At 40.2% G+C, this 72,089-nt stretch overlaps 1 long non-coding RNA gene across 1 annotated transcript; it reads left to right on the forward strand.

The window, feature by feature from the left end:
- The first annotated feature begins 24,478 nt into the window (after positions 1 to 24,478).
- LOC110302782 (uncharacterized) lies at positions 24,479 to 29,050 on the forward strand. The gene is made up of 3 exons (XR_003837763.2): positions 24,479 to 24,719; positions 25,991 to 26,165; positions 28,964 to 29,050. It is a non-coding gene; the product is annotated as an uncharacterized LOC110302782 (long non-coding RNA).
- The last annotated feature ends 43,039 nt before the right edge of the window (positions 29,051 to 72,089 follow it).

Consider the following 72,089-nt stretch of genomic DNA (forward strand, 5'->3'; position numbering starts at 1 on the left):
CTATGTAGCAAAGATTGATAGATCTCCGTGAAAGAGTCCCATTCTCTTGGGGACTATTATTTACCTACTTCCTGCCTGGCCCTTGCCTTACAGTTGCTCAGCTATTCTGTTAAGTACACTTAAAAAGGGTAAGTAACGGTGAGGGAGGCAGCTATAGGACGAGGCTGGTATACGCGCAGATGCCTGGGCCCTGGAGGGAGTGGCTCGGAACACCACTCTGGAGCCAAAATATGGAGGACCTCTGAGCAAAAAGAGCAGTTTCAGTGGTAAGTGGACTGTAAACTCTTGGTGGGAGGAGAGATGTCTTCACAGATTCATCTGAGTTCAGATCTGTTGAGATTGCAAAGGTAGCAGGTAGAGTTAAAGAGGAATGTTTGAGCCAGAGACAGGCAAGTGACTTGACTAGCTCAAACTTGGTTAGCAAGAAAACACACTGGCTGCTCTCATGGTAACTTGAGATTTTTGTTAACTTGATATTCTCTAGAAAGAAATAAAATAGTAATTATATGGTTGCTACGGCACTGTCAAAAGAGGCTGTCAATTTGTATCATCTTAATACACCAACTAGGGACTGTTAATTATAGTTTTCACTCCGGTAAATTATAGGAGAAGCTATATAAATGACACTGCCACTTACAACATTATCTGGAGCTAATCCAGAAAGTGGCAAATGACCTTGATCCCATCAGTAGTTCTGAGTGCAACGTACACCTCAGGACTTACTAGAAATCCCAAGTCTCAACCCCACTCCTGACCACCACGTCGGAAACTCCGGTGGCTGGCTCAGCACTGCTCATTGTAACAACCGCTTCACAGGTAATTGTGACACACATGCCGATCCAAGTATCTGTGCTAATGCCAGGTCATTTCTTCGAAGTGCTGATGGGGGTGGTAGAATAGGAGGTAAGTAGCAGGTATAACTAACGATAAAGCCAGCCTGGAATCCCACATGTCTGTGCTTTGTCCCAAATGGTTAGCATTGCTTGAGGTTTGACCGCTAGATAAATTGAGGTAATAATAACACCACACAGCTCAAAGATGAATCACCAGGATCATCAAAGGGCAAGGCGAAGAGTCTGACGGATAATGACAATAGGATTGATCAGGCCACTCAATGATTGTTCTAGGGCATTGTCGGGAGGCTGCCCTGAATTCTGACACAGTGACCTTCTTCGACATAGAAGCAGAAAAAATTTTATTTTCTGGAAAAGGTCAAAACCAAAATTATTTCATAGAAATAATTTTCTTGGGCAGGGGAAATAGGAATTGACAACGCCATCTGAAAATTTTGTTGAAAAATGTTATTCAGTTTGGGACAATGATAAATCACAAAGCATCAGGAGTCTTTCTTTTCTAAGCTCTTATGGAGTTAAGACAGAATAACTTTCAATTAGGACAAAAGACACAAAAGGACCCCAAGTGTCACTCACCACAGTTATTCCTGTCCTGAGATGGCCAGCATTTTTTTTTTTTTTTTTTTTTTTTGGTAGAATGTTAGGTAACAAAATGCTTCTGGAGAGTATAGTCCTTCTGGTTAAAATTCTCAAATTGGCAAATAAGTCACTGCCTGTCATTTTCTGAGAAGGAGAAGAAGCAAAACCTGTTCTAAATTACTGGGCAGCTGGTATGTTTTTAATTGTCTGCATTTATAAGCAGTAATGTAAGAGCAGCCTTAAGTACACTTATGCACTGCTTCCACACACTGCTGTGCACCACAGCCCTGGGAACCTGTTACACAGGCAGATTGTGCACCCTGGAGGCTCTGATTTAGTGAGAGGGGTTGATTTTTAACAAGCATCCCAATAATTTTGGTGCAGGTGGGTGGAAGACCACACTTTTTAAAACCCTGTTCAGGTCCTACCTATAATTTACATGCTCATTATCATAGGGTATCTAAAAGTAACTGGCAATTCATAAAATCTCAGTTTAGTGCCAATAAAGATTTAACTGTGAGTAGTAGATGTTTATTGCAATAGAATCTCTTTTGTTGGAACTTGGAAAAAATGAATAATAATTACAAAATAACTTCTTATTTAAAAGCTTCATACTGTGTTTTGTGGGGAAGGTTTAGGTTTCCGGTAGGTAAAGCAGACAGTAGACTGTCTGTTCTTCTCCCCCCGGCCCCCAACCCGACCCCTTCCGCTGCCTTAAGAGTGTCTTGGATTACTGAGGAATCTTCATTGTAATTAAGCAGTACTGGTGGGTTGCGTTACCATTAATGAAAGTCCATAAAGAGTTCTCCTTACATCTTGCGCTGTGGTTTTGATCAGTCTATTACACTATTACAGCACTCTCATGGTTACTCTTGATTTCTGCCTCAATGAGTTTTGGGATGACTACAGAAATATTTCTTGTATGACTGTGGGGGATTGTATAGATTAGGTTAACTGTGATAGGAAGACCCATGAGGACTGTGGGAAGTTCCATTCCACAGCAGGCATCCTTGGCTGAATGAAAAGGTGAATAAAGAGAGTAAGAGACAAAAAGCTAGGATATTTCTCAGCTTCCTGACTGTGCGGATTATGGATCATTATGGATTGTGGTCCTTGAACTCTGAGCTGAAATAGCCCTTTCATCCCTCAATTCACTGTTGCCAGGGTTCTGTAGACAGCAATGAGTAAATAAAATATCCAAGGCAAGAACACCCCTGGACAGTTGCATCACCCTACAGTTTTCATGGTCCTGTTTCTCTCTTCCTCAGGTCTCTACCACAAACCCTGGTAACGCTAACCTCACTGCCATCACAGTTTTATTTCCAGGATGTCGTATCACTGGGCTCATGCCCTGTGCAGCTTTCTGCCACGATTCCTTCTGCTTAGCAATATACATTTAAGATTCTGTTTCTTCCACAGTGGCTTGAAAGATCATTTCTTTTAATTGCTGATTAACATTCCACTCTGGATATTTTAAACTTAAAAAAAAAAAAAGCCTTTGTCTTTTGTAGGACATGTTTCAAGGCTTGTGGCCATAGATGTTGACCAAGTCTGGTAGACATTTTATGAATCTTTGCTAAATGTCTCTGTAGGCTTAGATTTTTTTCAAAACATACTTTTAAAATAAGGGTTCCTAAATGCTTTAACCTCCCTTCTAGCCCTCCACCCATCAGAGGTAGTGGAAAGGGAAGATTAATAGAGCAATGGAGGATGTGGACCTGTTTAGAAATAGTTCCTTGGATCAAATCTAATCTGTGTTATCAGGATATCAGCAGTTCAGCTCATATGAATCAGCAGTGGCAGCCTGATTCACTTGCAAACACCATTCACAAATCAGCAACAGCAGGTCAATCCAGAAGAGACTGCAAGGCTCTGCCAATCGGCTGGAATCTGCCGAAGCAGCAAGTAGCTGCTGAAACAACACCACAAGTTTCTGGTGCATCTTTATAAATCTTTATGAAGTCATGACAAACAATGAAAACAAAGATTGGTAAGGTGTATCAATACCACCCAAGGTCATCAGCGAAGACCAGCATCAGCAAAGCCTAACAATGACCAGCAAAGAACAGTAAGGTACACTAATACCATCCAGAATCGTTCATTGTCTGTTGGGTTATATTTATATCCTTTACAAACATCACGTGTTTTCTCAAGTATCAACTCTAGCAAAACATCACATGCCCTTCTCCCAGGCTGCTTCCAGAAAGCTGCCACGTGTCTGTTCTTAGCAAAACATCCTTCCATGTGTTGTGTCTGCTTCAGCAAAAACATCTTCTCATAAGACAGTTTCCAGAAAACCATATGATGGGGCTGCAGAGATGACTCAGCATTTAAGAGCACTGACTGCTCTTCTGAAGGTTCTGAGTTCAAATCCCAGCAACCACATGGTGCCTCACAGCCATTTTTAATGAGATCTTATGCCCTCTTCTGGTTCTATCTGAAGACAGCTACAGTGTACTTATATATAATAATAAATAAATCTTTTTTAAAAAATCACATGACACAATTGAGTCTCCAAAGAAACCAGAAATTTCCACTTCATTTCTTTAATTTTAATTTTCTGTTTTAATCTGTTATGGTCAAAAAAAAAAAAAAACCAGAAAAAATTTCATTGAGAATTATATTGTGGGGCAGTGGACTGTGCCCTCAGATAGAAAACCTGGTAAGGTTGGGTGGATTCAGGAACTCCAGCAATTCTCATAATTGAGACCTATAGGCATTTAAATCTATTCCTGACCAGGTTCCTGTCCTGGAACACGTGATGACAATACCCCATTGAAAGAACTGTAGCAATCAGTCATGTAGGGACACACCTTAAGTCCTTCTACAGGTAGATGAGGCATCTTAGACTAAGTCAATACAAAGTATCTACCTCTAGATCCCAACCCACCCCAAAATGTTTGTAAGGTCCTATCCACAGGGAATAACGTGGACAAGTTATTTCACCAAAGATCCTCTGAAGAGTGCCTGTTTTATCGAGCTGTAACACGCCAGGGAAGAGTGTTCTCTCCTGAAGCTATTGTTCAGGCCTTGACCTCTCCCAACCAGCTGTGTACGATACCCTACCATAGCCACTTCCTGCTTTGTAGCCTGGTCCTTGGCTCCTAGTCACCTGCTTTGTCCTGCAAACTGCCACCAACTCTGGGGCAGTGGCAATCACTGAAGAGGCCCAGCAGCTAGGCTTGCTCTGGTTCCCCTCGGAGTGCTGCAGCTCTTTGACCACACCTTCCAGGCCAGAGCTCTGCAGTTTCCCACAGACAATGCCCAGTAAGCAGACCTGCACTGTATGATTAAAAGATGTGATAAAACTTAGTCAGCCCTTTGAGCACTCTTATGGGTTTTGAAAACCTGTGGTAGTACAGTCTATTTTAAAACATATGGAATCATTGAATACTCTTGTGTCTTCATCTAAACAAAACAATTAACATCTCATTATGTATGTTTTTCTGCCTCTGAATATATTAATGCATAGACACATGGGGTATACTTTGCAAAAATTAGTAATCAGACATAAAGACTTGCTTCATGTGCGTCCTCTGAGGATCAAAATGATGGAGCTATTTTGTTACACATAATAAATTGAGAGTAATTATATAATATCACTGTAAGTCCGCAATCCATATTTCTTTTGTTACGATTACTATCAGAATGTCTTTCTCATGATTTATGCCCAAGTTTCTACCCTGTAGCTGGCAGACATGCTGTGCTGTGTGACTCGGGATTAGTTTGTTGCTTTAGCTTTTGCTATGCCTCTTCCCATTTCAGGCAGCATAGAGTGATCTCTAATATATATAGTCTTGAGCTCTGAGAATCTTTCAGTTTTCTAATCTTGTGGCTCATTTTTAATAGAAATGTTGTAATTTGACAGGAACTAATAAACACAAAAGTGAAGTATTCAAGTGAGACTTCAACTGCTCATGAAAGCTGGTCTTCCTTCCATGGAATTTTTGAAGACTTGAATATATGACATGTGATGGTGTCTTAGCATAGTATATCCCTGCACAGGGAACCAAGAGGAAAACTGAGTCTGTGGATACTTACAGGAAATGCATCTTCCCTGACCCAACTCAGAGAGAAAACCATCAGGCCAAAACAAGTAGAAAAATGTTAGACATTTAAGAGCATTTCATTTTGTGATAATTTTAGATTAGACTTTCAAATAAATAAAAAATTAAAAAATGAGTATAGGTTCCTCCACACTCAGTTCGGTCAGATGTTTGCTTTTGCATGGCTGAAGTATAACAAGTTTTTTTTTTCATATTTTAAATACATGATTCCTTTTCCCCCCTAGAAGGAATATGTCCATTCAGTTTCATATTAGCCTGTCCAGCAATCTCGGGCTTTGCAATTCTGATGTCCAGTCTCTAGCTGGAAAGAACAGCCCTCATTTACATCTCTCCCCCATTCATGTCTAAAGACAGATCTAATCACATCTCCACTATTGATTTTTACAAGTTTGTGAGAGTCTAAATGTAGGTAGTATGCCATTGGGTTAAGCTTCAGGTTTTGTTCTAGAGAATACCTGTTAGACCTGAACATAGGGCCAGAAAATACTAGTAGAGCCCTGTATGACAGGGTTGGCTGTAGACCTCAGAAATGAATGCTGATATCTTTATTTTTTTCAAGTTGTATTAAAACAACAACAACAACAACAACCAACAACAACAACACAAGACTATATTGCCCAGGCATGCTTGAGAGATTATGGCTTTTACTTTCCCATTTAGGAGCTAAAGTTTCTGAGAATAATTTACATTTTGGCTGCTTATTTTGTCACTTTTGAGATGAACGTGTGATGTTTAAATACTGCTGGGTAGCACTTTCCCCCCACCCCCCGCATGGCAGCTGTAGTATGCTTCCATATGTAAGCATTTCACTTTTTATCTTAATATGTTCCAGATGAAATATGCTTAGCAATCGCAAGTAAAACATTTGAGATCTAATTGTAATTAGTGTTGACTTTGTTATGATTTACAGTGAACACAGGTCTTTCTGTTACTGTGGCTGATTTCATACGTTCCAGCACTCTCTTGATAAGCCACAGACAGTCACTTGAAAGTGGCTTTGGTGAAAACCATGACTACAGATTCAGAAATTTTGAAGAAGTTCTATAGATCCACTGTGAACTCACACTTTATTTTTCTGTGAACAGTTGAGCGGTTTCAGAATTCAACAGCATGTTTTTTTAAGAGTTATAGTTATTTATTACACAAATATGATTTGATATGTGTACATATTACAAATAAGTAAGCCACATGGGTTAACATACAAGTCACATCACAAACAACACTTGAAGTGATTATCATTCAAGTTCACTATGCTGAATAATAGATCTAGAACTTTGTCACTTGGTGTGACCACACACAGTTCACTTTTATCTACATCTCCTTGATCCTCCGTGACTCAGTCTCCTAACTCACCCCTAGCCCATGACAACTGTCATTGTGCTCTCCATCAGCGTGTGCAGTATTTACCTCCAGTGCCTGGTGTGTTCCACTCCACAACACATCTTCCATGTTCATCAGTGCTGCTGCATAGGACAAGATGTCTTCTTTTCCAAAGGTTGAATAGAATTTGAAGTCTGTGTATATGTATGGATGGGTGTATCTGTTTATACCTGTATCTGTATGTCTTTATAATTCAATTGCATGTTTTTATGTGAAGTTCAGTTGACACAAAGTAGGGACCTAAATTGTGAACAGCAAATGGGCTTCAAGTAGCAGGTACTATTAGGAAAGTTGAGGGGGAAAATTAAGATAAGAATTAGAAAGTTACATATAGGCTTTACTGCCAGCCAATGCAGCCCAATACATGACCTCATGGTCCAAAGGAGACCCTGCCTCAGTGAAAGAAGACAGGAATCTGTGAGCTCAGAAGGTAGACGCTCGACTCGCCAGCTACCCACAACACCCGCCACAGGATCTTAAGACTTCTGGTGAGTGGAACACAGCTTCTGCTCCAATCCAATTGCGCGCGGAACCTGAGACTGCATTAGTTAGGGAAGCAGAAACCGGCCTGAGTAGGGCCACAGGCCTCATCCGGCCGGATCAGCACCAGGGGAGCTAGAGCACAGGGTCGGTTGACACCCGCCAGCTACCCACGACCACCGCCGCAGGATTTTGGGACTGCTGGTGAGTGGAACACAGCTTCTGCTCCAGTCCAATCACGCGGGACCTGAGACTGCTCTGGTTGGGGAGAGAGAAATCCGGCCTACATAGGGCCACAAGCCTCATCCGGTCAGAAAAGCACCGGGGCAGCTGGGGCGCAGGGTCGGCTGACACTCGCCAGCTACCCACAACACCCACCACAGGATCTTAAGACTTCTGGAGAGTGGAACACAGCTTCTGCTCCAATCCAATTGCGCGCGGGACCTGAGACTGCATTAGTTAGGGAAGCAGAAACCGGCCTGAGTAGGGCCACAGGCCTCATCCGGCCGGATCAGCCCAGGGGTAGCTGGAGTGCAGGGTTGCCTGACACCCGCCAGCTACCCACGACCCCCGCCGCAGGATTTTGGGACTGCTGGTGAGTGGAACACAGCTTCTGCTCCAATCTTTAAACAGTGACAACGATAACAACTAACCCCAGAGATTACCAGATGGTGAAAGGTAAACGTAATAATCTTACTAACAGAAACCAAGACCACTCACCATCATCAGAACCCAGCACCCCCACTTCGCCCAGTCCAGGGCACCCCAACACACCGGAAAAGCTAGACACGGATCTAAAAGCATATCTCCTGATGATGATAGAGGACTTCAAGAAGGACTTTAATAACACACTTAAAGAAATGCAGGAGAACAATGCTAAACAGGCAGAAGACACTAAAGAGGAAGCACAAAAATCCCTTAAAGAATTGCAGGAGAACACTGCTAAAGAGTTACAAATCCTTAAAGAAAAACAGGATAACATAATCAAACAGGTAGAAGTCCTTACAGAAAAACAGGAAAACACATCCAAACAGATGATGGAAATGAACAAAACCATACTAGACCTAAAAAGGGAAGTAGACACAATAAAGAAAACCCAAAATGAGGCAACACTGGAGATAGAAACCCTAGGAAAGAAATCTGGAAGCATAGATACGAGCATCAGCAACAGAATACAAGAGATGGAAGAGAGAATCTCAGGTGCAGAAGATTCCATAGAGAACATCGGCACAACAATCAAGGAAAATGGAAAATGCAAAAAGATCCTAACTCAAAACATCCAAGAAATACAGGACACAATGAGAAGACCAAACCTACGGATAATAGGAGTGGATGAGAATGAAGATTTTCAACTCAAAGGACCAGCAAACATCTTCAACAAAATTATAGAAGAAAACTTCCCAAATCTAAAGAAAGAGATGCCCATGAACATACAAGAAGCCTACAGAACTCCAAATAGACTGGACCAGAAAAGAAATACCTCCCGACACATAATAATCAGAGCAACAAATGCTCTAAATAAAGATAGAATACTAAAAGCAGTAAGAGAAAAAGGCCAAGTAACATATAAAGGCAAGCCTATCAGAATTACACCAGATTTTTCACCAGAGACTATGAAAGCCAGAAGATCCTGGACGGATGTTATACAGACACTAAAAGAACACAAATTCCAGCCCAGGCTACTATACCCAGCCAAACTCTCAATTAACATAGATGGAGAAACCAAAGTATTCCACGACAAAACCAAATTCACACATTATCTCTCCACGAATCCAGCCCTTCAAAGGATAATAACAGAAAAAAACCAATACAAGGACAGGAACCACGCCCTAGAAACAACAAGAAGGTAATCCCTCAACAAACCTAAAAGAAGACAGCCACAAGAACAAAATGCCAACTTTAACAACAAAAATAACAGGAAACAACAATTACTTTTCCTTAATATCTCTTAATATCAATGGACTCAACTCCCCGATAAAAAGACATAGACTAACAAACTGGCTACACAAACAAGACCCAACATTTTGCTGCTTACAGGAAACTCATCTCAGAGAAAAGGATAGACACTACCTCAGAATGAAAGGCTGGAAAACAATTTTCCAAGCAAATGCTATGAAGAAACAAGCTGGAGTAGCCATTCTAATATCTGATAAGATTGACTTCCAACCCAAAGTCATTAAAAAAGACAGGGAGGGACACTTCATACTCATCAAAGGTAAAATCCTCCAAGAGGAACTATCAATCCTGAATATCTATGCTCCAAATACAAAGGCAGCCACATTCATTAAAGAAACTTTAGTAAATCTCAAAGCACACATTGCACCTCATACAATAATAGTGGGAGACGTCAACACACCACTTTCACCAATGGACAGATCATGGAAACAGAAACTAAACAGGGACACAGAGAAACTAAGAGAAATTATGAATCAAATGGATCTGGCAGATATCTACAGAACATTCTATCCTAAAACAAAAGGATATACCTTCTTCTCAGCACCTCATGGTACCTTCTCCAAAATTGACCACATAATTGGTCACAAAACAGGCCTCAACAGATACAAAAATATTGAAATTGTCTCATGCATCCTATCAGATCACCATGGACTAAGGCTGATCTTCAATAACAAAATAAATAATAGAAAGCCAACCTTCATGTGGAAACTGAACAACACTCTTCTCAATGATACCTTGGTCAAGGAAGGAATAAAGAAAGAAATTAAGGACTTTTTAGAGTTCAATGAAAATGAAGCCACAACATACCCAAACTTATGGGACGCAATGAAAGCATTTCTAAGAGGAAAACTCATAGCTCTGAGTGCCTCCAAAAGGAAACTAGAGAGAGCACACATTAGCAGCTTGACAACACACCTAAAAGCACTAGAACAAAAGGAAGCAAATTCACCCAAGAGGAGTAGACGGCAGGAAATAATCAAACTTAGGGGCGAAATCAACCAAGTGGAAACAAGAAAAACTATTCAAAGAATCAACCAATCAAGGAGCTGGTTCTTTGAGAAAATCAACAAGATAGATAAACCCTTAGCCAGACTCACTAGAGGGCACAGGGAAAGCATCCTAATTAACAAAATCAGAAATGAAAAAGGAGACATAACAACAGATCCTGAAGACATCCAAAACACCATCAGATCCTTCTACCAAAGGCTATACTCAACAAAACTGGAGAACCTGGATGAAATGGAGAAGTTCCTAGACAGATACCAGGTACCAAAGTTGAATCAAGATCAGGTTAATGATCTAAACAGCCCTATATCCCCCAAAGAAATAGAAGCAGTCATTAATAGTCTCCCAACTAAAAAAAGCCCAGGACCAGATGGGTTTAGTGCAGAGTTCTATCAGACCTTCAAAGAAGATCTAATCCCAGTTCTTCACAAACTATTCCACAAAATAGAAACAGAAGGTACTCTACCCAACTCATTCTATGAAGCCACAATTACTCTGATACCTAAACCACAAAAAGACACAACAAAGATAGAAAACTTCAGACCAATATCCCTTATGAATATTGATGCAAAAATCCTCAATAAAGTTCTTGCTAACCGAATCCAAGAACACATCAAAACAATCATCCATCCTGACCAAGTAGGTTTCATCCCAGGGATGCAGGGATGGTTCAATATACGGAAATCCATCAACGTAATCCAGTATATAAACAAACTCAAAGACAAAAACCACATGGTCATCTCGTTAGATGCGGAAAAAGCATTTGACAAGATCCAACACCCATTCATGATAAAAGTCTTGGAAAGATCAGGAAATCAAGGCCCATACCTAAACATGATAAAAGCAATCTACAGCAAACCAGTAGCCAACATCAAAGTAAATGGTGAGAAGCTTGAAGCAATCCCTCTAAAATCAGGGACTAGACAAGGCTGTCCACTTTCTCCATACCTATTCAACATTGTACTGGAAGTCCTAGCCAGAGCAATTCGACAACAAAAGGAGATCAAAGGGATACAAATTGGAAAAGATGAAGTCAAAATATCACTTTTTGCAGATGATATGATAGTATATATAAGTGACCCTAAAAATTCCACCAGAGAACTCCTAAGCCTGATAAACAGCTTCGGTGAAGTAGCTGGATATAAAATTAACTCAAACAAATCAATGGCCTTTCTCTACACAAAGAATAAACAGGCTGAGAAAGAAATTAGGGAAACAACACCCTTCTCAATAGTCACAAATAATATAAAATATCTTGGCGTGACTCTAACTAAGGAAGTGAAAGATCTGTATAATAAAAACTTCAAGTCTCTGAAGAAAGAAATTCTAGAAGATCTCAGAAGATGGAAAGATCTCCCATGCTCATGGATTGGCAGGATCAACATTGTAAAAATGGCTATCTTGCCAAAAGCAATCTACAGATTCAATGCAATCCCCATCAAAATTCCAAATCAATTCTTCAACGAATTAGAAAGTGCAATCTGCAAATTCATCTGGAATAACAAAAAACCTAGGATAGCAAAAACTCTTCTCAAGGATAAAAGAACCTCTGGTGGAATCACCATGCCGAACCTAAAGCTCTACTACAGAGCAATTGTGATAAAAACTGCATGGTACTGGTATAGTGACAGACAAATAGACCAATGGAATAGAATTGAAGACCCAGAAATGAACCCACACACCTATGGTCACTTGATCTTCGACAAGGGAGCTAAAAACATCCAGTGGAAGAAAGACAGCATTTTCAACAAATGGTGCTGGCACAACTGGTTGTTAACATGTAAAAGAATGCGAATCGATCCATTCCTATCTCCTTGTACTAAGGTCAAGTCTAAGTGGATCAAGGAACTTCACATAAAACCAGAGACACTGAAACTTATAGAGGAGAAAGTGGGGAAAAGCCTTGAAGATATGGGCACAGGGGAAAAATTCCTGAATAGAACAGTAATGGCTTGTGCTGTAAGATCGAGAATTGACAAGTGGGACCTCATGAAACTACAAAGCTTCTGCAAGGCTAAAGACACCATCAATAAGACAAAAAAACCACCAACAGATTGGGAAAGGATCTTCACCTATCCTAAATCAGATAAGGGACTAATATCCAATATATATAAAGAACTCAAGAAGGTGGACTCCAGAAAGTCAAATAACCCCATTAAAAATGGGGCTCAGAACTGAACAAAGAATTCTCACCTGAGGAATACCGAATGGCAGAGAAACACCTGAAAAAATGTTCAGCATCCTTAATCATCAGGGAAATGCAAATCAAAACAACCCTGAGATTCCACCTCACACCAGTCAGAATGGCTAAGATCAAAAATTCAGGTGACAGCAGATGCTGGCGAGGATGTGGAGAAAGAGGAACACTCCTCCATTGTTGGTGGGATTGCAAGCTTGTACAACCACTCTGGAAATCAGTCTGGCGGTTCCTCAGAAAATTGGACATTGTACTACCGGAGGATCCAGCAATACCTCTCCTGGGCATATATCCAGAAGATGTCCCAACCGGTAAAAAGGACACATGCTCCACTATGTTCATAGCAGCCCTATTTATAATAGCCAGAAGCTGGAAAGAACCCAGATGTCCCTCAACAGAGGAATGGATACAGAAATTATGGTACATTTACACAATGGAGTACTACTCAGCTATTAAAAAGAATGAATTTATGAAATTCCTAGCCAAATGGATGGACCTGGAGGGCATCATCTTGAGTGAAGTAACACAATCACAAAAGAACTCACACAATATGTATTCACTGATAAGTGGATATTAGCCCAAAACTTAGGATACCCAAGATATAAGATACAATTTGATAAACGCATGAAACTCAAGAAGAATGAAGACCAAAGTGTGGACACTGTGCACCTTCTTAGAATTGGGAACAAAACACCCAGGGAAGGAGTTACAGAGACAAAGTTCGTAGCTGTGATGAAAGGATGGACCATTTAGAGACTGCCGTATCCAGGGATCCATCCCATAATCAGCTTCTAAACGCTGACACCATTGCATACACTAGCAAGATTTTGCTGAAAGGACCCAAATATAGCTGTCTCTTGTGAGACGATGCCGGGGCCTAGCAAACACAGGAGTGGATGTTCACAGTCAGCTATTGGATGTATCACAGGGCTCCCAATGGAGAAGCTAGAGAAAGTACCCAAGGAGCTAAAGGGATCTGCAACCCTATTGTTGGAACAACATGATGTACTAACCAGAACCCCGGAGCTCTTGTCTCTAGCTGCATATGTATCGAAAGATGGCCTAGTCGGCCATCAATGGAAAGAGAGGCCCATTGGACTTGCAAACTTTATATGCCCCAATATAGGGGAATGCCAGGGCCAAAAGAATGGGAATGGGTGGGTAGGGAAGTGGGGAGCGCTATGGGGGACTTTTGGGATAGCATTGGAAATGTAATTGAGGAAAATATGTAATAAACATATTAAAAATCAAAAAAAAAAAAGAAAGTTACATACAGTTCTCTCTTCTTTCTTTTTTAACAATTTGAGAAAGGGTAAAGTTCCTTTGGTCAAACTTGGTATGCTTGGCCCTCAGTAAACACTGTGTGCATTTTCTGTGACTGTAAGAACATGTAGTCTCATGGGAACAGGGTCTAGACACCATTGCTATGATCACTTTCTTCAGGTAAGTAAACATGACAACTAATTTAAATATGATCCTGATGAAAGCTAGAGTCTGATTTATAAAATATGCTAAAGCCAGTTGAGCCATGTTACAGATATGTGAGGTGTTGGCTGGATGGGCAGAGAAAGAAGTTACACAGAGAACCCATCCCTCTGTACCAGATTGGAAGTGTTTAGCCAAGTGACAGAAAACCCTGATGTAAAATGGTATAAACAATGAAATGGACTTATTATCCCACAGAATGTAAGGCCCTGTATTAGTTAGGGTTTTACTGCTGTGAACAAAGACCATGACCAAAGCAAGTCTTATAAATGTTAACATTTAAATGGGGCTGGCTTACAGGTTCAGAGGTTCAGTCCATTATCATCAAGGCAGGAACACAGCAGCATCCAGGCAGGCATGGTGCAGGAGGAGCTGAGAGTTCTACATCTTCATCTGAAGGTTATTAGCCGAATACTGATTTCCAGGCAGCCAGGAGGAGAGTCTTGAAGCCCACCTCCACAGTGACACACCCACTCCAACAAGGCCACACTTATTCCAACAGGGCTCTACCTTCTAATAGTGCCACTCCCTGGGCCGAACATATATGTACCATCACAAGCCCCAATATGGGGGAGCTCCTGATTGGTTGATTCAGTTGCTCAATGTACTAGTCACCTATGGTTTTTTTGCTTTCTTCTCTGTTTTGTCATCCTGAAATTGATGGCTTAGTTTTCTGATGGTTTAAAGATGGCAGCCATAGTGCTGAAATCATTACCAGTTCTATAGTAGCCAGTCACTGGAGATGCCTATTCCCAGACTTTCTCTGTCTCTGTCTTTCTCTGTCCCTCTCTGTCTCTCTCTGCCCCTCTCTCTCCTTGTTAATAAGAAATCATCCACAGATTTTCTATGCATTTTAGTAACTGGAGTTATGTCACATACTCAGGTTCAAAGTCACCAAACTTGGCAAAAGGAGTAGGAAGGTAGAGGACAGAAAGTGGACTTTCCCATCTGCCTCATCTGAGCACACAGAGAAGGGGAGGGGTCTCATTTGAATAGCATAGTCATTATGTTACAGAGTGGGTAAAAGGAAGAACTTGGATTGATCACAATGTTTTTGTTACTACGGGAAACATTGCTTTTTTTTCCTTCTGTCTAATCCAACTTAAATATTTTAGCAGAGGTACTGGGGGAAACTAGCAGCTGAATTTTCCATGTATGGGTGCATAAGTTAATAAACCAGCATGTTCAAGTGAACTCAGCTTCCTTCCAGCCACAGTGGGGAGGAAACAGGAACTGATTCAGTCAATGATTAAAAGTCAGCCGAGCTCAGAGGCTGAAGCTGCTCAGTGCTATGACCCACAAAAGAGCCGTTAACCTTCTTCTCTGCAAATCTTTCTTTAGCTATCTCGGAAAGAAAATTTCTATTTTAAACCACAGAGCCTTCTGCACAATATCTGGCTGTGGAGTTTATGAAAAGGATTCAGAAAAAAAATAATGTGCTTGGTCTTATCTTAATAATATGTACTATCCTGAGGCTTGTTTGAAGTTGGTAAACAGAAATATGGACTTCCAGAAGGAGATTCTGGGGGTCTGTAACTGTGAGAAATGTGGGGAATTTTAAAGACCCTGGAAACTATAAATCACAGCGTATCAGAATACACTGAGGAGATAGGATAGGATTCATGTTTCTTGTCCTTATTTGAAATGATGTTGCATGGTTCGGCCCATAAACTCGACTTTGCGGAGAACATAAATGATGTACTGCTTAGGACATGTGTGACACATTATATTATATTGGCTAATTGCTTGTCCTTGATGGGCTCTAATAGCGCACGATAGTTTCTGACTTTTTATATCGGATGGGCTTTTGGGTAGTAATGCCTTTGAAGGAAAGGTTGAATTTTTTCCCAGTTCTAAAAGAATCACAAAAATTCAAAATCATGGGTAGATATTGTGAGCTTTCGTTAAGATTGGAACTTAATTCCCCCACCCTCAAGCTACCCTTAATTACGATGAGTTTCTCAACTGCAGAGACCCATGTCTGCTGACTTGTCTACAGCATTGATCACTGACCCCCAGTCTTCAACATCACCCACAACTCTAATCAGTGTGATATAGAAGAATTTTCTAAACAATATTTAATGTTGAAAATATCAGAAACTGTTCATGGTTCTCATAGGAGACACTAAACAACATATTATGGGAGGCACTGAGAGCCAGCTCCATGTTTTCCTCCTTAGGAACTGAGGGGCAGCAGCTGCTCTACCTGATGTCTCACTCAGAGACTCTCCTCCCCCTTCTTCCTGACTTCATGTGGCTTCTGTGAAGAAGCTACAAAGGGAGTAACTTTCCTTCGTTCCTTTATGTCTGAAATACTTCTATTTATAGCCTTGCATTTGGTAAGTTCCTTGGGCTTTGAATTCCAGAGTAGAAATGACTTTCTCTCTGAATTGAAAACCATTGTTTTATTGTCTTCTACCATATATACATCATATATATGTCACATATATGCATAAATATATGAAATTGTTTGAGTTAAAACAGCCACACATGATATCTCTCTCTCTCTCTCTCTCTCTCTCTCTCTCTCTCTCTCTCTCTCTCTCTCTCTCTCTCTCTTTCTCTCTCTCATCTCATCTCATATAGCTGTAGGGACAATAGACTTCATATTGGAAATTCAGAATTGCAGGATAAGTCCAGGCAGTAGTGTAGTGTTTGTAAGCTTGGACTTTGAAGTCAGACTCACTTGAGCTTGAGACCCCTCACTTCTCATTAGCTGTAGTATTTTGGGAAACCCTGAATCTCTGGGTCTTTGTTTCTTTCTATGTAAAATGCAGAAGATAAGTGTTCTTATGCCATCATAATTGTGATAATTCAGTAACTCAATTGGTCTTTTGCACACAAAAATCCCTACTGAAATATTTGCTATTGCTTATTATTAATATTATTATGTATTAATAAAAACACTTACCTATATACCTAAACTAGGGTTTGAGGCATCCTAAATAGACAAAGCAAATTTATTTTTTAATTCTAAAAAAATGAGAACATTTAACAAGTGGTATCTTGTTGTTCACCAATCTTTACATCACTTTTCAGAATAACTCACTTAAAAATGTTTAAAATTTAATTTTGTTGGGCATCATAGTACATGCCTTGAATCTCAACACTCAGGAAGCAGACACAGACACAAACAGATATCTACATATTTGAGGCAAGCCTGGTCTACATAGCAAGTTTCAGGTCAGCCAATGCTACATAGTGAGACTCTGTCTCAAACAAAACAAAACAAAACAAAACAAAACGCCAAACCCCATCCAAAACAAAACAAAAATCATAAAAATTAATTTTTCTGTAAACTATCTCTCAACATTCATTCAAATCCATCACCTTTGAAAACAGTAGCAGCTGACTGCTGTGGGGCTGGTGAATGAAGCATGCTTGTTTTCTTTCTATCCCTGTCAATTCTCATTTGGGTTCTTACACTTTAATTTGCCTGCTGACTGATCTTTATAACTGAATTATACATGTAATTATATATGCAAATTCTGTTTCTTGCTGTCTCAAACATTAGACAGAATCTTAGTTCCCCACTCTGGTGTGAGGTGCCTTACATCTTTCTTTCCAGTTCCCTGACAGCACCTCCCACCTATCACCTGCTATACTATTACTGTCATGTCAAGATAATGTGCATTCGCTGCTTTTCTTGTTCCCATGACAAAACACATGAGGGAAGTGACTTAAGGGAAGAAGGATTTATATTGACTTATGGTTTAAGAATCGATGCAGCCCATCCTGGTTGGATAGAGGCTTCTTAGTCACATTGCATCTGCAGGCAGGAAACAGCAGTGAACGCAGCTACCCATAGGCTTTTCTGCTTGTTTTTAATCTTCTTATCAGTCTGGAACCCCAGACCATGGGATGGAACGACCTGCATTCAACAGAGACTATTCCTTTCTTAGCTAAACCCTTCTGAAACACCATGACCAGCCAGTCCAGGATTACATCTCTTAGATGACTTCAAATCCATATAATGGAGATTAATGGTCACAATACAGAATATTTACATTCTGTCTGGTTATTGAATCAGTCCTCTACAGGCTAACTCCGAGCAACTGACATCAACAATGAGCTTTGGTCAATTATAGCTAAACAGGTCTTACTCTCTGAAGACCAAATGATATGATTAGATCTTTAGAGAAGATAGAATTGTCAGTGTCACAGAATTTATGTAGTTGGAAGAGAACATTCTAAGTAGAAAGCAGAAGCTGATTTAAAGTTTTTATATCTATCATTTCAGTGTTTAATTAGATTAGTATTTTTCCTCATTTTATTTTTGGAATTTTCTGCTTTGCATAAGAAAGGTGTCAGCTATCACATAAACACTGATGCAAGGGGAGAAGTAGAAAGAGAGAGATACTCTATCTCTTTAGGTTGTCTAGCTGATTATTCATAAGTTTAAAAAACATAGAGAAACCATATTAGGCACATGTTAGGGCAAAAAGCAACATTCATTTTTATCTGGAGAAACCTGTGTCTTCTTTGTTATTGAATTCCAAATTCCACGTTACTTCCTCCAAGTCATTGTTTTGCTTTCATTAGTGCCGGACTCCGACGTGAGCCTGACCCTTGTGGCCACGAGAGCAATGTGTAATTTTGCTTGTTTGCTTTGTCCAGAGGAAAGCTTTTTTGAACCTTCCTTTTCTCCTGTTCAAGAGTTTCCTGCTTGGTTGCTGCTGAGGCTCCTGATACAAAGGCTCATCTTTGCTTATTCTGGATGAGTTTCTTCCATAGTTGGATGATGCTATCTGTGTTTCTTATTGTTCTTTGTGGAAACTTGATGAGATGAAGGTGAGATCTTGAAAATTTGTTCTCTTCATATTTTGTTTTTAATTTTGATTCTATGATGTATAATCTTTTTAACTTATCATCCTCATTCTCAATTTCAAAGACCACGTTGCTTCCCAGGGCTTTGGTTTTATTCATCTCATGTATCTCTAGAGTCTTCTACCTTCTCCCCTTTGGTCCATCATTGTCTCTGCCCATCTTGGTTTTTCTCTTTTGGATGGTTGATGTATATTGGGCTCTATTAGCCTTCGATTGCTTTGATTCATGAATGGAAGGCAGATGGCTAACAAAGAAAGTGGGCAGGGATTTTTCTTATTCTGTACTAAGGAACTGATTAAGAATTAAGAATTAATTTTAAGAATTAATTTAAAAATTAATGCATATAAGGACTAAAGATGTAAAAGCAAAACAGAGAATACTATAGAAGTGTACTGGCTATTTTTGTGTCAACTTGACACAGCTGGAGTTATCACAGAGAAAGGAGCTTCAGTTGAGGAAATGCCTCCATGAGATCCAACTGTAAGGCATTTTCTCAATTAGTGATCAAGGGGGAAAGGCCCCTTGTGGGTGGGACCATCCCTGGGCTGGTAGTCTTGGGTTCTATAAGAGAGTAGGCTGAGCAAGCCAGGAGAGGCAAGCCAGTAAAGAACATTCCTCCATGGCCTCTGTATCAGCTCCTGCTCCCTGACCTGTCTGAGTTCCAGTCCTGACTTCCTTTGGTGATGAACAGCAGCATGGAAGTGTAAGCCGAATAAACCCTTTCCTCCCCAACTTGCTTCTTGGTCATGATGTTTGTGCAGGAATAGAAACCCTGACTAAGACAAATTGGTACCAGCAGAGTGGGGTATTCCTGTGACAACCTGACCATGTTTTGGGGAGGACTGTGGAAGGACTTTGGAACTTTGGGCCAGAAGACCCATTCAGTGTTAAGAACTCTGTCGAATTCTGTGTAGGAGCTTGGAAGATAATGTTGAGAACAGTGCAGAGGATGGAGGCTTGGGTTGTGAAATTTCAGAGGGAAAATTAAAGACTCTCTTAAGGGCCATTGCTGTTTTTATTGTGAAGATTTTGTAGTTCTGGTTAGCTGGGGCTGAAGAATCAGCTGTGATTAACAAGATACCAGAACTACTAAAGCAAAAACTTTGCATTACTGGGACTATTGATGCTGGTTAGCTGGAGCTAAGAAATTAGCGGTGATTAAGAAGAGACCAGCATCGTTGAGGTGACATCTTCTGGGAAGTGTTTTCTGAAAGCACAAAGAGGCTGTGTTCCAGAGATAGGCAAGGTTGTACTCCTTCTGCAGTGGGACTTGGTAATGTGTAAGGGTCACCCAGGTGGTACTGGTTTTGAAGGCATGAAGGGGTCACACAGCAGCTCAGGCTCGGCACTGTGAGAGGCCATGGAAGGCCATTGGTGAAGGTGCAGCCCCAGTTGTAATTGAAGGCCCAGGACTGAAGGGGTCACGCAGTGTTTTGGAGATGCCAGTACCACGAGATGACCACCAAGAGCAGCAGCAGCAGTGGAGTACAGGCATCTGGAGCCCAGAGGACGACGTGTGTGCTACAAAGGGCATGGCTGGAGAAGTGACCCAAGCCCTTGGAGGAGTCCAGAAGATCGTGAGTTGGATCCCAGACGTTGGACGGTTGGAGATTGATTTTTGCTTTGATTGTGACTGTGCCCTGATATTTTCCCTCTTGAAGGAAGAAACTGTTTTAGTGGAGCCCACAGTTAAGAGACTTTTAATTGTAAAAAGACTTTGGATTTTAAAAGAGATGGATATTTTAAAGAGATTGAAATTTTAAGAACATGTAAAGACTGTGGGACTTTTAAAGTTATTTAGATCTTGGGGATGAATAAGAATGTAAGGGTTGAGGCTTACTAGTGATGTGTTTGTGTGTCAAGTTGACAAGGGGTCAATTGTACTGGCTATTTTTGTGTCAACTTGACACAGCTGGAGTTATCACAGAGAAAGGAGCTTCAGTTGAGGAAATGCCTCCATGAGATCCAACTGTAAGGCATTTTCTCAATTAGTGATCAAGGGGGAAAGGCCCCTTGTGGGTGGGACCATCCCTGGGCTGGTAGTCTTGGGTTCTATAAGAGAGTAGGCTGAGCAGCCAGGAGAGGCAAGCCAGTAAAGAACATCCCTCCATGGCCTCTGTATCAGCTCCTGCTCCCTGACCTGTCTGAGTTCCAGTCCTGACTTCCTTTGGTGATGAACAGCAGCATGGAAGTGTAAGCCGAATAAACCCTTTCCTCCCCAACTTGCTTCTTGGTCATGATGTTTGTGCAGGAATAGAAACCCTGACTAAGACAAGAAGATAAATAATTTTACCACAAATCACCAATGCCTCAGAAAATAAAATTGCCAATAACTGTTCCTTGTTCCCTATGACTCTTTCTAGAAACAAATACATGCACACTTAATTACAGGGATACGTATGATTGTGTATGTGTGTGTGTGTGTGTGCATGTATATACACACACGCACATGCACACACACACACATATACATATGTGTGTGTATGTATATATGTAATTTGTTATCTCTCCACCTCCACATTCTTCACAATCTTACAGACACTTAAAAAGTATGACTACATGGAAACTGCCATGTCCAGGTCATAGTGTAGGGCACTTTGGTGTTATATCAATTTAGTTAAATGAGTATATTCAGTTCCTGCAGAAAGCCCATGAACTTCCTAACATTTTTATTTGTTTGTTTGATTTTTAAACAGTTTTATAGTACTAGGCATAAATCTCTTCCTATGAAGTAAGTCCTTAACAAACAAACAAACAAACAAACCAACCACCTCCAAGGATGGAACGCCTTCTTATGAGTTGCCTGTCTGTGGGGATAATTTCTTGTGTACTGTGTGTAAGCATCCCCGGTCAATAAAAGTCTGATGGCCAATAAGCTGAGGCAGGATTAGAAAATGGGACATCCAGCAGGAAGAGAGAAACTCTGAAGAATAGACAGGCACATGAAGACTTGGCACTCAGATTCTGAATATTCTATGTGGCAGACATAGAATAGTAAAATGGGTTGATTAAGTTACAAGTTTGTTGTGGGGCAAAGCCTAGCTTAAGGCCATAAACATTATAAATGGAAATGTCTCTGTGTCATTACTCGTGTGGGAAAGGGAAGCATAGAAAAGCCCACACTTATACACTGGTCAAGGGTGCTCCAGACCCCTCCCACTCCTCCTGCCATTCTTCTTGGTTGCTCAAGGAACTTGAAGTTTTGAGTTATTAGACAAAAATCTCACCACACTGTCCTGGCTGGATTAGAATTCTTGGTTATTCTGCCTCAATCTCCCAAGTGTGGGGATTATAGGCATGCGTCACCACCTTGGCTCAGTTTGACATTTTTGTGAACAACCCATCTTGTTTGTGGAGATTTTTTCTCATTCACAGTAATGGAGTTTTACATTAACCAAATCTTATACTGCTAAGAAGTTAGAGCCCATCTAATCTCTTGTATTATATCATCCTGAATATTTTTGTACAGACTTCTTTGCATTTATTTGCAAATATATTCAAGTTATGAATTTCCAGGTGACAGAGGATGTGTGTTTGAAGCACAGATTAAAAAGGCTGTACAATATATGTTGTGCTACTTTCCTGAAAATGTAGTGTGCTCATTAGGTAAACACTGAAGGTACAAAAAGATATGGTAAAAATTAAATCAATTTCAGCTTATCCTTCTCTATTAATCCCCCTACCACTCTTCTCAGCCTCAGCTTCTCTTCTCCTCTATATATGAAGGGAGATCTCTGTGTGTGAATACACATGAATATATATGTGTACATGTGCATGCATGTGTGTATGCACATACATGTGTGTGCATTCGTGTATGTCTCTGTGTGTGTGTGCACGCCTGCATGTGCATGCACGAGCATGCATGCATGTGTGTGTTTCCTCTTTGGAGATAATTTCTTGGATGGATCATACCCGAGTCAAAGCTATGGAGGCAAAGAAAGGAAAATTTTAACCTAAGAAAAGTATTCACATTCAGTTTCTTTTAAATTAAGCCATCTGAGCTGTCCCTGGAGTGCATCATGACATATTGCAAGGGTTTATCCTGTTTCTTCTTCCTTCATTTTAGCTATTGTCAGCCCCATAGTCCATGTGCATATGAAGGATTTTCAAGAGACACATTCTGTCTTCCTTAGTATGAGAACAGATAGGATTTTTGTAGCTTTTGAATCTCTGCTCCTTCCATCTAGCGTTGGAATCCGTGGTGAGTGACATTGTGGAAGGAAGGAGGAGCAGGAGAGGTGACTCAGTGGTTAAGTGTACTGGTTCCTCTCCCAAGAACTGGGGTTCAATTCCATCACCCACACAGTGGCTTATAACTATCTGTAGCTGCTGTCCCAGGGTGTCTGTTGGTTTCTTCTAGCGTCGCTGGCACCAGGTGTGCAGGTGGTCCACAGACACACATGCAGGCAGAACTTTTATAACCACAAGAATCAATCAAGTGCGTAAGTAATTTAAGTAGGAAGGCTATTTGAGGTTTTGAGGTTCTCTTTGGTCCTGGACAAGGTAAATGGTGCAGTTTGATTTTTGTATGACAACACAAAGAGGCCACATTTGCCAAACAGCTTCTACAGAGAGCACACAATTATTAAGATGCTGCTTTTCTTCCTGCCTCTCCATCACTATTACTTTTGTTTGACTCTAGTGCTTTCCCACTATCCGTCATTCCTCTGTCTGTGGATAGTTTTTGGTATATGTCTTTTATAAAATACTTATTTACAGAGACAAAAGTCCTGGAAGAAAATGGTATTGAACGAGCATAGATTTTTGCATCAATATGCTAAAAATAGGTCATTTATTTTACTAATCTTTACCATGAATTTTGATGATCAATGTGGAGATTTACATTTATAAATTAATCAAGACTGGGTAATAAAATGTTAATTGGATTTTAAAGTCAGATCTGGGATTGAGAACCAGCTATACTTCTTATAAACCAAATGATCTTAGGAAAGTCAAAGTAATTTTCTTGGGCATCAATTTCTTCATCTGCAAACGTTCGAAAGATTGTTGTGTGGATTAAGGAGATAATATAAGCAAAGCCTTTTCAAGTGCTATGTGCCATGAAAATTACAGTCATAAGTGATAAGGGAGCAAGCTTATTAAAGTCAGCAAAAAAATTTCTTATGCCCATATCCAACACTGAATATCACTCTGAGCTTCAGAAGTGTTGTCTTTTAAGAATTCAATGATGAGACATTGTGAACTGGCAAACATCATCTTAGACAGGGGACCTCAGTGACAGTCTTCTTACTCTTAATAAAAATTACAAGCAGCCTACTAGGGCAAGGGCCTCGAGTAGAAACAGGTGTATGGAAATCAGGGCCTGAGGGGTTGGGAATGGCCATGAATAACAACTCTAAGGAATGACAACTCTATGGAACTTATTTCTTAGATACTAGAAACCTGTGAGGCAGTCAAGTTGGGAATGGGATATCAAATATAAAAAGTTGCCAAAAGGATCAATGAGAAAAATAAAATGTTCCCCAGTAAAATGGAATTTAGAAACATACTCATTTGGTGGCAACTACATTTAGCAGTGTTTCCAAGGTAGAAGGATGGCTTTCCAAGTTCCTAAAGAGGTCTTTACTGCTGTAGATTTGGCTAGAGCTAGAGGCTTACCTTATCATTCTTGGGTTTCCCAGATTCCTCACTGTCTACCTGACTGTGCAGTAGACCTTGGCTCATCAGGAGTAAGAAACCATGACAGAAAAAAGATCAGCACATCCCTGAGCCTTTACTGAAGAGACCGAGAGACGGAGTAAAGTACTTCAACTAACCATGTCTTTCAGTCTGTCCTTGAGAGTGCAAAGAAGGGTTGTAGGAAGAGGAAACGTCAGAGGCTGCAAAGAAGAGGAAGAGGCAGAAATAGGGAGATTGGCATAGGGCAAGGTAAGCATGGTGCAGCAAGTTGTTGTTAGGCTCAGGAATGTGTGTGTAGAATGGGGAAGGGCATGAATGGCCAGAGGCAGAAGTGTGGGAGAAGATCAGCATTAGCTATAAAGGAGAATCTAGAAGGATGGGCCACGGGATGTGTTAAATTTTACACTCCAGTAGGTGGGGGACTGGAAATATAACAGAAAATTCAGAGGACAATATTTGGGAAGGAGGGTGAAGAGAAGTGGCAACCCAGGCCACTGGATATGCAGTGACTCTGAGAAACAGTAAGTGGTCTTGAAAGGTTCTCATCTGCAATGCCAAATTAAGGCTTTGTGTTACAAATTATACAATGAAACAAACACTTCCATGTAAATGTATTCATATTGAGGAAGGCAGTATGACAGGGCTGTTGTAGCACTTAGTTAAGTTTTCATGAACGAGTAAATGGGATTGCTGGCAGATCATGGAGCAGTAATTTGCATTAGGTTGGACTCATCAGTCTGAGTAGATACTCACTTCCTTGGATATCATGATTCAAGTTGGCTGGATATTAGGATATCAGGAGGAGCCTTAAAAAAATAAAAACCCATGCCCATTAAATCCCTGAACCACAGTGTTTTAAACATACATATAAGATTGGAAATACTGGCAGAGCTTCCTCTTTGTGCATGATATTGTTTTCTGGACAATTGCCACATGGAGTTTCTTGCCCATGTATCCTCTCCCTATAAACTGTCCACATTTATGAATAGTATGAATAAAATCATCAAAGCAGTCAGAATACAAAGTGTGAGGGTAAGTAAGTTGAAGAAGGAATGGACAGACAGGAGGAAGGGTATTTGGAAGGCATTAACAAAGGACTTTCAAGCTTGTGAGTCAGCCATTAGTGTCAGTCACTGATGTCAAAGGCTGTCACAGTTTAGGCTGATAAGCACACGGAAGAGACTCAAATGTCCCACCTAGGTTCATTTCTTCTTTAACTTGTGGTTGCAATCCCAGGAGTCAGACACTGAGCATGTGACAACATCAGGAGCAGACAGGTGCAAGGCTGTGCTCTGACAGATCTGCACATTGTCTCACCTAGATTCCAAGGTTTAAGAACTTAATTTTCAATACTCAAATGTTAAAAAGTTAATATAAATCTTATTTATCTTAAAATAAAACCAGAAGTGATGATACTGGGCCTGCTGTCTATTTTAGGAATAATGTGAACTATCCATCACCATTTATGTCCACAGTGGTTAGCTTTTTATTCACTTGCCTGATGTTCTTGACCTCTGTAGGCATAGGATTTGGAGGCTTTGGTTTGATCTAAATGGTGGTCTGATGGCTTTTCACTGGAAGAAAAAGGAGACCCTCTGATCATCTTTGTAGAGAGGAAGAGACAGGCAAAGGGAAGATGGATAAAGGAACGTAGTTTCAAAATTAGTCTGGGATCAGAAAGACTGGACATGAAGGGTAAGTGTATGAAGGTAAGAAGATTTGGGGGAGGGGAGGAGGGAACAGGAGAGGCTGTTAGTCTGTAAAATAAATGTAGCATTGTGAATCAGAAGACACAGTACTGGGTCTGAGCAATGGGGGAAGATTTAGGACACTTGTACAGAACCTACTGAAGAGGAAACAAACTCAGTGGGTGAGAGATAAGACAGGACTCCTTAAAATGTTCTAAGTGCGTAAGAATTTCCAATGACTTATTTATTTAGAAACAGCTTTTCCCTACTTATTTGGAACAGAAGATTAAAGTAAAAAATTATACTTTGGAGCTTTAAAAGTTATCTTATGTTTAAACCAGTCTTTTTTCAAGTATTTAATTTCAAGAGCATTAAGGAATAAGTCCCATAAAGGCCATTACTAGTGCAACAAAGCTTACCGTTCATTTGACGGTATGTTACAAAGTTTCCTGTCCTATTATTTTTCCAACTGTAGCACCATTTTTTTTTTATTAAATCACACAAAAGGATGCTTTGAAAGCACTTATGTAAAAGTATTCATGTGTTCTGTTTCAGTGCCAATATTTGTGTTTGACTGAACCTTTTCAGATAACATAAAAGCAATTTGTTTTATTGAATGGAACAAATGTTTGTTTGTTTCTTAGGGAAATTTTTTGTTTGTTCAGGTCTGCTTATTTTTAGAGGTGGAAGGCATGTAAGCTGAAATGATGTTGCATTAAAATTATCCTTCATCAATTTGTTTTACACCACTTATTTTTAATTGATGCCAGCAAGTACTGAGCTGCTCATGGGTAAATTTGTTTTGCAGATTTATGTATTCAGAGAATGGTACAGGGCATTTGGAGAGCATTATAAACACAAATCCATAGTTGAGAAGGCTAAGACTTATATAAAAATGAGAGGGTAAAAAAATCATATTGTTTTATTGAGGACTTTTTGAATTAGGAACAAAATTGGTTTTCATAGTAAAAATCTTCATACTTATTTTTTTCTGTTTCATAGAATTGCATTAACTGCACCACTTAATTTTATTCACAAAGAAGGAAGTTCTTCTTTGATTTACAAGGCGATCTTACAAACTACAATTAAATAATGTAATTCCAGGAGATGTTAGGTATTGGAATCTGAAGGGGCTAGTTAGTTCTAAAATAGACACAACAGAAATAGCCATAGAAACATTTTTTTTTCTTATGGGTAGAACTAGAGAATGTGGCTTTGCTGTGATATCAAAATAGACCTCCTACTCTCTTTCACAAAAGTAACTGGTGGGATTTATGGACCTTAAGTGGAAATGAGCTGGGCTTCAGATAGGTAGTGTCCTGTTACAGGATATTTGAACCTATTTCCAGTTAGGGTGTGGCTGAGTCCTTAGCACACACCTTTAATCCCTAAGGCTGGAATAAAGACACACCCTTAGTACTCACCTTTAATCCTAATCTATGAAGGTAAAGTTAGTTTGTATAAGGAAGAACTGGTGTTTGAAGATGATGTCTAATAGAGTGGCAGAAAGAGTGATGAATCAGAGAAAGATTTGACAGAACAGGAAATGCCCAGCTCTCACCAGAAAAGAGGAAAGGGAAGCTACTTTAGGGAGAGACATAAGGTACAAGAAGAAGAGAGTACAGTATAGGATGCAGTAGAGTTTGTGGAGAGCACTGCAGTTGAGTTGAGAGGGATAGTGGAGCAGCACACAGAGGCAGAGGAAGGTGGGCTTACCGGGAGAGGTTTTCAGAGATAGACTGAAAAGGGAACAAGCTAGACACAGGTAAAGTCAGAATGAGCCAGAGAATGAGGAGCCAGAAGATTAGGAAAGATTGCAAGAGTTAGTTTGAGGCCAAGCAGAACAACTCAGAGGCCCAGAGAAAAGCCATACTGAATGTCAACTGGGAGAGGAGTTTAAGCCAGAACAGCTGAGATGAACAAGCCAACCAGAGTTCAGAGAGAACAAGAAAGGGTGAGCTTATTCATCAGCAAGTCTCAGAGGCTGAAAGCATTCTAGGCCTAGATTAGATAGAGTGTACAGAGGCTAGAAGCTTCCAGGATTCAGACTAGGTTAGCAGACAGAGGCAGTAAGCCTCCAGACAACAATTACAGCAGAAGAATAAAAGTTAATTTTATATGTCCTAGCCATGTTCTGGAATGACTTGACTCAACCCACTGGACTCAGAGTGAGAGGGAGGCCACTCAAGCAACATCAGAATCCATTGCTTTCCTTCCCAGGATGTTGCACAGTGCCTTTGGTACTGTAAAAGCTGGTCTTTAGGGAGGAGGCCTTCAGGTCAGAACCAGCTCAAATCCGAAGTGCATGGTGTCTTCAGAAATAGGGGCTTACTTTTAACCTCTGCGAGGCAGTCAAGGGCAATAGCCACGACATAAGTTGTTCGGAGATTTTGGACTCCTGTGGTCAACAGCTTGAATGGGAGGTTGTTTCAGGTGCCTGGTATCGGGAGGTTTGTTAGTCTGTGCTCTTTGGATGAGTATTGTCAGTTTAAGTGGGATAAAAGCATTTGAACTACATATGTTCATGTTCATATATATAATTTTATGTATTGGATGCCATTCAGGTAATGTGTATATAATTTAGGTAAATAAATAATAATAACGCTTATGTTTTTTTTTCAGACATCCTTAGTGCTATTTTGCCCTCTTTATCTTCTCCTTCTGTATTGATCTCCCTTCCTGTACCTAGTTAAATTACTCTACTCCCCTCATTTTACTCAGGTTCCCTTTCAAGTCACTTGATTTCCATTCTCTTATGCTCCTTCCTCCCCCATGGTTCCTTTTTTATTTTCCTGGTTTCTGCAGTCACTCCATGTTATATACTCACTTCTGAAGATATGGAGCTGGAACCACAGATGAAACAGAACACGATGTCCAGAAGCTGCATCCGACGTGGACATGGTAGGCTCTCTGCCACCTTCCTGCCTGCCACTTCAGTTTCCCTGGTCTCCTCTTCTGCCCTGTGGCAGACTGCTTGTCAGGGCTTCTCTTCCATCCTTCTTACACTCCCTACCTTCCTTTCTTTCTCTCTTTTGCCATTCCTCCATCCTTCCCTTCTCCCATTTCCTGGGAACTCTGCCAAACCTCTATCTTCTTGTGTCACCCACCTATACTAGAAGCACTTTCTACCCAGGACCCCAAGTGGCACATCTTGCAGGGATTCAGGTAGCTGAATCATACTATCCTTTCTGTCTTCCTTTATGATCTCTCTGTAGTCACCCACAGGCCAATAAAAACCTCCTTACAGCTGTCCCCTTTCTATCTCAACTCCATTCATTAGAAACTCCAACTCTTGGTATAGACCCAAAGTCTGCCTCGCCCTTTCATTCCTGTCTCTTTGGACAATTCTTTGCCTTACTATAACTTACTTTCAGGATCTCCTATTACTTCTACATCTCAGTTCCCTGGGGAACCCATTTCTAGGTGTGGGCTGATGCCTTTTGATCTTTTCTGAAGCTCTTACCAGTCTTTCCTCCTAGCCCACCTTGATTTCCCCTGCCACTTACCAACCTATAGAACTCTCTGTTACCCACTTCTAGCACACTTCCTTAAAATCCAGAGAGGGTGACAGAAAACAAAGAATGGAACTACCACTCAACCAAGATGAGACCAAACATCAACACTTAAAATCACCTCAACTCCAGATGCCTAAACCCCAGCACAATCAAAACACAATAGACAATAACCAGAGCAATGTGTCTACACCAGAGCCAAGTAACCCTACTGCTGTAGACTTTAAGAAATATAATATAACTGAAGCACAAAACAAGGACTTCAAAATAACAATTATGAATATGTTCCAGGACCTTAAAGAAGTCTGTGAAAATACACATAACAGTGGAGTTATAAAAAACAGTTATGAAATGAAAGCAGAAATAGACTCATTAAAGAAAACCCAAATGAGATAAAACTGGAAATGAAAAATCTAGGAAGTCTAACAAAAACTTCAGAGGTAAGCCTCTCTAATAGAGTAGAAGATATGGAAGAAAGAATCTTGGATTTTGAAAACTAGGTAGAAGAAATGGATACCTCACACAAAGAAAATGTTAAATCTTAAAAAAACTCAAAACCAAAACATCCATGAAATCTGGGACACTATGAAAAGACCAAATCTAGGAATAATAGAAATAGAAGAAGGAGAAGAAATCCAGATGCAGAAAATATTTTTAACAAAATTAAAGAAGAAAATTTCCCTAACCTAAAGAAGGAGATGCCTATCAAAGTATGAGAAGCATAAAGGACACCAAACAGAATGGACCATGGAATAAGTTTCCCATGACATATTATACTTAAAACATTAAATGTAGAGAACAAAGAAAAATATTGCAATCTGCAAGGTAAGAATACTAAGTATCTTATAAAAGCAGGACTTTTAGAATTACACCTAATTTCTCTAATTACAATGGAAACTCTAAAGTCAGAAGGGCCTGGGACAGAAGTTCTACAAACTCTGAGTGATCACAGGTGCCAGCCTACACTATTATAATGAGCAAAACTATCAATCTCAATAGACACAGAGAAAAATATTCCACAATAAAACCAAATTTAAGCAACATTCATCTATCAATCCAGCTCTACAGCGGCATTAGAAGGAAAACTTCAATCTGGAGAGATTCACTGTATGCAGAAAAACACAAAGAATAAATAATCCCAGATCAGAAAAATCAAAAGAGAGGTAAAAATTACACACTATTAACAACAAAATAGTCAATAAGGAATCAATAAATAGTGCTAATTATAACTCTCAATATTAATGGTTTCACTTTTCCATAAAAAGATAGAGACTAGTAGATTGGATTAAAAAATCAGGATCCGTCTTTCATCTGTATCCTAGAAGCATACCTTATCAGCAATGGTCCTCATTTCAGGGTAAAAAGAAGATATTCCAAGCAAATAGGCCAAAGAACAAGCAAATACAGCAATTTTAATATCTGAAAAATAGACTTCAAATTCTAACTTACCAGAATAGATAGGGGAGGAAGCTACATGGTCAAAACAATCCACCAAATGGATATCACAATTCTAAAAGTTATGCACCAAACACAAGGGCACCCAAATTCATAAAAGAAACACTAGTTAGCTAAAATCATATATTGCCTCTTACCCAGTGACAGTGAGTAACTTTAATACCCCACTCTCACCAAAAGGAAGATCATCTAGATAACAGCTAAACAGAACAATGCAGGAGTTAAATAACTTTATAAATCTAATGGACCTAGCAAATATTTACAGAATATTTTACACAAATGAAACAGAACATACTGTCTTCTCGGCAACTCATAGAACTTTTGCCAAAATTGATGACAGACACAAAGAAATCTCAATAATATGGAAAATTGAAATAGCACCATGCATCTTATCTGACCACCATGGATTAAAGCTGGGTATAAACAAATAACAGAAAGTTTACAAACTTATGGAAACCCCACTTAATGAAAAAAATTGGTCAAGTTAAAAATTAAGAAAGAAATTAAAAACTCTTTGGAATTGAATGAAAGTAAATATACAGATACCCAAATCTATGGGACACAATGAAGGTGGTTCTATAGAGGGTAGTCCATAGCACTAAGTGCCTACATAAAAATACTGGGGAGATCTCATACCAGAAAAGTAACAGCACATCTCTAAGCTCTAGAACAAAAGGAATAAATTACACCCCCCAAAAGTAGGTGGCCAGAAATAATCAAACTGAGGGATGAAATCAATAAAATAGAAACAAAACAAAGAATCAATGAAAAAAAAGAGTTGGTTCTTTGAGAAAACCAATAATATTGACAAATCCTTAACCAAATTAACTAGATGGCTGAGAGAAAGGAATGCAAATTAACAAAATTAGAGATGAAATGGGGGGCATCACTGGGGGGAACAAGGGTAAATATAAAAACTTAAAAATCTACCAAATCAGAAAACCTAAAAGAAATGGGTAAATTTCTTGAAATATATACCAAAGTTAAATGAAGATCAGATAAACAATCTAAACATCTCAATAACCTCTAGGGAAATAGAAGTAGTAATTGGAAGTCTACCAACCAAAAAAGTCCAAGACCAAATGAATTCAGAGCAGAATTCTTCCAGACTTTCAAAGAAGTTTTAATGCAATAATCCTCAAATTATTCCCCCAAACAGAAAAATTAGGAACATTGCTCAACTCGTTTATGAAGCCACAATTTATTCTGATACCTAAATCACACAAAGACCCGAGAAATAGTGAGAATTATAGGCCAATTTCCCTTGTGGACATACATGGAAACTTTCTCAATAAATATTTACAAACAAAATAAAAGGCTATGTCAAAAAATATCATTTACCACAATCAAGTAGGGTCATTCCAGAGATGCAGGGATGATTATAAATAAAACATAAATTGATAAATGTAATCTACCATATAAGCCTTTTCAAATTGAAAAGCTTCTGTATGACAAAGGACATTCTCATCCAGACATAATGACCGGCTATAGAGTAGGAAAAGGTATTTACCAATTATAGATATGATAAATGGCTAGTATTCAAAAATATTTAAATAACTCAAAAATTAGATATCAAGAAAAAAATGACTCAATTAAAAAATGGGACAGGGAACTAAACAGATCGTTTTCAAGAGATGAAACACAGATGGCTGAGAAATATTTAAAAGAAGTGTTCACATCCTTAGTCCTGAGGGAAATGGACATAGGGGAAAACCAAATGCTACTGCTCTGATAAAGGAACAGAAATAAAATGACTCTTTCAGGCACAACAGGACTAAAGCATGGGATGAGCACAGGTTCCAGCCAGCCAGGGTTCTAGTGCTGAGAGGGCAAAGTAGACATACACTGCCATCACTAACCAAGAAGCTAGCTCCAATTAACAACTGCTCACAAAAAACACATAAGGAAGGCACCAGGCCCAACAGTAGCTGGCCAACACGAAATGAACTATAGTTATTTTTAGAGATACTGGTTTCTTATATTGATTTGTTCGGGCATTTTAAAAATACCTTACTGGTCTTTTGTTTGTATATTATTTGCTTGTGTATTTGAGTTTTCATGAGTTTGTATGTGTGTGTATGGGTGTGTTCACGTGTGTGTGTGTGTGCCTTTATGCATGTATGTGAGCTTCTCAAGCTCTTTCTTAGTTTCTTTCTCTCTTGTATCCTTTTTTTCACTGTTTTATCTTTTTTTATTTGTCTTTTTTTCTTTGCCTGTTTGTTTTCTTAGAACAAGAAAGAAGGAGTGGAGTTGGAGGGGTGGGGAGGCAGGAAGGATCTGGGAGGAGGTGAGGGAGAGTAGAATATGAAAATAACTTTATTTTCAATACAATTAATTGAAAGAGAGGGAGAGAGGGAGAGAGGGAGGGAGAGAGAGGGCAGGGCATGAGAGAGAGGGAGAGAGGGGGGGTGCGGCATGAGGGAGATCACACCTGGTACTGGAGACCTAGCCAATCACCCAGAGGTAGTGACACCTTGAGTCTTAGAGAAGTCACTCCTGCCATTTACGACACTAGCACAGTTCCTGGATGAATTCTAAGCATCTCTCCTCATATCCACAGGTAAGTGTGCTCTCACCTCTCATCAAGCAAACGTTGCTTTCAATAGTCAGAGACCCTTACAGAAAACCCAAACTGGATAAAATACAGTGAACAAGTGACCGAAGGCTTGGTCAGCCCTAACTGATACATCTGAAGCACAATTCCTTCACGTAAGGCCCGTGGGACATCATGAAAGAAGGGCATGGGGTGGAAAGATTGGTAGAGCCAGAGCACCAAGGGAGCTGCTGTGAGATTATGTCTTCTAAGAACTACAGAGGCTACAGCCATGAAAACTCAGCAATACGACTGCCTCCCAAGACCTAAACAAGGCTAGGAGATGGCTCCGCAGGTAAGAACACTTGCTATTTTTACACGCCATCCTTGTTTAATTCCAAGTACCACATGGAGACTTGCTACTGTCAATAACTCCAGTTCCAGGGATCTGATACCGTCTCCTTACCTTCCCGGGCCTTAGGCAAGGTATGATGCACAAATATACATGTGATCAAAATACTCATACACATTAAGTAAGGAAATACACACACACACACACACACACAAGACCTGAAAAGGCACAACACCAATAGACATACTAATACAAGAAGAGGGAACTCTCACAGGGCCCCATCAACAAGAAACTACAAACAACTAAGAAACACTGAGAACAGGAGAAATGGTCCTTCCCAGGAGTGAGCACCCATACTTAGCTATTCCATCAGAGTGGTCAGCCCTCAATTGCGTACAAGTAACACTAGATGGATTTATATATGTGTATTCTGGGTACTCTATGTCTGTGTGTACTTCCTGTTCTCTACACTTGCATGCTGAGGAACACAAGAGAGATACTAGACTAAAATAAATACTTAGGTGAGGTTGGTTTTTCTATGCAAATTTCATGGTCCTCAATATGCATTTCAATATTTTCATGTAGTATTCTTTGAAAATGGCAAGTTCAGTTGTATTCCTGGATAATAGCTACATCCTGACTGGAGCATGTTGCCAATGCCCTTTGACAGAGTCCCTGACATACAGTTACTTGAGTAAGCCGCAGGGGACAGTCTCCATCCAAGCCACCTTGAAGATGTTCCCTTCAAATTTGGTGAAGGTTTTAGGCAGCATTGTAAATAGTATATATTATCATCAAATATTATCTATAAGGGATGTTAATGTAAGCTTAACCTTAGATATGTTGCAACATGTAGAGGGATTACATGATAAATGTGTTGTGAAAAGAAAGAAGGCAAATCTGAGAGTAAGGATCACAGATTATCCAACGATCACCATGAAAAACTGAGAAGCTCAAAGAATGAGCCATGTTACTGGTCTGTTTTAACTGAGACAGTGAATCAACAGGAGAAGGAGCCTGAGAAACCTAGTGAATATCTACTATCTATCTATCTATCTATCTATCTATCTATCTATCTATCTATCTATCTATCATTTATCTACCTCTATATCTATCTCTATATTGATAGATTATATATGTGTGTGTGTGTGTGTGTGTGTGTGTGTAGACTTATATCAATGATAAGTGCAGAAAAAGGGGCCATGATTCTGATAGGATGTAAGGGGGCAGGTCCATGACAGAAGCTGGAAGGAGACATGGCAAGGCCATATTATATAATTACGTAATTAAAATTGTGTAACTCTATTTTAATTAAAAAATATAAAAGGGGGAGAATTGCATCAACAAACCCACTGATGTACTAAGCTGAGAGTAGTGGACCACTGGACACTGGTTCTCATGCATGGAGAAGCTGGCCTGTTAAATACCAGCTGGTCAGGTGTGGATGCTCACAGTGTGTAAGCAGGATTTCTGCTGACAGCTTTTGTTTCTCTAAGCTCGTATTTATGATTTTGTGACAGTATGGACATGCCATTATGGAGGTCAAAAGACAACTTTTGGGAGTGACTTTCTCATTTTTACCCCACTGAGGCAGGGTCTCTCCCTCTGCTGTTCCTTCTGCTGCATCCCAAGCTCGAGGCTGGCTGGCCTAGCTTCTCTGGACACTTCTGTTTCCAGCTGCCTTCCTGCTGGAGGAGTGTGAGGATTAGAGATGCAGCTCTGTCACCGAATGCTTGTGTCTAAGAGCATACTGCCTGAAGGTTTGTACTTGTAAGTTGATTTGTATGGGCCAAATAGTCTTTCATTTGTTCCTGCAATCTATTTAAAAATAAATTTGATGGGAGGAAGACAGATATATATGACGTCAGAGATACTGTTCTCTGTGCCAAGTAGCTTTTGTGTGGATTGGGGAAAAATAAGGGAGTATGGCACATGGCTTTTGTCCATTCCTCCAGATGTCTCTTCATGTCCCTGTGGCTATTACTGCTGAGGCAGAAACAAGTCCACTATTTGGTGGCCTTTAATACAGGCCCAAGGCTCTCTAACAGCTGGATCCTGTTACACTGTCTTTTTATCTTTGCTTTGAGTAAATTTAAAACATAGAAACAAAATGAACTGTCTTTATTTGTGAAGAAGAAAATTGCTTTACAAGTTTATCTGTTAACAGAATTCTATTTTCCGAATGGTGCTCTGATAGGCACACAAATTCCCCAGGAATGATGGGCCAGGTTCCACCTTCTGCTTTCCTGTCTCCGAGCTGCCTCTGCTGCTCCTGCCAGAGATCACCAGGGAAAGTTACTAAATTAGGAGATGAACCCAAGCGAAGGCATGCACAGTGTTCAGAGTACTGGTTGCTGTGGGGTGAGGGTGAGGGATGAGCAGGGAAAAGTTTGGGGAGCTCTGTGTGTTAGTCAAGATTCCCATGGCAAGAAGCAGGGATCCAGCTCAAATTGCTTGAGTCTTCTTTCCCCCAAAAGGAAGTAAAAGTCTTACATGTAATCTGGAGACACAGAGCCCCAGGAGGTCATGCTTTCCATTTGTCCTAGTTAGGTTTCTGTTGCTAGGATAAAACCCTGACCAAAAGGAACTTAGAGAGGTTTATTTTAGCTTGCAACCTACAATGTATCTTGGAAAGAAACCAGGGCAGGAACTGAAAGCAGAAACTGAAGTTAAGCCCTTGGAGGAACAAAGGTAAAATTAATGAAAATTCCAAAAGAGCACTGGAAGATCATTGAACCAAATGAAGACCTTTGTAAATACAGGGATGGTGTAACCAATGGCTTATACACATGGTGCTTAGTTGGTGATTACTTTTATAGAGATGGTCCCATATTGGGCCATCCATTTGTCCTTGAACTTATTACATGACTTATTAGTTACATTGTAATAGGACAGGCCTAGGTTCTATGTTCACTGCTGAATTTGGGCTAGCTAGGAAGATGTTCCTCAAAAGAACCAGCAACAGGCAAGCATTTACACTTAAGGTAAAGAACTTGATATGTCTTCTATATTTCTTGCTAGTTTTTAAATCTTTTAACACTCCACAGGATTTCAGGACTCCACACCCCCATCTCCAACCTCCAACCTCTTGCTCAGACATCCTGGCTCTTGCAAGGCCACAGACCTCTTTTCCTCTGTTTTGAAGTACAATTCCTCTTCGGGAAACTTCTAATTCATCAGCATGTAGTACAAATTTACTCCTTCAGACAGTGACTTCTTTTATTTTTGTTTTATTGTTATGAAGAGACACCATGACCAATGCAAGTCTTATAAAAGACAGCGTTTAATTGGGGCTGGCTTACAGGTTCAGAGAATCAAGGCAGGAAGCATGGCAGCATCTAGGTAGGCATGGTGCTGGATGGGCTAAGAGGCCTATATCTTGATCCGAAGGCAGCCAGGAGAAGACTGCAGCTAGAAGGAGGGTCTCAAAGCCCACCCTTATAGTGACATACTTCCTCCAACAAGGCCACACCTCCTAATAGTGACATTCCCTGGGCCAAGTATACTCAAACCACCACAGACAGCATGATTAACCATTTACAGTTCATTTGTTTTTGGGCTCAGTTCTTGCTCCTACTCTGGTTTCATCTAATTTGCCCATTAGACTCTAGATGCCTGAGAGGAGAGATGTCCTGACCAACCTCACTGCTCCATGGAAAGCAAGTCTTGTTATATAACAGGTCCTGGATGAGGCCTATTGACTAAATAGATGAAAGCTGCTGTGAGAAAAATGGTGTTTTCAAAATGCCTTATGTAACATTAATTCCACACCCAACAGAAAGCTTTCATAAAGAAATCCCTCATGTAGGGTGTCACCAGATTCTATTTTCTCAAGGACCATGCTGTCTCCTGAGCAAAATGAAGCATCTTTTGGTTAAAATTATGAAAGAAACCAGTTAAGTGCAGAACTCAGCAGAGTAATAATTCTAATTCAGATGAGTTGCTGGGAGTCTATGTCCTAAAATGAAGCATATTGCCTGGGGTGCATGTTTGGACTCTAGGTAAGGTCAAGTGCTGTCTGTGGACTTGGAGGAGACGGTTGCACCTTGCCGCTGGGCAGATCAGTTCTGGCAGAGTGGAATCCAAGGGCTACAAGTGTCAGGAATATGGGATTGGCCATTTATCAGCTTTGCCTTAAAACATTCTCTTATAATTTTTTTTTTTCTCAGTGCTGTCTGGGACTGAGGGAAAATGACAACAAACAATTCGACCTTGCACTTACTTCAAGATCCTCTACCCGGCACTGCCTTAAAAGCTCCATTTCGGCACTCAGATTAAAGTGCTGCAGCTCAAAACACAGCCTTGCCAACTTGGCTCCAGGGAAGGAGCAGCCATTGGAACAATGCAGGCAATTTAATCGTGTTGCAGAGAGGAGTAAGCCCAAGTCTGGAGGCTTTACTGGAATGGAATGCAATTCCCTCGTCCCAGTAGGAAGAATGAAAGTGGGGCTGAGGTGGACAAAAGACAACATCCAAAATGACATAAAAATTAACCACTCAACTCAATGAATTACCCACGAGATAATGGGATAAATGTTTGTGAGTCAGACCAAAGAGCAAAAACAAAACAGAAAGAAAGAATTCTGAAGTGTAGGCTGAAACCTTTTTACTTGGTTCTGTGAGGCAAAATTTCAGTCTCTCTCTTTCCACTTAAGTTCAGGTTTTAAAACTCGGTTGTTCTCTATGAAATTGAAGCCTGTGTAGACCATTGTGTGTAGCTGTATTTCAAATACTGTTCTCTCTGTTATCACTCAAACTCCTAGTTATTCAGTTTGACCTGAAATTAAAGAACAGAATAGTTTCATGCTTTAAAATTACTTCCCATTATTTTATAGAGATAAAGACAAGTTATGAAAAAAAAACCCCTTAGGTATAAGCCAAGTTAGAGTTCATAATTAAGTTTACCAGAATAAAAACCATAGTCATATGTCTGTTCCCCTATTTCTCATCCTAAATATGTTTTTTTGGTGGGGGGCAGTTTAGTTAAACATAAAATGTTTATTGTCCATTGTTGTAGTAAAAATTACTTGGGGGTTTCTACCCCATTCTTGATCATATTGTTCCTAAGTAAATGATACAACCCTTTATATTTATAATAATCTTTAAAACACTAGAGCTGGGAAGATATCAACTCTCCATGGTATTTTGTCTACTTCACTAAATCTGAGATATCACTTGCTATGTTCCCCTTGGTCCTCTCCAACTCGAACTGGCCAGCCCTCGTGGCCGAGTTCTCACTATCCACCTACCCAGGGTCATCTTCTCCTTTCTTCTCCTCTCTCTTCTTCTCCTCATGGTCTCTGCCTCAGACTCCAATTCTGGGAACCAAAGCTCTGCCTACCTCTCTTCTGCCCAGCCATAGGCTGTAGGCTTCTTTTTTTAGCCACTGGTTTTAAACTAAGGAGCAAGGTTGCATAGCATCAGTTGGTATATATGCAGATCTGCTTGTCAAGGACAACAACATCTTGAGAAGCCAGTATTTAGCATTAGAATATAAGCATCATCAGACTAACCCCCTACAGTCCATTGTACCTAAGATAATACAATAAACAATGATTGAGGCAGCCTGTATTTGATTGGTTATGATGTGGTACCATGGCGTGATGGCTCAATGGTTAAGAGAACTTGCTACTTTTCCAGTGGACCCGAGTTCATGTTTCTGCACCCGTGTCAGGCTGATCATAACTACCTGAAATGCCCAGGGGAAATGATGTCCTCTTCTGGCATCTGCACACACGTGAGACATACAACCCATGGGACACACACACACGTAACTAAAAAAAAATCTGTTATAAAGAAAAAGTAATGGAAAAAAAAAAGGAAAAGTAATGGCTGATACAAACTTTGAATTTTAATATCCGGTAAGGATATTTGAAAACTTTGCCTCTACTATTTCTTGGTGATTCAATTAAGTCTTGAAAGAAGATGAATGTCATGTTAGCTCATGACTTCTGACTCAGAGCATCCTATGACTAACAGCTGTCAAGGAGAGAAGGTCCACTAAATGAGGCTAAGGAATGAATGTGACAAAAAAATCGAGGCATCCCAGAAAAAGCAGGCTGTAAAGTGATAATAATGAACACGATATATTTTTTTTACATAGCAACAATAATCTATCACCTCCTACACCCTTCACAGATGAAGAACCTAATTGGCCTTGGAGAGAATATCGACTCAATGTAGTGTCAGAATAGCAGGTGGTTGAAAATGTGTTAAACAGCATACTAATTAGATTGGTGTCCATGCATTTTCAAATATTTAAAACTTATTAAATGATTATTATTTTTTGAAAAAAAAAGTGTGACTTTATTTGCAAAGGGAAGAGATCTCAAATTCGGATATAATTGGAAATTCTTGTTGACTTATTTAGATTTCAAGTTAAGTAAAACTCACTTTTGCCCTTATTGCATAACCAGGCAGAGAGGACTTTTAGATGAAAAAGGTTGGGGCAAACACTGAGTGCTCAAAGCCTTCTTGTATTCATATGCATGTGGAGTACACACGATCAAGCAGATGTCACACCACTCTGTTCCTAAACTTCTCATTTGCATGGGCACAAACAATGCAGCAAAGACCCTCGACTTCCAAAACCACTCAGAATTTAGCATGGCTTGATAGCTCAGATTTCTGCAGTTAAAGTCATCTCGAGGGCTTGATTCTGTGTTGAGTTGATTAGATCTATGCTTAAGAAGGAGGTACAAGTTGCATAATTCCGCCCGATTCCCAATGTCTTAGGCTGATTTCTCCCGTCCTGACAGTGATAGGGAGAGTGGGCTATGTTCACAAAGTTTACAAAAATGCCTGGCAAGGTTGTCAAGGCAGCTTCTTAGAGTCTGTGTTGTGCTTTGTTCTGCTCTGAGAGGGAGGTTTGTGCATGGCAGTTGCCCCAGGGAATCTTGGACCACGGTGGAGGAATGCAATGCCCCAAACCACTTTTCCTTGTTAAAGTTACTATTTCTCTCAGATAAGGGTCAGAACCTGAACTGGGAGTGAGGAAAGGAACTCCTGGTTTCTAACCCAGGCCAGGGTAACTCTCAAGGTCAGGTCCAGAATGTTTTCTGTGTACATGAGATGGACTCTGGACACAATAGACAACAAAGAGTAGAAATCTAAGTAGCAAACTGGGAATGGAGGAAACTAAGTGTTGGGAGATGCCTCCTCCATTTTGACCCCCCCCCTCATATTACATCATTTCAGAATCAGGGATTATCCTATAGTATTTATATTAATTTTGCCTTGTACATCTGTTAGTTAATAAGAGGTGAAGGCCAAACAAGGATCTGACCCTGGTGGGAGATGAAGCACAGATCCTTTGGTCTAAGGAAGTTGAGAGCTGCATCTGAGTGGTGTGTGGTCCTCATATGGTATTTTGAGTGATCCTCACAACATGTCACCTGGATGTCCTTCAAATTGTTTAAAAGCCATCAGTAGCTATTTTATAATCTTTCCTAAGTTCTCAGACCTTGTACTTCCTTGGTAACAGTTTCACCCTCAGTAATGATATTTTTGGCAATGGCGTGTATCAGTGGCAGATTTTTAAATACTCAGCCTTCAAATGTGACCATCAAGGATACTTGATGTGGTAGCTGTGGTTAGGTATAGTCAGTCAGGGAATTCATTGTTTGTAGAGTACTTAAAACCAATAATAAAAGCAGCTTGGTCTGTCATTTATTTTATTTTTTAAAAAATCATGGTCATACTATGTGATATAAAGTGATGATGTAATGAAAACGCTTTTACTTTCAATGTTTGCCTTCCCCTACATGGTTCTCTAGAAGAAAGTTATGCAAAAGAAGATAAGTACACTTTAGTTTTTGTGATTTCTGTTTCTTTCTTCTCGTCTGTCAACTTATTTTCTCTCATTTTAGTAAAAGGGATCATTTAAAACTAGGACTCTTATCCACAAAGGTCTAAACTTCCTTTTCATGATGCTCTTTTGTCCTGACTCCTTTGCCGAAGGAAGATCATCGAGCCACTAACAGCTTTGAATTAGATCCACTCGACCCTGACAACCACGAAAGCACTGCAGAAGAGGATCTGCTCTTGAATGGGAAAGACTTCACTGATGGTGGTGCCTGAGGCTGTGTGGTTCAAGTAAGACACTAGATCTCTGGGCCTCGGTTCCCCTGCTTTACAGCTGGGCTGAGACCCCCTAAAAGAAAGTAATGAAGAAATTGGCCAGAGTCATCAAAAACAAGGTTAGTGTGGCCAATTTTGTCCAGTTAAGATGCTTAAAAAAAATCTTTTTTTTCCGTCTGTGTGAGACAGGGGAAGGAGGCCTATAGAGACCAGAGGCTGATATCAGGTGTGTTTTTCAACTGTTCCCTACCTCATTTTTGAGGTCAGTGTCCAGCCAGCTCTAGGAGTCCTTCCCTGCATAAGGATTGCAAGTGTGTGCCACCATATGGTGATTGTTGTTATTATTATTAATTTAAATGTATGTTCTGTGGATCAAGGCCAGTCAGGCCCTCCTGCTTATGTGGTAAACACTTTATTCGCTGATCCATCCTCTCAGCTCCAATGTTTGAAATCTTGCTTGAAGAAATAAAAATAGATTTTATAGCCTTCATAGCTATGTATGTTTTAGAGACATAAAGATGTAAAGCCTCCCAACTCTCAAGGGCTAAACTCGAAGCATTTATTAGTTCTCTCTCTCTCTCTCTCTCTCTCTCTCTCTCTCTCTCTCTCTCTCTCTCTCTCTCTCTCTCTCAGATGCCTAGAACTTTATGGGCCAGAAATGCTCTTGTAGACATTAGCAGATAAAACACTGAGAGAGCCACCATATTGACACATGGGTACCTTGCTATCTCTGGGTTTTGTCTCCTCCCCCCCCCCCCCTTCTCCACTTTATCCTGGAACTTTTCAGAGTATACTTTTAAAGCCTTCAGAATTTTGTTGCACATAAGTGAATCATTCAGGTTCTCACCTGTGAAATAGGTAATAGATACACAATTCTAAACAATGCTTGAATGTCAGTCCCCCCTCCCAGCCCCCCCCATTAGGAAGACTGACTTTAATCTACTCATTTTCTTCTCTTATTAAAAACATATCAATAGTTTAGTCTGCTAACATCTCTTCAGGGATTGAGATGCAGCACAGAACAGGTTTATACCTCCAAGGGACCTGCTTCTCTTTGTGGGATGACGATAGCAGAAAACAGACGGAGGCAAGATGTGTAGATGGAGTCTGGAGATTCATTTAGAATCTGGACACAATACCCTTTTCATTTTTAACATTAAACACAGCAGCGTAAGAGTACTGCACTTCTGGAGGTCAACAGGTTCATGCAGCGTAAGAGCAATGCATTTTCAGGGGTCAAAAGTTCCTGCAAATGTTTCCAGATGTCAGCTAGGCCTTATAATTTTGACTCAATTTAGCAGCTTGCCTTTTAGGTTAGACTGAGTCAGGCTGGTGTGGTCTTCACCACTTTCTGCAAGCCAACACTATTTGAGACCCCATTTCACCTTCTGTATCAGTTCTTCCCAACACAGTTATGGTCTGGAGTCATCTGGGAAATGTATGAATTATACATATATGCATATAGAATATATGTGAACATATTTTCTGTAAACACATTGAACTGAACTCTCTAGAGGCGAAGGACCTGGGACACATGTTGTTGACAGTGCTACATGTGATTCTGATTAAGTCACATGGCCTCGTTTTTCAAGCCAGGTATTAGAAGACATTCGCTACCAGCTTACACTCTTCTCATCACGTGCTTAAAGCAATACCCAGTAAGGCACATGAATGCATTTGAAGAGCCAGGCTTCCTTGCCAGCTCTAGCTTCATTGTCTTACTCCTGATAGCCTCAGTCAAACCCACTGGCCACCTTTCCTCAGTTGTGTATTCCCGCACCTGCATGTTTTCTGTGCCTTTCCACAGAGTCCTTCTCTTCTCTTCCAGGTCTGTGTTCTTTTATTACCTATTTAAATCTAATCTGTGTATTGGATCCTTGGTCCACTTCATCCTTTCTGACCCCTCCAGCCTTTATCGTTTGTATCATCAGATTGTAATCTCTATTGTAGTTACTTGTGACTAATATGTCTGCTTCAACTCTTGGGATGCCTCTCAAGTAACTGGCATCTATGACATAACATTTATAACATTTACCTACAGTAAGTTCATTAAAATGTTTAGCATTACTCCCTGGGGACTATGTTGCTGCATTGTCTTTCAGAAGAGGCTCGGATGCTCAGCATATCCCTGCATCACACCTGTCTCCTTCTCTTTGGTGGAGCTCAGGTCTCTCATAGGCCAATGATCACTTGTGGGCTCAAATTGGAAAAGAAAACAAACCCTTTGGCTGCTGTGTGCTCATTGCTCAGCACCTTCTGTGATGAGATATGGCAGCTTCCCTAGTCATGCCTATGTTCTTGCTATTTCCTGTCTATTGCACAGTGTTAGTGGAACCTGCCCCTTGACTCCATGTGTAGGTTCATCTCAGAATGGAGCTATTGATTGTGACTTCAGAAGGTAAACAGAGTGACCTGCATCTCTCCGTTCTTAAAGTAATTTGCAGAGATACAGTTTACTGCGTAGTGAGCATCTGGTCAACCCCTGGAACTCATTGTTGTTAGCTGTCTGAGCTTCTTTACTGTTAAGAGATCGAGGGCTACTTTGAAGATATGATCCTGACCTACTAGGGAATTTTTGGGATCCAGTCAGAATGCTTAGAGGGTAGAGGCCTTTCCTGCCAAACTGGACAACTTAACTTTGATCCCTAGGACTTACGGTGGCAGGTAGGACCCAGTTACCACAAACTGTCTGTCCTTTGTCATCCACATGCACACTGTGACATGTTCAGGCTGAGAACATAACTCAGTTGATGGAATGTTTATGCTTTGAGCCACGCCACTCTGTCTCATGGCCTGGGTGGCATACACCACCACAGTGAACAAGTATGTGATAGAGAGATAGGAAAGAGAAGTGGGGAACAGGCTAATATGAATGGCCTGCACTACCACCTGAGGCCATGATGCTATCTATTATGATCTGTGCTGCCATCAAAGACCATGCCTAGGTCTGAAGTCCTACTGTAGCTGGGGTCTGTGTCAATGTCTGTGGCCTACGTTACCCCCGAAGGTCATGCAGACATCCATGCCTTGTGCTGTCACCTGAGGCCATGCTGACATGCATAGTCTGGGCTGCCTCTGAGAGCCTTGTCTATGTCCATGGTCCTACTGCAGTGGGAAGCAATGTTTATTGTCTGTGTTGTCACCAGAAACCATGTGGAAGCCCAGGATCTGTGCTCCCCATGACTGTAAAGGGCAAAGAAGCTACTTTTGCAGTGATATACAGTTGAGAAAGAAGGACATGGGAGGCTTCTCTGCAACCCCTACCTACACTCCAACCCCACACCTCGCCAACAAGTATCAGCCTAAACAGGAAGCCATTGAAGAGAACTCTTAAAAAGTGTGACGTGGGTGCTGAAGTGAAGCTTGCTTCAATTGATAGCTTCTGGTGGGGGTACAGGAGGGGAGGACTCAGTTCTATTTGATGAGAGTTTGACTATACTCCAGTGAGTATATAGATAACAGAAATTGGACTTGGTTTAAGAAATATTATTATCATAATTATTATTATTAATTTTAATTTCTTTATTTTGGTGGGAGGACATAGATTGAAAAACATGGAAGGACTTGGAAATGAGTGTGATCGGGATGCATGATGTGGAATTCCAAAAGAATCAATAAAGTATTATGTTGAAAAAAAAAGGGATGTTTGCATCTTAAGCATGAGGCTCTGCGTTTCATCTCTATCATCATTATGAGAAAGATAGATAGATAGATAGATAGATAGATAGATAGATAGATAGATAGATAGGCACAGAGATAGATAGATAGATAGATAGATAGATAGATAGATAGATAGATAGATAGATAGATAGGCACAGAGATAGATAGATAGATAGATAGATAGATAGATAGATAGATAGATAGATAGATAGATAGGCACATAAATAGATAGATAGATAGATAGATAGATAGATAGATAGATAGATAGATGATAGATAGAGAAGAGAGAGATCTGTTTGATAGTCTTTTCAAGCACAATGTCTTACATTCTGCTTTTACTTTTGTTTATGAGTTATAGCAGACTCTGTATTCATTTGATATGATTGTGTGATAAGTATTAGAAATAATCTGATTGTTCTTGAAAGTAGACATTCCACCAACTTTCAATGCACGAAACTATGTCAAAAAGAAATAGTAGGAAAACAATAGCTGCGATATACCTGGATCTAGAAAGCATCTTTCTACTGCCAACTTACCCTTCCAAGGGTCCTTTGGTAGGATACACAATGTGTCAAAGGTACCTATACTTTGCTTATCTGGAGTTGATAGTTACAAGCTGGAGGTGTGCACATATGTTAGACCACATGAAATGCACACTCTGATTCTAAATGGACCGTTGAGATTTAATCCCTTTTTCCCCAGAGCTCAAAGCATCGAGCCTAATAGTTCACCTGGCAGCAACCAAAGGCCACATTTATAAATACATACAGTGATAGGTATTAAACATCACTCCATGCTCAGGACCCACGAGAGGTCCTGATGTGCAAAAACGAAAGGACAAATACATCTTTGTTACAAGGGAGTTGTGGCTTATCCAGACGGACAGCTGGGATGATGTCAGTTGCCATTGTGACAGTGTGTAAAATGAAATCCTCTCGTACAGTGAGAGTGAGCGTGGAAGGGGCTGCAGCCTCAGATGGATGGTTTGTGGTGCTGAGCAGAGGTTGGGAAGTGTTCTGAAAGCACTTCAGAAGGGCTCTTGTTTACTCTCGAGTTTGAAACACAAGACACAGAAGAAACTGTTACTTCCTCCACAAATGCAACAATCGGGAAAGATTTTGAAACTATGCCTGATGTAGTATCAGTTGCATTTGTCTAACCCTACTTCAGTTTTTTTTGTCACTCATAATGGGTAAGAACTGTGAGATTTTAAAAAACATCACGAATATATCTAATTTGTGAAGAATTACAGGGCTGTTAATGAAACTGCTAAGGTTAGGAGTGAAGGCAAAGATCTAAGTGTTTGCAGAGAGAATCACTCTGACAGACATGTGGGCCTGTCACCACCCTTACAATCTTTAAACCTAGCAGAGCCAAGTTGTCTTTGATGTGTTTCTTGACAGAGTCACATAGTTTGACATGCCATGGATCAAATCACATCCATTGTGACTTCCAGCTGTATGATAATGATAAGCAACTTGGATGTCTATTGAATTATCTTGCCTTTCCATACATCCAAAACACTATAGGACAGAAATATAGAAAAAAGGCAAACCAGACAGAAAGTGGGAAAACAACAAGGTGGGTGGAAGTAACATTACTTCATGGAGAAAAATGTTTAAAGTCAAGTAACATTCTTTTTCTTTCTCTTTCAGAAAGTCAAATGTTCCTTAAGAACCAGATTATTTTATATTGGCAAGAACGATTACAATACACTGATTGGAAAATGCTGTCCACTTTTCTGTCTCCCAGTTTGGAGTCACTAGCTCTTTGGTGCATTCACAATGCAGTTCCTGTGCTTCTGGTCAACATCAGATGCTGAATCAGGCTTAAGAGGCACAAAGGAACAGGAAGCTGGCATTGCGGTGGCCCTCAGACGGTTGGGGCCCTCCATCTTCTGAGCTGGCGGCTTGACTATGCTTTTGAATGTAATTCTAGCAACAGCTTTTACGTGTGGGAAAACCAGGGCTCACAGAGATTAACTAATTTGCAGAAGTATTTGAGCTAGGATTCAAGTGTAGTCTAAAGCCCATTTTATTATTTCTTTTAAATTAAAGAAAAATGTTTTCCTCTGTTAAAGAAAGAATGCCTGCTTTTCTTTATTGTTCTGGATTAGTGGTCAGCTATAACACTCAGGAGGGTCTCGTAAAAGTACACTTAATGTCTGTGTGGTTCAAAGAGAGTTTTCTTAGCTAGATGGTAAGTTGTTTCTTCAAAGAGCTGTGTAGAAACAAAAGCTAGGTTACTAATGATTTTCTTGTTCATGTATAATTTTTAAATTACATTTTTATTGCAGTAATAAGGTTTATTTTTCTAGAAAATTAGGAATACATGGGAGCACAAGGGGTGGGGGTGGGGGATTATGCACTACCACCCGAAGACAATTGTTTCATTAAAAAATTCTTACATTTTCTCTCAGCCTCTGTTCCTCTGAATATTTATTCCCCCAAATGCATTCAAACCACATCTCATTTTGTGCTATGCCACGTGTAATGTAGAAACCAGCTCCGGAAATAGTCACTTAATAATTATCATTCATGTTTAGAATTATTAAAAGAAATAGAAGGGCCGTAGGATGAAAAGCTTTGAGTGAAAATCTCATCTGAAAGCAATTTGCTTCAGAGCGAGCCATTTGCTATGTGGAATGAATTCACAGCACATTTTTTAGATCAAGTTTGTGAGTCTTCCATGCAGGCTTTCACAGACAATTTTGATACCATTCCTTAACTTTCCCTGTGATTTGGGACAAGACATTTTCTTACGATAGGCTTGGTAGCAGGGTCCACTCTCCTTTTTTTTTTTTTTTTCAGTTGGATGGAGTAAATAATTCAATGATTTTGGAAACTAATAAGTATATGTCTTTTTTACTTTCAGGCAGGCTACCGATGACCGTACTTCTTCACTTTTAATCAATCAGTATTTTATCTCAGAGGACCCGAAGCACCAAAATTCACTTCCTGTTTATAGAACCTGTTTATAGTCTGACATTCCCTAACCTGTTTAGAGCATGTGTTCTAGATTTAGCCAGCAGGAGGTCAATTTCTGACCCAACTACTTAAGCATCTTGGAAATTTGAGCAAGTTTTTTTCAAATTCAGACTTCATTTCCTCATCTGCGGCGTGCACATAAATATCCCTACTTTAGAGGACTTCTGTGAGGATTAAATGAGTTATGGTCATCCTGAGGCATCTTTGGGTGCTTGGTTCTAGGACCCGTTATGGACACCAAAACCTGTGTGTATTTAGGACCTTCATATAAGATGACCGTATTATGTGCAGATTCCTTATTGTAAATATATAATATGATTTTAAATGTTATGTTAATGGATTTTACACTGTGCTATAATGACAAGAACACCGACATGTGTTCAGTGCAGGCGTAGGGTTTCTCCAGATATTTTTGATCAGCACTTGGTTGAATGTGAAGAGAAGAGCTTGCAGATATGAAGGGCTGCATGCCCACAGACAAGCAAGGCTCTATAGAAATCCTTCAGAGATCAGGTGAGATTTTGTTAGCCTGACTTTTAGTTAAAGCATGCCACTTCTGATTAAAACTTGATCCATGTGGCAATACTTTGAAGTCATGGAATCTAGAGCTTTTTAGTGGTGAGGATGCTTGTTTTTATTTCATTATCATCTGTTAAAGGTGTTTACTTCTAAATGTTTATCCTCTGTCCCAGTACTACTTGAGCCTCTGAAACTCACCATAGTGGGATGGAGATGACGCTGAAGGAACAGTTGATTCTGTTACAGCTTCCAGAGAGCTTCTGCTATGTTTATCTCTACTTGGAACAAATGAAAGTGAGGATTGTGCTGTCCTACCTGGACTGAAGTGTTTGATGGGGAAAAAGTGGCATATGAAACGGGCACTGTCAACTGGCATTAGCTCATAGAGGATCTGGACATTTGGGCCAAGCCACTGAGTTCTAGTATTTTCTTCTTGTTTGATTTCAAACGAATGAGTTTTGTAGTGATGCAGGAAAAAAAAAAAAAAGAACAACAAATATCAAGCAGGCAGAAATTGGATTAGCTGAAATGGGAGGGAAAAAAAACCCCACACAAGTAACATCGTCAAACCAGGGACTTAGAACCTCCAGCAGAGATGACTAGGGAAGCCCGAAGAATCTGTTATGCTGCAGTTCCCATCTGAGAAATTTCAGGGCAGAGCAGCATTTTTCCCAGGGATGAACTTTTATATATTTTTTTGCTTCCTCTAGGAACATTATTATACAGTGGAATAAGCGATAGTAGCCTATGCTGGAAAGGGATGTGTTTGAAGGTGTTCTTGAGAGTGGAATGTTCTTCAAACCTCAGCTCTTTGTTCTTTCCCCTTTTCCTTGCTAAGGTGCCAGGGCCCCACTTGATATGGACAGGAAGCTTGGAAGGACACTGGAAACCAACATGAAGGGAGCCCTACTCACTCCTAGAGGATGCTTTTAACAAGCTTACACAGCACATGGCAGCTTATCAATTGGATGTATTTTACAAATATAATAAAGCTAAGGTTTACAATCGGCCCTACCATTATGCCCTATTTAACTAACCTGGTGTTTGAAAAATATGAAAGACATCTTTCTGAAAAAAAATTAGACTACAAGTAACCATCCTGCCTAAACCAGTTTCCCCAGTCTTGTGGTCTTGTTTCTTTCTCCGTTGGTGCATGTAAGGGGGAGGAGGGTCATCCCTCACTTCTAAGAAGCAAGTAGCCTGGTCACTGAAGAAGATAATCCCCCGCCCCGACTCCATAAAATAAGCAGCTCATAGGATCTTCTATATCCATAAGTAACAATTTCAGATGGCCAACTCTTATTCCCGTAGTGTTGACCTTGCCTCCCAAGAATTTTATAAGAGTGTTTTATATTTTGCGAGGTCAAAAAATTCTGATTTGACATCTAGAAGGCTTGATTGGATTGCACATATTATTATCTTTCACCCCTTAGTTACATTGCGCTATCATGAAGAATAATTTGCTGTGTTTTATGTACTGCATAGACATACAAACCAGATAGACACTCCATCTTTTTAAGTGGTCAGAATTCCTGAGATTTCTGCCTAGTATAAGTGGTGGCCTCAATGTATAAGGTTAATCATTTTATCTGCTAAAGAGTTTTCCAAGCATTCCCTAGAGCAGAAATGTCTATGACAACATTTCTGGATAATGAGGGGAAACCTTTCCATAATAAGCGAGTGCAGAATTGTAAGTCAATTTCAGAGAGGTGAAAGGTGAAGAGCCAGCCCCAGAAAGAAGCAGTCCATGAAAAGGCTACCTAATTTCTTATTGTGCTTTTCAATAAACTCTGTGATTTTGTGTGTCACCTCAAACAGAAAATGGCAGAAATTAATTATATCCAACCCTGTATTTTCATAATGTGTTCATGTCTGCATTTCAGCAACTCTATATCAAATTGTGTTTAATCTGAGTTACACCTGTCTCCACCAAGCTGGCACTGTCCACATTCCTCCTGGTCCCCAGTGTCTGGCATGGGGGTGGGTTGTATGTACACTTAAGAAATGTTGGATTCTCATAGAGTGAGACTGTGTGTTTATCGAAGTCACTATGAAATTGTTGATGACAACCACCAGAAAAAAAGAAAACGGACATGATAATGGGGGCTGAGACTCAGGATTGAGTATCCTAGGCAATGACAGGATCGATGCCAATCTTTGCTATATTCTGTGACCTAGAGCTAGATTTACTACGTAATCTACGAAGAGTGTCATGTCGAAGTTTGGGGTGTAAAGTAGAACAAATAGCATGAAGGATGGATGGATGGATGGATGGATGGGCACTGACTCAGAGGGTTGGTGGTCAAGTGGTACAGGGCTGCTCCACCCACAAGTCCTGCCTTCTTTTATCAGGGGCAAATGAGGAAGCAGCTGTGGCAGAATTCAGTTGTGGCTTTGTTCCATATCCAGAATCCCTTGACCTTATGGTCAGAATGGCTTTCTGTTCTGACAAGGCTGAAAGCAGGACTAGGGTACCCATATGAAACCTGTCCTCCAGCCTCTAGTCCCACTCCTGTTGTTCCACTTCCATGCTCTGTCTCTGACCTAGATGTTCCTTGGGTCATGGCCAACTCCATGCCAAAATGCATGCTCAGCCTTACCATGGAGTTAGGTGTTGAAAAGATGTTTTGGGCAACCACAGGCAGAGAAGAGAGAAACGAGATAGCATTTTCTAGCAGGATGTAAATGAGGCGCGCTTATCTACCTACCTCCAGGTCTCCCCAGAAGCTCTCATTCCATCATCATTCACAGCCATGAGAATGAGTGCTCACTGAATGCCAGTGCTGTGTGATTCCCTTCATGGGAACTGTTCTATAGCATCTTGACAAGGACCCTGAAAAGAAGCCAGCCACCTCTTCCCCATCCAGTGCTTATAAAAGTTTCATAAAATTGGTCAATATGACTCCACAGAGCAAGTATTTCCCCAAAGTAACAAGGTAAAAGGCTGGAATGGTCTGCTATTTGCATGACTGGATGCTGGCAGTGGAATTCCACTTGTCTGAAGCTCACTCGGGGTTAGAGAACGAAATCCCAGTAAGGATATTTAAGCAGGAGAAAAAACTTATGATTTGTGTGCTTTCCTCTCCCCATTTAAACTGCATGATGCTGATCTGGATGGAAACCACGCAGGGAAGCCCCAGTCTGAAATGTCATTTCTCTCCAGTCTCTTTAGTGTTTTACCGTTTGGTTGCAAGACACACTGAAATGAAAATTTCATGCTGCTATATTCTGAGATGTATTTACAGGTGCTTTTGTAGTCTGTGCATGCACATTCTGTTTACTATTAAATAACTCCATATTCATCATTGATTCAATCAGAGCCTGATACACTGACACGGAAAAGATGGAGCAAGATTACGTCCCTGAATAAAACGCGCAGACTAGGAAACGGGAACTCAGAAATAAATATGAGTGCCAGTGAATAAAGAAGCAATTTTCAGTTTGCCTCACATTTTTTTTCAGCTTTCATGTTTATATCAGTGCACAATATTTCTCGCCATAAAACTTGGGAATGCTTGTTTAATGCCTTCATAGAAGGGTGATGTTTTACTGAGGACCTAATTCTGCAGAAAGCCAACACGAGTAGAAAACAAATAAAAACACAAATGCATTTAATTGATATCTGCACTGATTGCCAATTTCTTCCTCACTCAAAAAAAATTTTTTTAAAGGTTTCTGTGTTCTGCAACCTTCTTATCAAAGGAGAGGGCTCAGTGTTGTCATGTGTGGTGTATGTGCCCTCTAAATTATGCACTAGGATTGTCAGGTCATGAGTGGAATAGTTTCTTCCTGAGAACTGCACATTTGTGTCTCTTACATGAGAGGAAACCTGCCTCCAGATTCACCCTTCCCCTCCCTCAGCCTCTTCTTTGGCTTTACAATGACCTCCAAAGAAATGAGATACTACTGGGTTTTATATAAAAAAATGGTAAGATCATTATTATTTTTATTTTTACAAGTTGAAACATTTCTTTTTCAAGCAGAAAGATCTGCTACTACTTGTGTCTTTAGGCTTTATATAGCTGGTAAACAGCTCCTAGATTATACAAAAACAACTGCATTTTTTTATTATTAAAGACCCCTCACAAATGCCAATCTGCCGGCAGAGTAGCAATAACTGAGAGCAGGCAGCCAGTTTCAAACTGTCTTCTTTTTCTTAAGTCCTTAAAATAAGGCCATGCTTCTTCATATTCAGTTGAAATAGAAAATGTGCAGGCTCAGTGCACATCAGGAAACTACAGCCTCCTTCTCCCCGACCCCACCCTCCTTTGCCCTCTTCCTTTTCTATTACCAGCTGCATTGCGTCTGGGAAGCTCCCAGGGGCAGAAGTGCAGGCTGGGTGGAGCCCATGCTCCTGCGGCCACCTTTTATAGCACAACCAGAGTCTTACCTCAGGCCATCTTTTACATTGTGTTTCTATTTCACAGAGCCTCTTACGATAAAGAGAATATAGACACATTGTTACAATGAGTGTGTCAGGACAGTTTAAAGAGAATAAAAGGAGAACCCAAAGGGTTTTCACTTGCTGGCCAATTCCATTAGATACTGCATTTTGGAAAACTTGGCTGGACAAAGAAAAATTCTCATTTCAGCAATGATGATGGACAGGAGAAGTGGGCTTGGCCTGATTAATTTGGTTGATTTTTCTTGAAGAAAATTTTTAATAAATGAAAGGACCTGTTAGCTGGGTTTTCTCTCTCTCTCAATATTTTTATTAAGGAAATAATATCAGATACTGAAGTAATTTTTATCAGGTCTCTTTGACAGTGTACATTAGTAACACATCCTTCCATTAGAACTGTAGGGTAGGTTCCCAGGTTATTGAAAGTGGGGGCTTGGTCAACCCAAAGACATCCCTCCCCTCATTCATGAGGAAAGGGCAGCTGCATTGCAGTGGACCCTCTCTGGAGGAGGTGATCTAACTTAGGACCTTGAGACTCTTTCCTGTCTGAGGTTCAGTTTTCTAACTTGAATAATTGGTGCTATTGAAACCTATTCCTGACTGTCTGAAAGTGTTAGAGGGAGACGTCAACGCTGCAGCGCACATTGCAGCCTCTTTAAGCACTTGCCTTTTGCTGCCTTCACTGCAGAAACATTAAGGACACAACTTTCCCTTTCTTTCTTGCCTGTCTCTCTCCAGGTATTTCAACCTCGGTGTCCCAAATCCTCCCTTCAGTAGCTCTCAGAGGAATTATAATCAAGTACTTGGCTTGTCGCCCATGTCTCTTATGAGGTGTGAGATTCTAGAAAGGAGAGTGTTTTGTGATTTCACACAGCTCCCCCCACCCCAAGCCCCTAGCAGCCCAGGAGCAGGGATACACTGACCAGGCAGCATGTCCTGTTGAGAGACCCTGAAGTTCACACATCCTCTGACTGTGTGTACCACTGCTGTCACAGACCTCCACTTCCCCCTTCCTCTTAAGGGCTACTTTCCAGGGACTTTAAGAACTGCTGATATTTGGGCAAACACACATTTTAGTTGGGAACAGTTGAAATAGTTGAATGATTTTATGATCCACTAAAAATATCCCAGGTCCCTTATGATTTGATTTTCTTAGTGCCTACCTTTCTCTCTGGAAAGCAGGTCAAATTTCTTGACTAAACTAATTAAAAAAAATTGCTTTAAGGAGTTCATATGCATCCAGCAAACCTCCAGCTAAAAGCGTTTGCTTGTGTCATTGTGGACTCTCATTTGAAGGCTGTTAAGTGAAATCTAGCTTGTTCTTGGAAGGTTACAATTAACCTCAAGTCAGGAATGCGAAGAGAAAATGGACAAAGTGTTCATTTGATTTTAGTGCCTGCTCAGAACTTCAGGGAACCTGTGTAATGGACTGTGGTCAGACTGCGGTACCTCTCTCATTTGATGTCTTTAAAAAAAAATAATGGTTTACACAAACACTTTAATTTATGTGGCAATCTTAAAAAGTATGTAACTTCTATTTGCCAAACTTAGTCCTTATTTTGATTTTTACAGACTAGGTACAATTTTCATAAATTTTTGTATTTGTATTTTTAAAACTAATATAACATGTAGCTCTCTTTTTGAAGCACTGTAGAAGGGAAATGTGATTATAGAAATTTACAACTCGATTTTAAATGTCAACTCAAGGGATGTTTGGTGTGCAACAAGTGCAAACAAGGCTGGTGGGGTGACATTGAGCCTGGGAGGAGATGTGGCATAGTGAGACTGAAGTCAAATATTGCATAATGAAAGAAGTGGTTGTAGATGACGACTTCTCTTCTCAGGTCTAAGCTTTTACAAAGCAGAGCTGCACTCACTCCAAAAGAAACAACCGTGTGCACAACCCTTCAGGGTTCCTTTAGAATGTGTCGCTTGTGTGGCCACAAAGACCTACAGTAGAGGATTATGTGGATTCAAGTTTGAGCCAATAAAGGTATTAGGTGAAAATTATTATATCAATACTGCGGAATGTGAATGGCATGGTCTTCGTCATAATTTTGGTTGAAGTGAAATATTAGATAAATAATGTTATATCAGGACACCCACCATTAGTTTCTGCGCCTCCTTGGCTAGGGATGGACGATTCTGATTCTTATTTTCTCCTACTCACCATGGAATGGTCTATGTTGTACTCTGGTTCTGGTAGTTCATGTTTGGTAGCTCTTTGGTTTCTCCATGAGTTCTTTTTCTCTGGCTGTTTTATACTGTTCTAATTCATGTGCATAGGAATCAGACCGTTTCTGTTATTAGAACTTTAGGACTTTTTTTGTTAATTGGGGACCCTTATTACTTATGTCAGCAGTAATGAGGTTCAGACTTGCTCTCCAGCAGTCCCTTCTGGCTTATGTGTAGCATGCAAGCTATGTGTACCCATTACTATTTAACTATGGTTTTCCATTGCTTTTCCTTCTTCTGTATTTCCCCCTGTGTTGTAGTTCTGAAGACCACACTGAGGCAATCACCACTGTGGTTTCCATCTGAGTCTTTCATTTACCTCTGTGCTTAAGAGCAAAAGGAATCCTAGACTCCTTAGACTCGATGGAAGCAACAGGGCAATTTCCTCTTTGGATTTGAGCTGACTAGAATTCTTCATTGGACAGATATGAAGACACCACTGCATTTTGGTATAATGGGATTTCTTGGTTTACTCAGAGAACATGTATCATGCTTGCCAAACACAGAGACTTCAACATTCTCATAGGCCCATCTACATATACACATATATGTGTGTCCACATATCCTGATGCTGTATGTAATATTTCCATGCAAATAGTGAGTATGAACAGGTAAGATAGATGGTCTGCTTTGTTTCCTGAAATGTGGCTTTTCCATAGTATGTGGTTTTAAAAACTTCTTTGGTAGTTGGGGAAACTTGTTCTAGAAATAACTGCTTAGCCTGCTTTCCCATGACCAAAAAGACACATTGATTTACAGAGATACTGAAAGCTGTGTTCTAATTGAGGCTACAAATATGTTGGGCTCAAGCTGGAATCCTTACCCCTTTGCCTCAGTGTGGTCTTCAGAACTACAACACAGGCTTCAAGTCAGAAGTCAATTGAGAACACCTGTTCTCTCTGAATTGTGTTTACAAGTAGACTCTAAATAAAATGCTAGGAAGCTTCTTCAATTTGCTGATCTAAAATTGAAATTCAAAGAACAGTTTCTAGAATCCCTTAGCTTGAAATAATTTCAAACTTACAGAAGATATGAGAAGACATCACAGGGAGGTTTTGTGTATCGTTCAAGCACCTTTGGCCAAGGTTGATATTTCACATGATCATAGACCATCTTTCAATATAAGATGTGGAAATAGATACAATAATCCAGACTTGAAAGCCAGTTTAGAAATTATTTATTGTTATTGCATGTGTTTGATGTGTTGGGGGGCCTACATGGGTCACAGCAGGCATGCTGAGGTCAGAGTACAGCTCTGTGGAGTGAATTCTCTCATTCTGCTTTTATTTAGGTTCTGAGGGTTCGCCTTGAGTCAGGAAGCTTTCCTCACTGGCCATGAAAGATGAGTTTTAAATTAATTTTTATTTAGGGAGGATAGTTTTTAATAAGAAAAACTCAGTAAAATGTTACCTATAAGATACTGGGGCATGGATACAGGTCTTAGTAATAGCATGCTTGCCTCTGTGAACATTGTCCTGTGTTTAATCTGCAGTGTGGTGTGGCCCAAACCAACAAGCAAACACCATTAACAGCAAGCAACCTCAAACAACCAAGTGGTCAGACAGTCTAGGTGGTTCCCAGGGCAAGTTGAGGAAGAAAGTGAAATGATTTTCCAATATGTTAAATTTTCATCTTGATTAATGCTGGCCAGCATGTATATTGGATACAGATGGCAGGGTCTTTTCTTTCAGAGTAAACTCGGTTTCATGTCTGTAAAAGAAATCAGAAGTGAGGCTATGAGGAAATTTCCATGGGATTTTCTCTTTAAAATGTGGTGCAGTCTTTAACCAAGCTTTTCCCTGTGAGAAGCGTCATAAATTTTTCCCATTGTAGAAAATACCCGTGGTATTGGTGAAAGCTTGAATTGTGTGTGTCTTAAGACAGTGTAGACAGAACAAGCAACAATCTGATAGACAAGGTAAAATCAGGTGTGTCATGACAGGATGATTTAATTGTGTTATCTTATTAGAAGATACTCTGTGAGTCCTTGTATATGTTCACTTTAGACAACAGCTTAGCAACAGGAATGCAGTTTGAATGACCATCACTGTGTCCCCCACGCCCCATTGCTATTCTGCTCCTACAATATTTTGTGTTTTTGTCAAACCAGAGATGGTGTTCTCTGTTCATTACCACCGAAGCCCAAGCTCAATGGGGCAAACACAACTATGTGTGTTGCTAAAACCAAAATGAATATTTACCTTTTTTCAAAGCTCCTAAGACTCAGGTCTCTAGAGAGGGCAGAAGCTGGTGAAGCTTCCAGTAGGACTTGAGGCTTCCTATGAATCTTTTATCATCAAAGCAAATATTATATATAGTTGTCCTGATACTTAAAATAAAATTAAATATTGTATTTAAATATTTCCCTGGGAGACGTGTTGTGGTTTTCAATATGAATGAGTGATATAAAATGTTCATCTTGAAAGGATTCTCAGGGCAGTAAAAATGAAGTTATCAGTGAAACATAGATTTAAAAAGTAGATGCTTGAGCTGTTATTGAATCTGGCAAAGGAGACTTTAAATTGTAATTAGATTTCCCAATTTGTGGATGTGGCATATGAAAGAGAGATTTACAGGAAAAGTATGCTATTCCATTGCTTCTGATAAAACTCGTTTGTGGAGGTAAATTGCAAATGCTGGCAAGGGTGACGGCTGATTGTTAGGGCTGGATTCTAATTTAGGCATCCTTACTTGGCATTCGGCAGTGTCCCAGCAGAGAGTTTGGCCTTAAATCTGTGGCTATTCCTGGAATGGAGACCTAGTATAAAGAACTGTTGAGAAGAGATTGGCTTCTGCATTGATTTTTATATAGGCCAGTGTTAGGGGAAGAAAAGAGATGGAAGCAGGGGAATTCTTGTAGGCTTCCCTCCTTTGGCTTGGCTGTTGGACTGGGTCTTCAAGTTTAAGGCCATGGTGATGAAGAAAGAATGCTTTCCAAGGTTTTTTTTTAGTATGAGTGTGTGTGTGTGTGTGTGTGTGTGTGTGTGTGTATGTGTGTGTTGGCTTTGTATCTGGGGTTTCTCTGTAATATTGAGCTGCCTCATTGCATTTGCAAAGCCTGATCATACTGCAGTTGCTATGGTGGAGACCTACTGTGTAGCCCTCATTGCTGATAGCCAGTGACAGGTGCTATATGGGGACTGACTCTTTTGATTAGCATGTAGGAGCAACCTTGTACAGATTTTGGAGAAATTTCTTAGTGTTTTTTTCAAAGATAAGCAAGGATTTAAGTTTAATAATAGCTCCTGTTTCACACACCTAAACAAGCTTTGAGTTTATATTAGAGAAATGTTATTTAATGTAAAAGCAATTTAATCTGAATTAGAAAGTATTAATGGTATTAATTGGTTTAGTTTTTCTTTTCTGGAGGTAGTTGGGAGTTTATCATATTTTATTTGCCTCTGTGAATGCTGATGTCATTGAAATCCTCATAGGACCAACCAGAGGAGGTAGTGGCTTTGATACTCATGGTCTTTGTGAGGTCGGCATGTATTTCCTTTCTCTATGTGGAGAGGGTATAGTGGATTCTGAGCTCGGCAGTAACCCAAACTAGAAAACCATCAAGGTGTGACTGGCTGAGGAATTAATTAAAATTATATGCAACAGACACTTTCCTGGGGCTGTTAATTTCCCCTGTGATATTATGAGATTGTACTAAGAATGTAATGGAATTTAATGGCCAACTGCTAATATCCTTTACAGCTTTTGTACTTGGCCTATGCCTTGGTCTCAATCTTTAGCATATGTTCAAGGAGGTATGGGGAGACAGTATTTTGCTCTATAAGCAGAGTTAGAAAAAACATAAAATTTCAAAAGGATCCAGACCACAATTTGAAAATGTTTTCTTAGTGCATGGATCAGTTAGCCATTGCCGAGTAGAACGCTACCTTGTTTAAAATCAAACTCTGTTGTTGCCCAGTGTCTGTGAGAAAGGAATCCAGACATGGCTTAACTGCCTCAGCCCCATATTCTCTCTCAGGAAGCTGGAATCAAAGTGCTGGCAGGGAATGCAGTCTTTTCTGAGAGCAGCCAAAGGAGGACTCACTCCAGACCAACTTGCACAGAGGCTTAGCTCTCCCTCCAGTTCTTGCCTCAGTTTCTCTGCTTCTCCACAAGGCTCAAAGTGTTAAATCTGAACTTTCTTGGAGTGAACATGCAAGCGATTGAGAGAGGGTGTGTAAGGTGGAAGCCACCCTCTTTTTACACTTTGATCTCAGAAATGACTTCTACCCTTTCTGCATTGTATTGATGGAATCTGTCTCCAGGTCCAAGCCACACTTAGAGGGTTGCATAGGATTCCAGGAAATAGGGACCCTAGAGGCTGACTGCTGGAGTATATTAGTTTTTTCCACTGTAAGAGAAAACTAAACAACTGGTTGATAGAAAGTATCTATATTTAGTTCAGAAGAAGTACCATCTCTGAAGTGAAAGGATTGGAGAAAATCAGGTTGAGTCCAGGGAGACTTTTTACCCCTTTCAGTATATATTTCCATTGCCTTTTTGTTTACTGAGTTATACACTTACTCTCTACTGTTCCAAATGCCTCATATCTGTCCCTCCAGGAAATGTAATCTATTTTAATTCACACAGTTCTTATCAGGTAATTGGCTAAAAATTCTGCAAAATCGATCCAGAATGAGATCTTAGAAAATCGTATTTAAAAATTCCCTTTGATTTACTTATGCTACAGTGATATTTTGGCGTGGAATTCCTTCTTGGTCCATCATCATCCACACCGACAGTATGGAGTTGCTATACCTTCAGTGTGCTCTTTCTTTACCAGTTCATATCCCTCTCTGATTTCTCTCTATAACCCCATTTATCACCTTTCTAGCACTTACTGTTATTTGAGATGATCATCTCATATCTGTTTGTATTTGTTACCTTTCTTCTCACTAGGGTTTCAACCCTGGGAGGGGGGAACAGTGAGGGCAGGGATACTGCCTCTGTGTTGTGTGAACAAATATGAACAAACATGAAATCAAAACAGAATTATGGAGATCGGTTTGGGGCCAGTGAAGCCCAAAATTATTCCTGTCCCACCTGTTTCCTACATTGCTGACCAGAGTTTGTTTGACTTAGATGAATCTCTTTATGTATTTATTTATTTATTTTTTTAATTTTGGTTTTTCGAGACACATTTCTCTGTATAGCCCTGGCTACAGTGCTCAAATAAGCTTGGCTGACCTATTGTCACTACCAGCTCAGGAACTCAGATGTATCATGGTGTTAGTAACTACGGCTCTCCTTATAACCTTGGAACTCAAGGATGTGTTAGAATGTCTCTAGCTCTGAAACTATGATTCTTGACTAGCATCATCATCATCATCAGCATCAGCATCAGCATCAGCATCAGCATCAGCATCAGCATCAGCAGCAGCAGCAGCAAGTGCTCTGGAGGAAGAAGGCAATCAGCCTTTGCGACATAAGTGTGTTCTATTTTCCCAATGATGACTCCACTCTCTGGATTCATCACTACATGGCCAGTATTGGAGGCCCCACTGAGCAGCCATCAGAGAGCATGGGAAGTGACCGACTATAGACAAAGCATAAGAAGGCAAATCACGATATATGCCTAGATGACAACAGCTTAAGGACAGAAAACAGTGATGATGGCACTCCCCTGAACAGACTCAAAATTCATCAACAAAGAAAAGCGCGAAGCCCACCCCTTCCTGTCCCTGCTCTGGTGTTATTGTCGTGTGGCAGGACTTGATTGTTGCTTACTGTGGGTTAATACACTCATCAAGCTTCCTTTCCATTGCAGCAGAGTGGGCTGAAAGCTTGAGGGATTTCTTCTGCAATAATTCCCCAGATTCCATTCCTGCCCGACACCGTGCAGCTCATTTCTATTAGGCAGATAGCCCCCCTTTTTCTTTTTGCTTCCAGGGCTCATAATTCTGTGCTTATCTGCACCGAACTTCATTTGCATTTATTAGCTGGGTAGGTACTTGAAATATCTAAACCCCTTTTATCTGCCTGCTTTGTTTCTCATTATTTGCTGTCTCTTCCAATTTGGTATTAACTGCAAACTTGAAATGTTTCTTCTGAAACCGCTGTTCAAATTCTTTGCATACCAATGTGGTCTCTCGAATGGCTGTCTGCTGGGATCTGAGGCGGTAACTGCTTCTGCCTCTCAGAACTATAATGCTCACATTTTACCTGTCTCACTTGACTGGCTGAGTGTAAACTGTTCATAGAGGTTCAGCTAGTACTGCTGAAACTGGGGTGCACTGCTGATCTGATCCGCAGTGGTAGCCAGAGTGCCAGGAAATAAGGGAGGGGCTGCTGGCTTTCGTGGAGTATATTTGCTGTTTTGTGGACTTAAGGACTGTATCTACTACCCATTCTCCCTTTTTTTCCCCTCAAGGCAGGGTTTCTCTGTGTAGCTCTGGCTGTCCTGGAACTCACTCTGTAGACCAGGATGGCCTCGAAATCAGAAATCTACCTGCCTCTGCCTCCCAAGTGCTGGGACTAAAGGAGTGTGCCACCATTGTCCGGTGATTCTCCCTTTTTTTTAAAAAAAATTATTAATTGATTTTTATGTACATTGGTGTTTTGACTGCAAGTATGTCAGTGTAAGGGTGTTGGATCTCGTGAACTGGAGTAACAAACAATGTAAGCTGCCATGTGGGTGCTGGGAATTGAACCCTGGTCCTTTGGAAGAGCAGCCAGTGCTTTATCTACTGAACCACCTCTCCAGCCCCTCCAATGTTTATTTATTTATAAATAAACTCACTCCAGACCAACTTGCACAGAGGCTTAGCTCTCTCTCCAGTTCTTGCCTCAGTTTCTCTGCTTCTCCACAAGGCTCAAAGTGTAAAATCTGAACTTTCTTGGAGTGAACATGCAAGCGATTGAGAGAGGGTGTGAAACTCGGGATTATTTTTAAAATCTTTAAAAAAAAATTTTACCCTTCATGTTCTTTCTGCAGACATCCAAGAGAGTTGTTTTTTATCTGTAATTTTACACATTTCCGTATAGGGATGGTGCTCTTGAACCAAAGCTGGTTTTATGCAGTGTGTGATTAAGGGAGAGGCTCTACTTGCTTTTGTGCTTGTTGCCAAGTGGTTTATAGGCGACTTTGTAACTGACCCCCGGAGAATTCTCAGGCCTTAGAGCAGGGCTTTAAATGCACCCGATTTCCTCCTTTGGGCTTTCTTGCTCCTATAGTAACCTACAGCCCCAGTACCTCAACCTTGAGAGATTTCTTATGGGCCTTATGAAAATTAGTCTTATTTTCTTTTAAGCGTTTTCCAAGCTATTCCAAATTCTTTCTTAGTTAGAACATCAGCAAATTATTTGTGTGGTGTTTTTTGAGCTGGGACCCAGGTTCCCAAATTGAGGCTCTGGGATGAACTTGGAACAGCCAGATAAATTCCCAGGAAGCACCTAGTCTCTCACTCCAAATGGAAGGACTTACTGGTTAATCCTGTAATTTTGTCTTCAACGTTAGAATTTTTCCATTCGTACAGATTAATAACGGCATCATTAACATGCCTACTTCTCATCTTACAATCTAGTTCACTCACCATCTGAATTTCACTTGCTGAGTGCTTGAGGTCAGGAGCAGATGTAGAGGCTCAATTTAGGAATTTTAGGTTTGGTAAGTGAGGCCCAGTAGAGAATCAGAAGGGAGACTCCTTTGACACAGGGGCCCAGGTTAGCCTAGATAACCTGGGAGGGCCACCCACAGAAGGGGCCAGATTCAGATCGTTTGTTTTTTTTTTTTTTTTTTTTTGGTTTTTCGAGACAGAGTTTCTCTATATAGCCCTGGCTGTCCTGGAACTCACTTTGTAGACCAGGCTGGCCTCGAACTCAGAAATCTGCCTGCCTCTGCCTCCCGAGTGCTGGGATTAAAGGCGTGCGCCACCACGCCTGGCTCAGATTCAAATTTTAGGAGTAATCAAAGACCAGAGAAAAGGGGATTGAAGAACATTGGAAGGGCAGGAAGGAATTAACCATGAGGACATTGGTGGCTCCTGAAAGCTGCATTTCCCAGAATACTAAGGCAGGAAAGACGGACTTCTACTTCAGGAGCAGCAGTTTTGTTCCTGTGGAAAATGGAGGCAGTCAGGAGAAAGGATGACCCTGGAGAGTTAACCAAGATTTGACATTGAAAGGTTGCATGTGTCATAGGGTATGATAACATCACTTTGGAGAACAAGAATGAGAGAATTATGAATTTGAGGCTAGCCTGGACTATATAGTAAGTTTGAGGCCAGGCTAGTATGTAAAATGAGACGTCTAACCCAACCCCAAAAAACCTTACAAACAAAGCCCTGCCTTGCAATTGGTTGGATGTTCTCTGTTGAGACTTGAACTTCTTGTGAAGACCAAGGTAATTCAATGAGGGATTCCAAATGAGGTAAATAAAGTGAGCTGCTTTGGAATGAGAAAGCCTGCTCCTTCTTATACGAGTATGAATGATAGATTATAAAGATTATAAAAAAAATCGGGCAAAGCTTCTTCTAACCCCTGGGATATAGGTTGCCTAGGCTTTTTATCTAGTGAATGAGTACAGTGGGTGTGACATCAATGTGAAATAGAATAGGAAGAAAGGAAGTCTCTGCTTTACACAGGCTGAGGGTTTCTGGGATACTTATATTGGAATGACCTACTAGTTTAAAAATAATAGAAATTAATAATGATTGAATATGAATGTAGTGCTAGTCTCTTTATATGTTCTGCCTTATAGAATCCTTTCAGTAACTATGACTTAACTCATACACAGGAAAATTCAAGCCTGGAAAGGCTAAGTATATTGTCTAAGTAAGCAAACCATGAAAGGCAGTACCAAGTAATATTTTTGAACATTGGTGCCACCACACACTGGCTGAGCCATTCCTGGTGATGTTTCTGTTTTTCTTTCTAAACGTTGGTGTTCCTTTGAAAGCTGCTTTTGAGTACTAATCAAGACACTATCTGTCAATAACAGTCCATGCTCAGTCAATAGAAATTGCTTTTCTACTTCAAAGCAGAAAAGAAGGAAGATGAGTCTTTTCCAAAGGGGGTGAGGAGTCATAGCTTTCAGATGCTGCAGGGAATTAGCAAGGGGCACAGCAGAGCCTGTGAGTTAGAAAGACAAAGAGTAGAGTCCAAGAGTTTTAATAACTATGAGAACAGCAGGAAAAGATTTCTCCCAGTTGTGCATCTGCTATTAATTTTACATTACAGAGAACAAATATCCATGGTATCAGTTTTCTTAAGAATCAATCACAGTGAAGTCTGTGAATTATGATTGCCAATACAAATGAAATGAAGTGCCGATCATTTATAATTACTTGAAAATAACATTGCCTTGAAAAAGCGTTACCAGGCTCATCTCAGAAAGCATCAGAGTCTGATGATCAATGAGAGTATCTGGGAAGCAACAAAGGAGAGTGTGGCTCGCCATCCACATGTTCCTTTGTTTGTGCCCACACCCCATTTACTCATCTCAATGTAATTTCTCAGAAGCAAGGCTCTTCATGAACTCCCAAAGGAAAAGAAGCCTTTGGATTTAAGTGGCCATGTTCCTCTTGATGTTGTCATTGGCACTAGGTGACTGCTTGTGCCTTCTTCCTTACAAATCTGCTCATCTGTGAAATCAGAAGTATGTTTTGTGTGTTTTACATGAGAATCTTCCAGTTTCAAAATCATGGCAACTAGCTCGGAAAAATCTACCATGGACCAAAGGAAACCCCAGTGAAGGCAAGATTTGATTTTCATAACAATAACTTGCCACCTCTGTATTTCACAGATGTGTGTGTGTGTGTGTGTGTGTGTGTGTGTGTGTGTGTTAACTAAAATCTTCTGGGTCTGGAATAGTAGCTATATGGGGACTGAGAGACTATATAACTAACCTCAGTATTCCCCATAAAAGTAAGAAATTTAAATCACATAAAGAGCCAAATTTGCAGGGTTAGTGAGTGACAGAGTTGGAACAAGAAGAGTCTGAGTCAAGGTCTTGCCTCACCTTGCCTATTGCGTGCCATAGTCCAGTGTCTTCTGTGGTGATGAGACTGCTGGAGTTTAGGGGATGGCAGAACAAACAAGCTAAGAGCATTAATAGAGAATATGACAAGGGTCAGGCCCCAGAAGAGAGTAAATGAGGTAAATATTCAGTTGTCTTACATCAAAAACATGGAATTAAAAAAAAAAACCAACTCTAAATCAAGTCAAGAATAGAAAGTTATTGTCCTCTTTAGAAGGTGCTGGTTTAGATCCAGTCAGAAATAGAACACTTGCCATTTGGTTTAGTGTGTAGAGTTTGGTCTAAGGTACTAGTAACCTGGGGTTAGAGAGCTCAAAGAACCAAAGTGTCCAGGAGCATCCTGGAAGAGCGGTAGCTGCAGCAGCCACCTCTAAGGTTGGAGAAACTGCGAGGAAAGAGGTTGTTATTCAAATTTAGAAGTTCTGAGAGGTGATCCCACCAGCCTTGGAAAAAGACTAATGTGTTTCTGGTGTGTGTGTGTGTCTGTGTGTGTGTGTGTGCGCGCGCGCGCGCGCGCGCATGTGTTTTATGAGCCTGGAGTGAAATGCCACCCGGAATCACTACTGCAATGAGACCCAAGTTATTTCCAGAGGAAAGTACTGTTTCGGAAGACAATGTGACTGGAAGCAAATAGCCAAGAACAGGTCTTTTCCTTTTCTTGTCCTGCCTCAATTGCCCTGTCATTGGCCGCACACTGCAAGTAAGCAGACATGAGGCATGTAGTGTCAAGCTCTGGGACCACAATGCCACATTGTGAAGGATGAGTGTGCGCTGAGAGACACAGCCCAGCTGCACAGTGGGCAGAAGTGAGGACCTGAATGGGGCGCTCATGCTGGGATGTGGTGGCATGGTGGCAGAGACACCAGGGAAGGGAGAAGACAACTCAGGACACTGGAAAAGGGACTTAGGCGTGAGTTTCATATAGAGTAGGGAAAGTTGTGGTCTGGCTCATCATTTTATGACAAAGTTCTGGGCTAGGAGTCCCAAGAGATGTTTGAAATCAAGGGTGGCACCAGAACCTAAACATGTTCTATTCACACATGAAGCAAAGTTCCAGTCATGAGGTAGGAGCCATAGGAAACTGTTATTTACAGTAACTTTGAACAATGACATATGGCAATGAAAGTTATGGGAATATAGTTTCTTTCTCCATCTCTCTCATGGTATCTTATGGTACCATGTTAGCACTGTTTCTTGTTGGCTACTGGAAGGGGAGATTGCTGTGTGCCCATTGACCTGTGTACTCTGGACAAAGCCTTTTCCTAGTTTTAGGTGAGCAGATGCATACATGAATGTTGGCTTTAAGAGAAAAGATCTTTCTTAAGATCCAACTGAGAAAGGCAGTAGCGAGTCAAGTCTTGAAACATGAGATGGTTTTTATGGTGGAAAGGCATAGCCAGGATTGTAAGATAAATTTAATGTCACCTCCTGCCCCGCACAGCCTTCTGTATGCTGACATGCACAGTTTCTTCTGTCAGCTTTCACAGAGAAACTTGGGTCTGCTGTTCTCAGAGATTGGCATATAATAAAGCATAAATAAATGTTAAGCAGGTATATTTATATGAAGCTTTATGAAATATAAAATTCTGTGACATAGACCATGCTGTGTTTCAGTCCAGGTAAGAATAATCTTTCTACAGTTAATGTGTGCTCACCACTGACATTGCAGATTGATTGGTTGGAGACCGTTGGCATCACAGATTTGATTAGCTGCAATGCCATGCAGGTTTGAACAACGTGTCATGTAGTAATTGGTTCTTGCTGGTTACCTTATTGTGTACTAAACCATTGAATATCTGTGATTTATAAAATATAAAATAAAAGGCTTCCTTTTCCTTCATGGTACCTGTTGTTGGCTGTGGGTCATTGCCCTTGCTGCCATGTTTCAGCTCTGGGCTAGGTTGGAGATCAGCCTTTGGTGTTCTTTATACACAGAGTTCTAGGTTTGCAAAGGATCTGTGAATGACAGATTCATTCCCATGACAAGGGGACCTACAAAAACTAAAGCACACCATAAAAGATCACCCTAAAACCTGCCCCTGAGTTAGTAGATGCCCCAATGGGCAAAGAAATTCCAAGAGCAGGGAAGTATATTCCTTTGACTGGAAGTATCAGCCAATGAATGCTTCAACTCAAGCATAATGTCACCATCATAGTCTGTAAGATGATGAATAAACTAACCTAATCTATGCTGCTCACTCTTCTCCCAGACAGTTTAGATACTCCTGTGCAAGTGCTGTGGATTCAATTAAACTGATAATGAGTCAACTTTAAGTAAAGGAGATTCTTAGATAAAATGGAATGGGTGGGTCTCACCAAATCAGTTGAAGGTTTTAGGAATAAGATTGAAGTCTCCTGTAGGTGAATTCTGTTCTAGGACTGTAACAGAAGTCCTGCCTCAGTTCCTGGCTTTTTAGCCTGCCTAATACATTGTGGGCTTTTCAGTCTCTTCTCTCTCTCTCTCTCTCTCTCTCTCTCTCTCTCTCTCTATATATATATATATATATATATATATATATATATAAAATATATATATATATTATAATTTTTAAAACAGACATATAAAGTGGTACATATTCATGGGTACCATATTCATGGGTACCATGTGATATTTTAATATATGTCACTACTGTATAATGTTTAAGTCAAGGTAGGCAGATCTATTACCTCAACCATTTATCCTTGTTTGTTGTGAAAAAACATTCAAACTCTTTATAAATAGCTTTTGAAACATACAGTTATTACTGTCATCTATTATTATGTATTTAATCACATTTCTATTATCTATCTATATACAACAAAACACCAGAAATTATTGTTTTCTACCTGAAATTTACTTATCAGCCTCCTCCCATTGCTATGTTTATATTATTTCTAGTCCCGGTAGCTAGTATTCCGTTTTGTGCTTACATTTACCAAACATTTTGGGTTCTATTTCAGTGAGATAAAGTACTTGCTGCTCTTCTTTTCTTGGATCTTTTTCTAAAAGAATAATTTCCATTGCTGTTTGTCATAAAGAAGATGTCATCCTTTTATATCATCATCGAGTAATATCCCACTGTGCATACCTACCACAATTTCACTCACCATCTGCTGTTGAGTATACACTGGCTCCATTTCTTTGTTTTATTTAATGTGGGGGTATAGACATCCTTCCAACATGCCCATTTCATTGTTTTTGGCTGTATACCCAGTAGTGGGATTGCTGGCCGTATGTTGGTTACATTTTATTTTACATTCATTTTTACGAAGCCCCACTATTTATCACTGATTGGCTGGACTTTGGAGAGCCCTGGCTGCTGAAGTCTTAGTGTGCTGTGTCTCCTGTGTTCTGATTTCCAGCATAAAGCAGAGGCTTTATGCTGGAAATAATGAAAATTTCCTCCCTTGTAGCAGTAGCACTTAACATTTAGAGGACATCACTTTGGTTTTAACAGATTCAGAGAAAGTAGGCCAGATCACCCTCCAGACTCCCATAATAACAGTAGAGCATAGAGCTAAGTAATTAGTAAATGGAAGAGCTAAGTGAAAAAAGCCACACAGCCTGAGTTGCATTCTAGAAGTGGGGACATGAAAAAAACCGAAAATCCAGATATTTAAACTCCCTAGTAGGGTTCAGAGGATACTATTATGACTGGTATTTGTGAGATTGGACTCAGTCTTCATGCTAAAAACAGCCATGCAGATAACCTCATAAAATCCGAGTTAAGATTTAACAAATTAATTTTGACATATTTGATATTTTAGGGCCTGTATCTACTTTATTTACCTATCTTGACACCTGACACAGTGTATAAAGGCTAGGCTCTGTAGATATATTTATGCATTTCACCACTTTGTTTATAGTACTGGGGACCAGCTCCAGGGGTGTGCTTGGCAAACACTGTAGTCTTCATCTACATTCCTCAGCCTTAAGACTCTTTAATTCAGTGAGCCTTGTTTTCCAAGGTGTTTTCAGAAAGCTGTAGCTAATTGGTGCATAAAAGGCGCAGGGTCATTTCCCTCTTGAAGTGTATATCCAAGCAGAAGGGTTTGAGTAAAGGCTATTAGAGACCTGATTTGTTGTTTAGGTCCAACTGTGGCAAGCACTTAAAGAGCCAAGAGTGCTGCAAGCACACCCAGAGAGAGCCTGCCCAGCCTATGGGAGTAACAAGTGAGCAGAGAGCTGCAGATTCATTGGGGAAAGAGTTGAAGACATCTGAGACAGAACAAGATAGGCTTTAATTGTCATCGTCATCATTGTTATTGTTGTGCTGTTGTCAGGGTCTTACTATGTAATTTAGGATGGCCTTGCAATTCTCCTGCCTCAGTCTTCTGCGTGCTGGTGACTGAATTCTACTGACTGCTCTGACTGCATGAACTCAGCTGAACTCTACTGCATTCAACTGAACTGTACCAAACTGACCTCAACTGAACTCCACCACAATGTCTCAGCTCAACTGAATTGCACACACTGAACTGCCCTCCACGTCTGACTCACCCTGTGTTGCTCTTAAGTAGCCTCTCTTTCCTGTTTGTTCTCATGATAGTTGGGCATATCTCATCTCTGACTCATTCTGTCAAATCTTTCTCTGATTTGTCACATTGTCTACCCCTCAATTAGATGCCACTTTGAAACATGACTGCTTCCAGCTACAAACTGATTGTACTGTTTGGGATTAAAAGTGTATACTAAGGGCATATCTGTATTACAGCCAGAAGGATTAAAGGTGTGCCATTCCAGCTGGATTACATAGACCAAGAAGGTCTATGGATTTGATCCCTTGCCAGAGCTGCCATGTTGCTAGACTAAAATTTCTCTACACTATGTAGACCAGACTGGCCCCAATTGCATAGAGATTCTCACACCTCTGCCTCCCAAGTGCTAGGATAAAAGGCATGTGGCATCACACCCAGCAAATTTGCTTTGAGGCAGCAAAATGTCATGTTGTTAGAGCTCAGAAAGGAGATTGGAAGGGTATGTCCTGAGGATAGGAGGGGACCATATATTTGTCATACATTGTAGGCACAGTAAGGGATGGTGTCTGTGTTTAACTGACACTAGAGAGCTATGACATTAAAGAGTGGTAAGCATGGGTAGAAAGTATTTGTTAAGGAATAAATTAGTATGCACAGAGAAGCATGTATTAGATTTGAGAATTGTGCTCTTATGGGGAGAGTTGGGGTTTTGGTCATTCTATACAATTGTTTTAATTTTAGAAGTAATTTATTTCCCAGTAAAGAGTACTCTGTGTGTGTGTGTGTGTGTGTGTGTGTGTGTGTGTATGTGTGTGTGTGTGTGTACATGAAGATATCTCTCTATAGAGATACTCTTTCTTTTTTGTTCCTTTTGACCCATTTCCTATCCCTCTTTGGTGATAAAAACAATGGTCAAATTCATGATTTATATGAATAAAGAAAATACCACTAGTTAAAAACAAAAACTTTTTATTAAAGAAATACTATAAATAATTTTAAAAGTATGGTAAATGAGAGAGAAGATTTTCCAGGTTGATACAGTTTTAACTGGTAAAAATATACCATGTTTACTAAAGTACAACTGACTAATAAGATGGTATGTTTTAAATGTATATATTGCAATCAGATTCATCAACATCCCGATTGTATAGGGATTCTTGGTTTCTTTAACACTTCCATAAATTTAATACAGCAGCATATTGTACACTCTTTATGATGTATGGTCACATCATACATTGTTACAGCTAATCAAAATCCATTACATATTTATTTACTTTCTTTAAACGCTTTCATATTTCATCACAAATGGCTGATTGAACATTTTCACATCCATTATAATATTATATTTCAATTCATTTACTATTAAGATTTCTTGAACAGCTACAGTGCAATAGTAACAACTGTACATTATAAACATTTCACCATCTCTCTGTGTCAATATATTTCTCATTTGCTTGCCAAGAGTTATGAAGGGCTCATTAAAGCACTTTATTAAAATATTATAGGACATATCTGAAATACCATCTTCTTGCCTGGAAGTTGCTGACACTTTAATCTGCATTATCTCGTCTTATAATTCATGATAAGAAATGAACATTACTCTATCATTGGATTGGGGGGGGATGAGTTGTTTCCAGGGAAAACTTGTTATTCCGAGTGAGGTGTTCTAGGATGAGTAGGGGGCCAGTGTTCTTCTCTATTTAGAAACTCATAGACACAGGGACCCTTCAGCCTCATTTTGCCCAATTTTAACTATATATTTTC

Source organism: Mus caroli, unplaced genomic scaffold (genome assembly GCF_978045245.1).
Source record: "Mus caroli unplaced genomic scaffold, Mus_caroli_1 scaffold_9, whole genome shotgun sequence".
NCBI classification, from domain to species: Eukaryota; Metazoa; Chordata; class Mammalia; order Rodentia; family Muridae; genus Mus; species Mus caroli.